The sequence below is a fragment of the Physcomitrium patens genome, chromosome 18 (genome assembly GCF_059467195.1).
Source record: "Physcomitrium patens ecotype Gransden chromosome 18, ASM5946719v1, whole genome shotgun sequence".
Taxonomy (NCBI): Eukaryota; Viridiplantae; Streptophyta; class Bryopsida; order Funariales; family Funariaceae; genus Physcomitrium; species Physcomitrium patens.
In genome coordinates this window covers 2,296,446-2,368,534 of record NC_143427.1, presented here as the reverse complement: position 1 = coordinate 2,368,534, position 72,089 = coordinate 2,296,446, and the positions used below count along the sequence as shown (strand labels likewise).

At 33.0% G+C, this 72,089-nt stretch overlaps 4 protein-coding genes across 17 annotated transcripts; 3 read left to right on the top strand and 1 right to left on the bottom strand.

Moving 5' to 3' along the window:
• Nucleotides 1-23,653: 23,653 nt before the first annotated feature.
• LOC112295512 (zinc transporter 11) lies at nucleotides 23,654-27,254 on the top strand. The gene is made up of 9 exons (XM_024547237.3): nucleotides 23,654-23,740; nucleotides 23,938-24,006; nucleotides 24,113-24,129; nucleotides 24,211-24,330; nucleotides 24,553-24,604; nucleotides 24,690-25,014; nucleotides 25,323-25,751; nucleotides 26,055-26,180; nucleotides 26,496-27,254. The coding sequence occupies exons 1-9, from the start codon at nucleotides 23,654-23,656 to the stop codon at nucleotides 26,885-26,887; spliced, it is 1,617 nt and encodes a 538-aa protein (XP_024403005.2). The 3' UTR covers nucleotides 26,888-27,254.
• Nucleotides 27,255-45,977: 18,723 nt separating this feature from the next.
• On the bottom strand, nucleotides 45,978-49,531 carry LOC112295300 (uncharacterized). 14 transcript variants are annotated; one of them, XR_016498158.1, is made up of 4 exons: nucleotides 49,114-49,531; nucleotides 48,126-48,881; nucleotides 46,454-47,518; nucleotides 45,978-46,182 (listed from the first exon to the last, which is right to left on the bottom strand). XR_016498158.1 is itself a non-coding variant. In XM_090244156.1 (3 exons), the coding sequence occupies exon 3, from the start codon at nucleotides 47,203-47,205 to the stop codon at nucleotides 46,810-46,812; it is 396 nt and encodes a 131-aa protein (XP_090100282.1). In that variant the 5' UTR covers nucleotides 47,206-47,518; nucleotides 48,113-48,188; nucleotides 49,114-49,517; the 3' UTR covers nucleotides 45,978-46,809. The 14 variants fall into 14 exon arrangements, 3 of the variants coding, with proteins under 3 accessions (XP_090100282.1, XP_090100281.1, XP_024402439.1); XR_016498159.1 differs by having other exon boundaries at nucleotides 45,978-46,176; XR_016498157.1 differs by having other exon boundaries at nucleotides 45,978-46,176; nucleotides 48,126-48,188.
• A 10,838-nt stretch (nucleotides 49,532-60,369) lies between these two features.
• On the top strand, nucleotides 60,370-68,867 carry LOC112295663 (histidine kinase 1). The gene is made up of 11 exons (XM_024547525.3): nucleotides 60,370-61,753; nucleotides 62,049-62,285; nucleotides 62,614-62,941; nucleotides 63,264-63,389; nucleotides 63,649-64,159; nucleotides 64,517-64,673; nucleotides 64,869-64,995; nucleotides 65,193-65,459; nucleotides 65,764-65,821; nucleotides 66,066-67,425; nucleotides 67,702-68,867. Exons 1-11 carry the CDS (start codon nucleotides 61,625-61,627, stop codon nucleotides 67,981-67,983), a joined length of 3,582 nt encoding a protein of 1,193 aa, XP_024403293.1. The 5' UTR covers nucleotides 60,370-61,624; the 3' UTR covers nucleotides 67,984-68,867.
• Nucleotides 68,868-69,725: 858 nt separating this feature from the next.
• Nucleotides 69,726-71,226, top strand: LOC112295665 (small ribosomal subunit protein eS27y). Its single transcript, XM_024547526.3, has 4 exons — nucleotides 69,726-69,841; nucleotides 70,282-70,383; nucleotides 70,677-70,705; nucleotides 70,908-71,226. The coding sequence occupies exons 1-4, from the start codon at nucleotides 69,839-69,841 to the stop codon at nucleotides 71,032-71,034; spliced, it is 261 nt and encodes an 86-aa protein (XP_024403294.1). The 5' UTR covers nucleotides 69,726-69,838; the 3' UTR covers nucleotides 71,035-71,226.
• The last annotated feature ends 863 nt before the right edge of the window (nucleotides 71,227-72,089 follow it).

Here is a 72,089-nt window from a genome sequence, read left to right as displayed (position 1 = left end):
GTTGCCGTACTTCCACCAATTTCATCATCTACTCTAGCACCATAACTTGCACTTTCTCGTGCTACTGTTTCATGCCCTTTTAAGTAATCTTGAACCAATGCTCTCATTCCTCCCTTGCCAAAATTGGTTTGAAGAAGATCCTCCCTATCTTTCAATGCTATCTTCCCATCTTTCCAGCAAATAATTCCCTGCCGTATCATATTATTAAATTCATTGCAATCTTTTCTAGTGTGTGAAGCATCATCACACCAAATGCATCTTTGTACATATCCTTGTTTTGAAACATTCTTCGAATTGTTTATAGAAGTATTCTCTTCAAGTCTTGCCAATTTGATTTGAAGATCTCGCATTCCTCGTATAATTTCTTCCATACCCATATCTGTTTTCTTTGACAAGGATATCGAAGGTTGAACTGTAGGCATTGTCGGTGGTGTAGTACGTACTGGAGCTTTGGGTGCTTGTACTGTTTTCGGAATATTACTCCTATCCTTCTTCCTTTCTTTTTTTGTAAACAACCCCATCGCATCTTCAACGTTCTTCCACTTTGTTGTCAATCCTTCATCTTCTTCTTTGTCTTCAAGAAGGGGTTCTAATTTCTCTTGCAATTCTCCATCAGCATCTTGAAGAAATAGATCAACTTTGTTCGGCTCCAATGTCAATTTTTCTACCTTCGATAATTGAGAGTACTGCCTCTCAAATTTCCTTAGTAGCTCTGTTGCTTGCAAATTCTTATTGGGCCGTTCAATCCATCCCAGAAACAGCTTCTTAGTAACGCGATCAGCATCTTCCAAGAAATATTCGTCTTTCAATGCATGTGAAAAATCCTCCCATGAATTCCCACAACGATCCGTAATCGATGTAATGTGGTCCTTTATCTCCGGTTTCGTGGCAAGTCCAAATAGTGCAACCATTTTCTTCTCAGAAACCCGATTTAATTCCATTTCAAGAACATAACATCTTAAATACCTTGAAATATTCCTCCCATCAAATTGATCAATTTTATTGACCACTGCTTGCAATGCTTTGGTTGCCAAAGCTTCCTTTCGATCATTGCTTTGCTGTTGCTGCATTGACAATGAGAAGGCTTGAAACAAACTAGCAATAGACGGATCCATGTGCATACCTTGTCCTTTAGAAGACTCCCCACCAGAAATTTCTCCCAAAAATCCTTCAAAATTTTTATTTTCGTTTTCCATAAAAAATAAAGATAAAATCAACCGAAATCTAATACCTTCTACCTCAAGCTTTCACGTCGGGTTCACCACTTATGTCGTATTACGTGCTTTCCTGCTCGAGAACGCGCCGGGCGTCTGGCTGTAGAAGGTAGTATGGAGATTCGCCGATAGTCAAGCAGTCTATCAGTTTTTGACTGCTGGAATATAAACGACTGCAACAATGTACCGTAAATCTATACGGATGCTCTTCGACTGCTTGTCGAAGTCTTTTTTTTTTTTTTTTTTTTTTTTTCCCAACCGATAGGTCTCTAGACGTTACAGAGAACTCCGAACAACCCAAACTGTTAATCTTCAATACCCCTTTGTACTTACGATCTTGTATCCACTGACTGTCCTGTTAGATTAACCCAATAAATTTCATTCACTCCGCATACTCAATCCTATAGACACCCCTTTAATCCTTCAATCACAGACGTAACTCGATTTTACAAAACAGTCAAGAGTATTCAAACCCACTTTATTTAAAAATCCCGATTCACCATTACAACACTGACTTCAGCCGCGATTGCCTCAGTCTTCCCAAAACTCTATGAAGAAGAAAAATCCAAATTCTATGTCTTTCCTTCCCCGACCCGAAGCATGAAGCTCCTCTCTCTAATTCCCTTGATCTTCAAAAAAAACCCCCAATGAAACCCGAACTGGTAACCTTGCAGAAGCTTGAAAAAAAAAAACTCGCTTCCCCCCCCGATTTCCCCTTGAAAAAAAAAAAACCCCCACCACTCCAAAACTATATTCCCCCTAACCTTATCCTCTGAATTTCTTCAATCTTCCGTCTTAGATCCGGAATTGGCTCCCACCTCAAGCTTGGATCTGAAATTGGCTCTCACCTCAACTTGGATTCGAAATTGGCTCTCGCCGCCAAGCTTTCTCCTCCGTTTTTACCTTTAAGAAATCCATTTACCGAAAACAATGTTCCCTGAGACGGCACAGAGAACAGGACAGCCTGAAACAGAATCGAACCCCGTAATCGGGACCACATTGAGTCGCCCGACCAATTCAGGTCCTATATTAGGAAAGATGCCCGTAGTAACCTGGATGTTCCCGTAATTGGGTCCAATTGGTCCTCGCGTCAGATTGGCTAAGACCCGTAGTAAGACCTGGATTTCCCGTAACTAGACTGCATTGGGTTGCCCCACCAATACAGGTCTCATATTGGGTAAGAGGACCCGGATTGGATTATCGAAATTGGATCCAATTGGCTCCTCGAACCCATCGTGTGAATTGGTCCTTCTCTTCCTGCTGACTCCCGTTATTGGAATCGAACGGGGCATTCCAGTATGCCCCGGCTGACTGTAACGGAGTCACTGAACCTGACCACTCAGTATTTGTACTGGAGTTGGTCGATGCTCCCAATATTCGAGGTAACTGAATATTAATAAAATTCCCCTTTCTTTTTATTTTCACTGTATACTCGTGTTACAACATGACAACGTTAAAAAGAAGGGACCAATGGTAGTACAAGAATGTTGGTTTTTATGGAGATACATAATATTTTCATAGAAATCACACTAATATAAAGGTTTTCAAATGTTATCATATTGGTTACCATTTTTAGTATTAGTAAGACAAGTTGCTTTACAATTATATTGTATTAAAATGATGAGGTAGTAATGTCAATGATCATAATCTCAAATGAATATATTGGATATAATTTGGAATTGTGATGTTGTGATGATTATGAATTATCATTTTTTTCAAGGATTTAATCTACGTCTTTCAAGGAGTAGCTTGTAGAAATGTAAGAATTGAAAATATGAGCTTGTATTGAAAAATCTTACTTATGTTTACAATAGTGGTATATAAATTATAGTTGTTCTAATCAATAAATAAAATTATATTTTTTGATAGTACAAGCTAAATTCTATATGGCCTATGCCATAATAGATTGAATTTGGCAACTTAAATTTTTGGATCTTTAGGCTACCAAATGACAAAGTCTCGTTTATTAAATTTATGAGGCTTTTATTTCTTTTGATAGACCATAAATAGTTTTTTTTTTGATAAAATTTAATTTTAGTCAAGAGATCGTAGCATAATTCTTTTATTTATTTGAGATCTTCTATATAATTATAAGTGCTTTAATAGCCAAGTCTTATAAAGGTACAAGTTTATCATAAGTGAATATAAAGTAGGAACTAAACACAAAATACAAGTTCAAATGAATAGTGATCTATTGTGGTTTCATAAGCTACGCAATGGGCACAACAAGTAGCTAATAAATATTTATCTTAGTCCTCCTTATTCTTGTATATGAAGCATTATAATATATTTATGATGCTTTTGTTAGTAGATTCAATCAAGCCATTATTCTAAAAATAACAGAATGTCAATTTATGATGTTTGATGATGAATGTATCTAAAAATTATTCAATTACTTCATTTAAAAAATCCATGCTTTTATCCAAGATAATTTCAATTAAACATCTCAATTGAGTAATAATATTTTTATAAAAAAAATTGGCAACAATCCAGATGGTATTAGTTTTTAATACACATGCTTTGTACTTTTTGGTATCATAATTGGTAGCCATAAGTATATATTTATTCCATTGTCATGTAAAGAATTTAATAGAACCAATAAAATATAGTCTTTAATGCATAAATAACATGAGTTGTGGTATGGCTTGTAAGAAAGCTTGCTTTATTTATATAAATCTAGATTTGGCAATTTGACACAGTTGACACAAAAAAATGTAATTATGGATTTTTTCATATAGCATAGGTATCATAGAAATATTTATAAATATCTAGATAATATGAATAGATAGAAGTAGGTAAAAATAAGTTAATTTGATAATATCTTATTGTAAGTTAAAAATATGGCTAAGAAGTTAATTACATGTCATATGTATTGATAACTTGTGGTATAAGCTAACAATATGGTGCACATATAAGAAACTTGCTTTACAAATTAAGACATATTTCTTACAAATTAAATACGTGATAGAAGTCTTGTAGAACGTTGTTTTATAATTCTTAGATAGATAGTATATATAAAAGCAAGAATGAAGCCTTCTTCATTCTTTTTAATTTTGATTTTTTCTTCTAGTCTAATTTCAAGAATCTCTAATTTTCTAACCTTTGGAAATAGCCATTCTAATTTCTTATTAAATATATTTACTTTCTTATTTCTAGTTTGTTATCTTTTTTTGATTTATTTCTCACTTATTTATGTATTTTCATTAAATTCTTGTCCTTGATAGATTGGTAAAAGTCTTAAGTTATTATTCTTATCTTATTTTTAGAAATGAGTGGATTATTTCACTTCTATTATTATATTTAGGAAATTGCAAATTATCCATCTTGGACATGCATTTATTTTTCTATCATTGATTTTTTCCTTAAAAAGAGTGGATTATCTTTCTTTGTAGAAATTATTATTTGCCATTAAAGGTTGTAGATTACCTTCTTCTAATTTGACTTGTGAATTTATTAAGTTTTTGAAATAGAAGAAAAAATCATAGATACTATACTTGGCAGAAGTAAGAATAGATTTGCAACTATTTCAAATTTTTACAAGCTTATTAACATTTTTAGGATGGACATTTTATATATCACCAATGCCAACCATAGAAGCACTATTCCTATTCCTATAAAAAAAGTCTATAATCTATTTTAAGAAGTTATATTGTTGAAAGAAGTAAATATATTGACTTCACAACCAAATCTAGGAAATCTTGCTTTTACAAGCATGAAAAAGGTAAAGATTAGTATAGCCAAGAAGTTTGATGGGACAAGATCAAAATTTCAAGAATTTCTATAATAATTCAACTTCTATCTAAGATTGCATATTTTCTAATATATTGATGGATTTACTCAAGTTATATTTATATGCACATTTTTTTTTTGAAAGTACTCTCTTTTGGTTTGTATTTTTGATGGAAAAGGATTCACAACTCTTTTGTAATTTGAATTCATTCTTAAAAGTGTTTACGGCCACATTTAGAAAAAGTGATCATAAAAGAGTAGTAGAGACCAAGCTCAAATCTTTATAAGAAAGATTACAATCAATCACCATATATATTATTAAATTCTAAAACCTTGCTTGTCATGTGGACTGATACAATAAAGCTTTTATCAATCAACTTTTATATAAGTTAAAAGTTAATATCAAAGATTTTTTATTTACAATGTCAAAAGTAATTTTTTTAGAATAATTTATTACTTAACCTATTACATACAAAAATTGATTATTTCAAAGACATTAAGAACAAAGATTTGGTTGAAGAGAAACAATTCAAGTAATGGCGGAAACTTCTAAATTTTTAAAATTTTATTCATTAAGGCCAAAATTAATGCAAATTGATCCAATACATTTTAAATCTTTCATTGAGGAAGAATAGACTCGACATTGTTAAGAAGGTTTGTACCTAAATTATGGAGAAGCTAATCATGCTACTCAATATTATCCATAAAAACAATATAATCACAAAATGAAGAGTATGGTTGCCAAAGAAGTCAATGTGTCAAAAAACAAGTTTCTCTAAGTCCAATAAGAATTGTGTGGCTGGAATCATATATAACATTTTGTAAAAATCCTATTTTCTTTTCAAATCCTTCACCTTATTTAATAATAGATGTGTGTTTAAGACTTAAAAATTACAAAATCTTTATCTTATTAGATTCAAGAGCTCCAGCTTTTTTTACAAGTAAAGACTTTAGTAAAAAAAGTAAGAAATAGCTTTAGTTAAGAAAATTAAAGCCATACATATAGAAATTATAGATGACTGTTTGTTGTCTTTTGAAAATATTATCTATGAGATTTTTTATTTAGATGTGGTAATTAAAATTCATAATAGTGTAGTTATATTCAGTATAATAAGATCTTTCTTTAATCTATTAATTTTAGAATTATCATGGTTAAAAAAATATTCTTAAATAAATTAGATTTTTTATAATCTTGATTTTTCTTCTAATTTAATCTAAATTTTTATTAATAAAATAAAAATATATAAGTCTAATACATCTAAATTTCTATTAATAGATTCTAGAACTTTTATGTATGCAACAAAGAAAAAGTCATCTTTTATTATATATGCTATGTCTATTTTTTATAGTAAAAAGATGTCAAGTGATATTCTATCATATACATATATTTATTGTAATTATTACCTAGGTGATATGAATAGGTAGAATTAGGTAAAAATAGATTAATTTCATAATATCTTTTAGAGAAGCTTTCTAGAAGCTTCATAGATGTTGCTTTGAATTTACATGCATTTGTACTTGATTGGTAGGTTAGAAACTTAGTCAATAAGTTAGCCACTTGTCACACATGTTGGTAGCTTACGGAACAAGCTAACTATGTGGCACCCACATAGAAAATTTGCCTTGCAAGTTAAGATATGTATTGTGCGAAGTCAGCACATTTTTGGAAGTCCTATAGAACGTCACCACGTAGCTCCTAGGTAGATAATATATATATATATATATATATATATATATAGAGGCAAAAATGAAGCCTTCTTCACTCTTGTCAACTCCTTTTTTGTTTCTAGTCTACTTTCAAAGGTCTCTAGTTTTCTTGTCTTTTGGCAATAGCCATTCCAGTTTCTTTCTTAATATTCATATTTAGTTATTTCTATTTTTTCATCTTTCTTTGACAAAAGTCTCACTTGTTTATTTTTTTTTATCAAGTTCTTGTCCTTGATATATTCTTAGTAAATATTAAGATTTCCAGAACGTTTTTGAAAAGAACACAAATAGTCTTTGAGAGCATCAATCCTATGGTTGTCCAATTGATCTTCAAAAAAAAGTTCAATTACCATTTTGACCAATCTACAACTTATTATAGAATAAGTTGGCTATGTTAAAGCAATACATTTATAAGAATTTGTCCAAGAACTTGGCCAAGAACTTCATATGCCATTTAAAATCTTAAGCAAGAGTTACTATCTTATTAGTAAGGAAAAAAAAGAAGGATTTCTATGGATGTGCAAAGACTACCAAGGACTTAATGAAATTACCATAAAAATAGATATCGTTTATCTTTGATTTTATATTTTTTAAAAAGTATCAAAAAAATATTTAAATAAAAGACTACTTTTTAAATTAATTATGGATATTTTGAATATAATGTCATGCCTTTTGGACTCACAATTATACTAGTTGCTTTTAAATATCTTATAAATGACATTTTTCTTGAATACTTTGATGATTTTGTACTCTATTATTTAATTTTATTAAAATTTTAATTAATAATTGGACTTTTTTAATTACTACTAGATCTTCATCAAGAAATTTTATCAATTTTTAGTTCTACTTATATATTAGATTTGTAAAAATAAAATTAAATAGAGTAAAGAAGTTGAAGTATTGTTTAATGTTTTGAAAAGAAAATTTATTTTTGTACAAATTTTATATTGCATTGACTTCTTCAAGGCATTTTTTATGGAAATAGATGCATCAAACATTACTTTAGATACAATATTGTCACAAATAGAAGGAGATGACGAATTCTATCTAATAACTTTTTATTCTAGAAATTTTTTACTATCAAAGATCAACTACAAAATCCATAATAAAGAATTTTTTGCAATCGTGGATTCTTTCTAGGAATGATATTATTATTTAGAAGACATATTCAGTTTAATTATCATATATTTAGATTATAAGAACCTTAAGTACTTCATATCAATACATATGTTGGATTGTCGCTAGACTTGTTGGAGCATGTCATTATTAAGATTTGATTTCAAGTTCATATATTGACTTGGAAAATATCAAGATTTGATAGACACATTTTTTAAATGTTCTTATCTTATACCAAAAGAAAGAGATGCAACCTTTGATCAACAAAAAAACTATTATATTTAAGCACATATAATTTTATCTTTGAGCAATAAAATCAAAATTGTATATTGATTCAACCTTTATTTAGCAAATTTAATCAAATATGGCCTTTGATTCTCTTGTTTATGATATCAAGAATACTTCTTTTAAGTCTCATAATGCTTTTAAGTTCCAGATTAAGAATAACCTATTCTATTTTGAAGATTGCTTATATATTTAACAAAAAGAAGCATATTTGAATGTTTTTTAAGCTCATCATGACTTTCCAATGGCAGGATATTTTAGATACAATAAGTCCTTGGAGCTAAAATCAAAATATTTTTGATGGTTGCAAATATAGAAGGTTGTGAAAGACTTTGTATAATCATGTGACATTTTCTCAAGGTCAAAAACTCTTCATTATTGACCTTATGGACTTTTTCAACAATTTTTTGTATCAAAACAACCATGGTCTTTTATTTCTATAGATTTTATTATGAATCTTCTAAGTTTAAATTCATATAATTCTATATTCTTAATAGTAGATTGTTTCACCAAAATAGTATATTTTATACTATATATAAAATCTATTTCAAGTAAAGAAATAGCTAAACTTTTTATTGATAGTATCTATCACTATCATAAATTATCAAAAGATATTACATTAAATAGAAGGATATAATTTGTATCAAGATTTTAGAGAATATTTTTAAAGATATTGAAGATAGATATAAAACTATCTTTAGCTTATTATTCTCAAATTCTTAGACAAATAGAATAGATGAATCAAATTTTGGAATAGTATTTGAGGTATACCATCAATTATCATTAAGATGATTAGATAAATCTTTTGCTATTGATAGAGTTTGAATATAATAATTTGGTACATTCTTCTACTCAAAAAACATCTTTTTTTGATAATTATGATTATTTTTGAAATCTTAATACTTTTGATTTTTTAAAAATTGATAATATTTGGTGATTTTATTGGAGGTAGGAACAATTCCTCATGGTGTTACAAATATTTTGTTTGAAAGAATTTATAAAGGCCTTAATAATAATCAAATAGTAGTCTTTTTGATGTCATCATGCACTTCATTTAAGTGCATCAAAGATATTTAGAGGATAATTAGTTTTACTTTTAAAGAGAGAAGGATATAATGCCAATATATTTACAAATTTGAATGGAATTTAGAATATGAAATTATTGATTCAAATGGATTATTTAAGCTTTGAGGATATAATCTTTTAAGATAGATACCTGATTCTTTAGTGGTTTAAGATGGATATTGGAAAAATATTAGATTAGGGATCTTTTATATTAAAAGGATTTTGTTTTGCTTGGGTCGAATTTTGTGGAGAAGATTGCTGCAATTTTGGAGTGGCAAGTTACAAGACTGGTTGAGGTTTTTTATGCCATTTCTTGGATTTGCATCTTTTTGTATTAAAATTTTAAAGAAAGCTAGATCTTATTGTTAGCTTTTCAATAAGCTATTTTATGAAAGAAAAAGAGCTATGATAAGATAGACATAAGAAAAGTTGTGGAAAAGAAGACATTAGAAATTTCAAGATGCAAGTTTTGAGTCTGGTTTGGGATTTTAATACCACTTACTAAAATTTTTTTTATCTTGAAATTTTGAAAGAAGCTTGATCTTATTATTAGATTTCTAGTTAGCCTTAGCACATAAGAAGAAGAGTTATGATGAAAGAGATTGAAGCTATTTTATAAATAGAGATTTTAAAAATTATAACTATTACAAAGAGTCAACTTTTTATCCTTGATTTGGCTTTCATTTTTTCAAAAATTTATTTATTGACTTTAAAAATTTGATGAGCTAAAATTTTCCTAGATTAGATTAATAATAAATAAATTATAGATAATTTAATGAGAAGAAGTTTGAATTTGAAATGAGAATTAGAAATTGGATGCATCTTGGTACAAGAAAGAAATTAATCAAAAAAATTTATTCAATATTTAGCTATCTTTTTATATTTGAATTTACTTAAGTAATATTTTAATTTTTATTATTGATATCTGCAAGGACCTATTAACTATCTTCAAAGAAAAAAAAAATAGAATATGTGAGAAATACAATTTGTTGCTTCTTAGACTTCTTCAATATGTCATCACTATTCCTTGTGAAACTCATTTTTAAAAGGGAAGGATGAAGAGGGAATAATATCATGGACATACCTATAATTATTTAAATAATATGAATAAATAGGAATAAATAAAAATAGATTGATTTGATAATATCTTATAGATGAGCTTCTTAGAAGCATCATAGACACAATTTCACCTTTATACATGTCTATAGCTGATTAATAGGTTAATAGGTTAGAAACTTGGCCAAAAAATTAACCATATGTCACACATATTAGTAGCTTGTGATATAAGCTAATGATATAGAGCACACATATGATACTTACATTGCAAGTTAAAATATGTGATTTATAATTTAGATACATGTTGGAGGTCTTGTAGAATGTTGCCATGTAATTCTTAAGAAAATAATATATATAGAGGCAAGAGTGAAGTCTTCTTCACTCTTGTCAATTTTTTTTCTTTTAATCTAATTTCAAGAATCTTTAATTTTTTAATCTTTTATAATAGCCATTATATTTTTTTTTATTAAATATATTTATTTTCTTATTTTTAATTTTTCATTTGTCTTTGATTCATTTTTCACTTGTTTATATATCTTCTTGAAATTCTTGTTGTTAACAACAAGCTACCAATATCCTATAATAAAAAGTTTCTAAATAGTGGTATTTATTGCATGATGTTTTCTTATAAGATTATTATGTGATTTTTAAATTAACGTATTATTGTGTTCAAAATAAGAGCTTGATTAAATGAGTTGGATTCTTGGTCTTTCATTGCATTATAGATGGAATATGTAGCATTCAATTTCTTCTTCTAATTCTATTATTGGGGCGGTAAGCTTTTTTCAAGTATTGTTCAGCCAATTATTTGGATTTGAAGGATTAAACTAATAGTTTCTAAAATATATTTTGTAGAAATGTTTAGACATTATTTACATTTCACCTAGATTCTTTTATTCTAGTTCTTGTATATATGACAACATGCAATCAATCTTGAAGGTAATTTAGAGCATTTCTTTCAAAATTTTTAGGTTGCATATACATCAAACTTTGCCTAATCTTTGGTAGTAAGTCTTGTTTAAGCTACAAGGTATAAATAGAATTATTAAAAATAATATTGAAGTTTTTAATGTAATTAATGAATCTATCTAAGTAATCTTTTATAATTTTGTAATTAACTTACTTAACTTTAGACTACTCTAATATGATGTCATCATTGATTTTCATGCACTTAAATCTATTTGCAATATTAAGTTCAAATGCCTCCCATGTAGCCTCAAGCTGCCTATGGACAAAAGATACAAAACCACATAATGCTCGCTTCTTGTAACATTGTCTCAAATATTTATTTCAATATTTTTTAATAATATGATCTTATTAATCTTTGCTACAATTAAGTATGTTTTTATGTATGTATTGAAATTACTCATGCAATTATACATTGGAGACTTTAGACTAGGTTGTCTCAAGTTGACTACCATTGCCTGGATTGAAAAAGATGCCATGGGTGGATTTTCTTGTGGACTTTGGTTGTGGCCTTCTTCTATTCCTATACTTGATTGTCATGTCTAGAATATTTAGGATCTATATCATGAAATTTAAACTACTTACACAAATTCCTCATAATATTATAATATTTCTTGTAACATTGTTGTTATAAAAGCTTCCATTGCTATAATATATTCTTGTATTCAACTCTATAAATTATTTACTTCTTTGAGATTAGTGGTGATTTCTTATAAGTTCCACTCACTTAGCTCAATTCAATAAAAAAGAGATATTTCTAGGTCCCATCCTCCTCTAATTTCTTTGCTCATTTTCTTTGTAGATCTTATGTTTATCCTCTATCAAGTCTCTTAAGGTTGTGTCATACAATGCTCTTCAACATGGTTGCCAAATGCTACTTGTGCTCTCAAGGTTACTAGCAAATATAAGACATGATCTTCTATGATTGATCACATTACTCACAATGATCAAAAAAGAGAAAAGAAAAGTTTACTTCTCAATCAAAAAATTACATGGCCTCCAATTTAGAATTATTTAATTAGTGATACTACTATGTAGGATCCACTACGTACTATGCTACTTCTTAACTATTTGCTAAGTGTTTTTTTGGCCTTTAAGTGCCCCTTTATCTTATTGTGCTCCTTATTAATGTTGACAACCTTATAATAGTACCTTATCTCCTAACTTATAATTCTTTTGATATTGTATTGTAAGAATGCTCTGACAAGTATTATTTGTAATAAATACAAGTTTTTTGGATGAATATCATCCTTTTATTTGAGTGTAATTATTTTGGATGAATAACACTAATGATGCCAAAAACATTTCTACTACCACCACAATTTACCATGATTTTTGCTATTGCAGTAACAATTTTTTTATTATTTTTTTGATAATTTTTTTATCAAAATTAAAATTAAATAAAATTATTATATACTGGAAATATTTTAAAAAATTAATTGGGATTATGAAATAAAGAAATAAAATATCCAATAAGTTGTAGGTTGTAGAGGTCGTAGCAAAAACTATAGTAGCAATAGCAATACCAAATATAATAGATTTATAAAAAATCACGTTCTTCTTAAGTATAATATTTTTAAAATATTCGTGCTGATTTACATTATATGTGAAAGATATTCCAAGTATATTTGATTTTTTTTGTTAAATTATATTATATGAATAATTCTACAAATATGATTTGAGTATATGTTTTTTTTAGTTCTTACAATTTCTTGTCAAGATTAAATATTAATAAGGTAATCTAGTAAAGAAAAAGGGATTTTTAATTGGTTAGGTTTCTAAGACTTCAAATACCAAACATTCTTAGATTGTAATAGAGATTAATAAAGAATTATTAAGAAAGATTTTTGCTTATTTGTTTTTTATTTTATTTTATTTTAAAGATAGAAAAATTTATATATTTTTAATTTTAAAAATATAAAACATAGCCATATTATTAAAAATAAAATAATTAGTTTTTTTTAGTTTTATATTAAATAAAATATGATTTTTAGATGCATAATATATGATCAATTTAATCATAAATTCAAATTAGTGTCAAATAAGTGATATAAGTTGTATCTTATTTTAGAAAAATTTAAACTATTAATAAATTTTTCTTGTAAAATCTAAATTATTTTAATTTTTTTATAAAAAAAAGAGATAGAAATATAATTAAAATTATAGATAGAATATGATTTTATTATCAAATTAAAAGCACCAAGAAATAATAAATTATAATTTTCTTTTATAAATCTACTATTTTATCTATTTCTATTAAAATTAATTTTAAAAAATTAAATATGTCATTTTTTGTCTTAAATGGCTCAATCATTTATTTGTAAAATTAATTGGAATAGATGGTTAAATAATACAAGGCACTTGTAGAGTATAAAAATAATTATAGTATAAATTCTTAGAAGAGGCTTAAGTCTCAATTAAACTTATAATAAAATTTTAGCATTAAAAAAATCTAATATATATATATATATATATATATATATATATATATTTTAGATTTTTTTAATGCTAAAATATTTTATAATCTTACATGAATTGAAACTTACTAAAATTGATAGAAAGTACATCTCATATTATCAAGTTATTAAGAAGAATAATAAATATTGCAATCAAGTTTTTCATTATCTCTATTAAAATCAAGATACTATGAAGGACATGAATGAGATCAAAACTTAAAGAAGAAACTACACTCTTATATCATTGAATGAGAGAAAGTAAACAAAAAAGAGATGATTTTAAGATAGAAAAATAATTAGAATAGCTATCATTAGTTTCAAAGAAACAAAAGAGTCTTAAATCGAGATTAAAATATAAGAAAGGTTATTTTATATTAAGATAAGTAGACTATCTAATTATTTGATCATTATTGATGTCTTAATAACTACCTTGAATTAACGTATTATGCATACTAAAAAGTATAGTACCTACTTTTAGTAGTATCATTATACATTGAAAGTCTCTTCCAAGATTATAATACCATATATGTTGTATCTTGCTATCTATTTAAGAAACAACATCTCTCTCTCAAAGATCAATATTATAATTCTAATATAATCCAAGTTGTGACAACTTAGGTGCTTCATTTGGAAATTTTTCAAAAGACAATTCTTTAAATAAATTTTCTTGCTATAGATTCTTTGTGTTGCAAGGAAGTTCTAATAATTTATTTTCAGATTTATTTTCTTTAATTTATATCTTCTTGTTAATAGTTGATACTAGATTTTAATAAATGTCATTGATAAAAGTCAATAAATTTTTTTTATACATTTGTAAGATTTATAAATTCTTTTATGTGTATTAATTTATATTATATTTATATAAATGTATAAAATATATTAATTTATTTTAGCATTGCCTTAGATTTAAGACTACTTTTACTTCAGATTCTTATTTTTTATGTATTTTAATAGAAGGTGGTGGTAATTAATTTCTTTATAATGTATTAAGTTTTTTATAAGGTTAGAAAAAAGAAATGTAAATATTAGATGGATCAACATTGGTTGTGGTGATTATAATTATTATGAAATTTAATTAATTTTATTTTAGATAATAAATAGGCTAATTTTTGGAAGATTATTTAGTATTAAGATAATAATAAAATAACCATATATTTTTATCAACTTTAGATGGAGGTCATTTCTTTCTAAAAATATTAATTTTTTTTCCTTCTTAAGTTCTCTCTAGCTATATCTTTATAATTTCATGAAACTCTACGAATTTTTATAATAAATCCGTTGTTTTTGGATTTTCAACTTTTAAAAATACTAAATTATGGATGATAATCATAATTAAAAAAATATGGAATTTATTGAATAAAATATTTTATTATATTATTATATTAAAATTTTACTTGTAACAAGAGAGTTGTCTAATTTTCTTTGTTAGGATTGGTCGTAGGCATAGTATTGAATTTTTTTAGGTAAATGGAGTCTACTGAAAAAATTGATACTACTTGGCATGAATTGAATCATAAAATGGTTATTCTCTTATAAACACATCTAGTTTTATTTGATCCATACACCACATACTTATGCATATTTTTACTACATAAGACTCTAAATTATGCATCTAGATTTTTTGCACTCGAATTACTTTAATTGTATTATTAAAAAATAAATCTAATTAAAACCAAAGTAAAAAAGTAGACTTGACTTACTTGACTATGCATCTAATATTTCTCAATCTCATTCATTCACTCCTTGCAAATCAATGCTCCTATTTTATCTCAAGCCTATCTTCTTCAATTTTGCAATAGAAAAATGATTGCTATAATAATATGAATTTTATTTGAGTACTACAATTATAAAGTTTTGTCATATTCCAAATGTTTTTTTTAATATATGCTCTTAAATTTGAATGCACTTGAAGCGGATTTGATAGAAGATTCAATGTGCTTCAATGGTTGAGGCAAAATAGGAGCATAAAGAAGCAATGGCACGTATGATGGAGATATAGAATTTAGTATTGTGCTTATGCAGCATGTATTCAACAACTTGTGCTTGAGGTCTTTTGAAATAGGGCTACATCAATATTTTTGTCATATGATAACATGACTATATGATAAAAAAATAAAAAGAATGGAAGTTATTATGAAAGAGTCTAATAAAAAGATGTAGTAAAAAAATAATGATAAATTATAGAAAGGTAGTAAAAATTTTAGTCTTAATGCTGTTTTTTATAGAAGGAACTTCTATTTACTTTGTAGAAGTAGAAATAAATCAAATCAAAATAAATGAGATAAAAAATTAATATAGACATGTTTAGAATAGAATTAATAATAGTGTAAAGTAAAACTTATCTAAAATTACTAAAAATTGATATTTGAAGAGGATCAATTGTCAACTTAGGTCAAAATCAAACTCCATGGTACAAAATTGTATACCTGTGGCAACTCCAAAGTTCTTTTGCAAATCAAAGAATGGAATTTGAGAGGAGACTTTATAGAATTTTTTTGAGCATTGGATTTGGGCAATTTAATTTTGTAATGACTTTGTAAGAGCTTTGCAAAGTGAAGGTTGTTGTTGGTGAATTTGATTTTGTGAAATAAAATAAAGGGTTTACATTTGAAAAATATTTGTAAGTTTGGTACTAAACCTATAGGTGAAAATTTGTGGATTTTTTTATTATAGTTGTAGTTATTGTGTGTTATAATTTTAAGCATAATAAAATAATTAGATTAAAGGTTATTAAAGTTTAAATAGTTTAGAATCTCAAAAATAGGGTTTTAAAGGTTAATAAGGGATTTTAAGATCTTTAGTAATTTTTTAGTTGAATTGAAGTGAAATTTATATTTATAAGTAGTAGACTTGATTTCCAATGTATACATGAATTTTGAGAGGTATTTAATAATAGAATTAAGAGATTTTGGCTTGAAGAGATCAACATCATGATTGAAGAAGGATGTTAGTGAATATCCAAGTAAATTTTAGGATTTATGAACTATTTGGTATGTATGATTTACTTTAAATTTTTTTATACATATTATTAACTTATTTTTTATAAGGTTTAAAAAATTTAAATCAAAATTAATAGTTCAATCATTTGATATTGAAATTTTAATCTACTATAAGATTGTTAAGAGAATTGATTTAGGATTTAGGATTTGATTAAGGATTGATTAGGTTTGGTTTAGGGTCTAGTATTTAATTAAGATTTGATTAGAATTTATAATTTTTTAAAGATTTGTTTAAGATTTACTTAGATTTGATTAGGATTTGACTAAGATTTTATTAGAATTTTTTTAGGATTTTTTTTACGATTTGATTAAGATTCATTAGAATTGATTTAGAATTTAGGATTTTACCAAGGTTTTATTAGGATTTGATCTAAGATTTGATTAAATTTTAATTAAGGTTTTAATTAGGATTTGACCTATAGATTGATTAAGGTTTATTAAGATTTTAATTAAGATTAAATTAGTATTTGATTAAAATTTATTTATGATTTATTTAAGATTCTTATTTTTAGTATTTTAAATTTTTTTTATTTCTAATATTATTTAAAGATTATTTTAATTTCTTTAAAGATTTATTTTTATATTTCTTCAAGATTTTTTTTTTAAAATTAAATTAATTTAATTTTTTTTAACTTCTTTTAAATTTATTTTGAATTAATTAAAGTTTGATTAGAATTATTAAGACTTATTTAAAGTTTATTTAAGATTCTATTAGACTTGATAGGATTCTTGTTGCATTTCTACTTACCTTCCACAACTAGGTGCCCAATGCATTTTTAAGCAAAAACATACAGAGTATGACATAGTTGCATCTTTTTTATTTCCATGGCTTTAGTTCAAACTCTATCATATTTGTAGGCCTCTAATTTTGCAGCAGTTGTTGCTATGGTTCTTGGCTTATTGGGTAAAAAGACTAAGCTTGAAATGTGTGAAGGAGTTATTAGAATGCTAGACTTTGCTACATAGTTTTAAATTAGATGGTTTAAAAAGTGGTTTTGCCAATTAAGGGGTTTGTTTAAGTAGAAAAGTCCCAAGCAAAGTTAACAACAATTGAATTCTATGAATCAATTAATATATAGTTGACCGATCATACTATAAAACTTGGAGATGGAATTAATAAAGATTTGAAATCAATAATATGGTCAAACATATTCATATCAATAGGCACAAAGATTGGTCGATTTACACTAATATAAATGGATGATTTTATTAAGAGTAGTAGCAAGAAATCTGAGTATATTCATGAAGAACATCCAAATTTTATAGTAGTGAGGCATTTCAATATTGAAAAATCATCATTTATCAAGACATTGATTCATTACAAGGAGCTTGCATAAACATCCAAAAAATCTAGTCAGTGTAATCTTTATATAAGATTTCATTTATGCAAACTAATCAAAATTAGTTATGATTTTATGGTTCTATTTTTGCTAAGCAATACTCTTATTGCTATTCAATAGAAAGAGCTATTGATCTTCACTATAGCCTTTATTTGCCTAACAAATACTATACCATACATGCGGCCCTCCGCATCAATATATTATGGTGATGAAAATTGAGAATGAAAGGGATCAAGATGAAAATTGGGAATGAGAGAGGATCAAGATGAAAACTAAGAATGAGAGGAATTAAGGTGAAAATTGAAAATATGAGGATTAAGATGAAGAAGGTTGGGAATAGAAGGAGTGGGAATTGAAAAGAAAGGAGGTAGAGATAAAGGCTATGATTGTAATAATAGTTATCATAGGATGGATTGATTTTAAAAAATCCTAGATTATTTTAATATTTTATTTAATATATTAAAAATTTTAAAAATTAATATAAAATAAAATATAAATAAAATATAATATTATTTAAAAGTCTATAATATTAATAAATTTTATTTAAATATTTTTATATATTTCTTTATCTATGTTAATTTTTATATAAGATAAAAATTATACTACCTTAGTTAAGTAATATAAAATTATAAAAATATAATTATAAGAATTAAAAATTAAAATATTTGTAATAAAGTCCAATAAAATAAATAACTAAGCTTATTTAGAAATAAATAGAGATTGAAGAATTTTATAGAATTTTATTATAGTCTTTTCTTGAGAATAAATATCACATGATTAAAAAAATGTGTTGACAACTTTGTATCTTTAAGAAGTCTAAAAATATCTTAGTATTAGATTGTAAGATTTGTGAAATCCAAAATGAATTTTTTTATTAAAAATTCATGTTGTATTCAAAATTCAGCTACTTATACTTGATCTTTTAGAATATATAATTAAATTTTATAATAAAGAAGAATTTTCTTGGAATAAAGTTTTATTGAGTTATTATGAAGATTGTTTTTAATATTAAGAATAAGAAGGTTTATTAACATACTTGAATAAATTTTATCTTAAAAAAATTGTCAATTAGAATTGTTGACTGGATTGTTCAATAATGCTATTTTTTGGTTTTAAAATAAGATTCTATTATTGATCATATATAATATCTTCTTTTTTTAGACATATATTGATATAAAATACTTAAGATTTCTTTGATTGGTATAAATTATCATTGTTTGAGATGTGAGTTTAAAGTAGTGATACCATTTGTGAAATGAATCTGTAATAGCAAGAAGTTCTTTGTTGTAGATCTTATATTTTTTTTTGTTAGGATTTTTTAAATAATAAAATGATAATTATCTTATTTTTTATTATAATAAAATTATATAAAATAAAAAGTTAAATTATTTTTTCTATAAAAATAGTTTTATATTATTTATACAATATACAATAGGAATCAAAATAAAATTATTTTTTAAACCTTAAAATGCTACTTTTGTATCTTACTTCTATTTTAGTTTATCTTTAGAATTTTATTGTATAAGTAAAATTACAACTTAATAGAAACTCTTGAGAAAATATCTATTAGTAGTTTAAAAAATTTAAAAACAATTTGGCATCCTATATATTTTTTAAGATTTTCCAATCTATAATATTTTATATATTAGAATTTTTACAAACCTTCATTTGAGATAATAAATTCTAAAAATTCCACTTGAATAGTGTGAAATTTATATCTTCTATAGGATAAGTTATTGATATTTAAAGCAAACACAATATTTACTTTTTCATAAATTTTAAATAGAATTACTATCCAAATAATACACAACAAAATTATCAATAAATTTATAAAATATATCATTCATTTGACACTAAAATTTTTTTGGATCATTTATAAGTCTACAAGATATAACTATATATTTAAAATGGTGCTATATAGTTTAAAATGAAATCTTCTATTCATCTCTTTTTTTAATACATACCAAATTATAGACTCTTTTTATATTTATTTTAATACAAATTTTAGCTTCACTCAATTAATCAAGATGCTTCAATATCAAATGAAAAAGATAACAATTCTAAACAATCAATTTGTTGAGTCTACAACAATTTACCTATAGTTCTAAGGATCTATCATTTTTTTCTCAAATGAATTAGCATACCTATAAAGTATTTTAAATATTAGAAAAGATTCTTTAAAAAATAGTAATATAATTCTTCAAAGTAATAAGTTTATTTTGTAACAAGTTATTAATTGGATTAAATGGTAGTTAGGTTCTTTCTTGAACATCAAGTGAATAATCATGCAATCAATGTTTTGGCAATATATCAATATTCTTCTTCTCAAATATGTCTTAATACTCTTTATATTGCTCTAAGGTTCTACTATAATAACTACTTCAAAATGAAATAATTAATTAGAAATTACAAATAATTTTTTAAAATAAAATTTATATATTTGATGCATCACTCTATCATTAATACATGTATTGTTAAGGAGAATAACCACAAAAAAAATTAAAATTAACAATACACTCTTGTATTAACAAAAAACATGAAAGTAGAAAATAAAAAGATAGATATAGAATTGAAACTAGAATAGCTATTGCTAAATAAAAAAAGATTAGGAAGTCTTGAACCAAGATAGAATACAAGAAAGGCACTGATAAAAGTGAAGAAGGCCTTATTCTTGCCTCTATATACAATATTTACTAAAGAAATATGTAACAATCTCCTATAGATCATATGATACATATCCAACTTACAAGACACATGTCTAATTTATAGGACTAGTTTTTGATGTATCTGCTACTTGTAATACAAGTTGCTAAATCTCCAATATGTGGCCAACTATTACATCTATTATATCTAATCAAATTTATATTTATGTAAGTATAGAAGATTACTTTGTATATATATATATATATATATATATATATATTGGTATTATACACAACATGCTTTTTCTTGTAAATAAGTATTTCATTAAATTAAATTGAAATATTCATTAAAAGAAAATCTATTTTTTAATACTTGTTCTATTATCATTTTAATAAGAAATTTTACCAATATAAATAATAGATATATTTAGCATACCACTCATACATAAAATTTCTTTTGATAGAATTACCTTTTGATTCTTTTGATGTGATTGTTTGGAGAATTTGTTTCAATAAACTTATTCTTCCTATTATTTGATTATATATATATATATATATATATATATAGGCATCACTATGTTAATAATAACTTCAATTCTTCTAGGAACTTCTTGTGTTTTGCAGTTGCATGTACAAAATTTATTAGGTATTAGAAGTCCATAAACTAAACCATTGGATATCAAATTTTTAATACAAGAAATGTGAAATATTTGAAACCTGTACAATAAAGAGCAATAACTTCTAAGAACTCACAAATGCACATTTGAGACTTTTAATAAGACACACATGCTTTTGTTTATAAAACAGTTTTAGTATACATAAAATATAATAAAATACGGGAATTCAAATTCAAGTCATTATATATATATATATATATATATATATTATGGACATTAAAAGCATGACTTCATTAGTTATTGAGCACATTTTTTAGTTTGATAATTTGAATGGTCCTTTGTCCTGTTTCTGTATTGTTTTTGTAAAGATAACTTTTGAAATTTTTCTTGTAAATTGATTATTTCTAGAATGAGATTTGAAACTTAATTACATGGAATGTGATCTATAACCACATTTCTTTTGATGAAATCTTTTTGAAATTTAAATATTGTTGTTTTGATCAGACAAAAAACACAAATGGATTGATGCATTATATACTAAAAAATAAAATTCTAAAAGCTAAAATATAGAAAAACCTTAAAGCAAAGAAAAAACCAAAGAAAGTAAAATTTGAAAATTAAATAAAAAATTACAATTATTCAAAGCAACGAAAGCACAATTTTTGAAAATTTAAATGAAACTTAAACACAAGCATAAAAATTCGGTATTTTTCCAAAATTGAATAATTAATTTATTATTTCAATTTTAACAAGAAAATGTTATAAAATTTGAAATAAGATGAGTTTGATAGGAAACTCATTAGACTAAAGTTGCATAGAGCATTTTGATTACTTTGATCATAATACACGTAAAGAATTGCCTTTGTAATTATTCTTACAAAAATATAAATAAATACAAATTAATCCTTAAATATGGTTTTTATGTTGGCATTTTGTTTTCTCTCTTCTTACATAAATTCAGAAACTATAAGCCTTGTTTGTCTCTCTTGACCTTCATCTCTTTTTTTCTCTTTTTTTTAGGCCAAAACTTCATATCATTATGGTTTTTTAGAAAAATGTAATGCTATTGACATGAAAAACATATAAAAGAAACCTCTTTTCAAGAGTTCAATTTAATTGTTTTGGGAAAAGAAAATTTAAAGTCTGTGATTTTATTTTCTTTGTAATTTAATTTATTCCATTGTAAATTTAGAACAAAAGAGTCATCAAGAACTGCCAGCATAATAATAACAATATCCATTTACAGAAACAAAAATATCATAAAAATACAAAAAAAATTAAAAATTAAAAATTCAACAAATAAAGAACTTTTTTTTTGGTAAATAATATAAAAATTTCTAACAAATAAAGAACTACATGTGTGTGTGTGTATATATATATATATATATATATATATATATATCTTGAAATAGGAAAATAGGAGTAAAAAAGTCTTTCTTAGTTGGCTTGGTACTTTGAAAAATCAACCAAAGGGCATGAGAGAAAAAGATGAGGTGGATTTCACTTTTCTATAAAAGGCATGGATAGTGTTGTCCAAAAGAATTTACATTATGCCCACTTTCAAGAGATTTTTTTATAAAACTTTGAGAATTTGTGTAAAAAATTGCTAGAGATATTTATTAAAAATTTTGAATGTCAATTTTTACAATTAATAATTTGTATTATTACTTATTAAATTTATGGTTAATAATTTTAATTTAATTATTTAAAAAATATAATAATAATAATAATAGTATCAATTATTAATTATAAATATTGAAAATATATATATAATAATGTAATAATATCTACATAAAAATAATAATAATTAAAGACTTAAATAACCCTAAAGGCAACATTTTTCTAAACCAAATTGTAACTTCATTGAACTTCTAGATAATCCTTTTCCACTTATCACCCTTCAATAATTTTGGTCTTCTTCCAACCCCTGCTTACCCACTAATCCCTTCTCTTAATCCGCAATTATTCTTCTCACATCCCCTCTTTAAAGCTATGTCGCGCTTTAAATGTAAGTCGAACTTTAAATGTATGCCGAACTTTAAAGGTAACGGGCAGACGGGGAGAGGGGAGGGTTCGCGAAAGCAGGGGGGAGGGTCGCCATCACTATAGCTCGAAGTGCTGCGAGAGGCTTGGTGCCTGTGTCTGTGGCTGTGACCGTGTTTGCATGGATTCCCTTCGTGACCTCAATCGCAATCTTCTTCACCTCGTGCATTGTGCGTACTTGTAATTTGAATCTGTGGCTCGTGAGAACTCGGTGCGATGTCTGTACATGCAGCACGATTCGTGAGGCTGAAGTCGCGGAAAATTTTGCAGTTCTCTGTCTCTGCCGGATAGCTTTCCACTGCGTATCGGCGTTTGGAATATCTCGGAATCTGAGAAAAGAAACTATCTTGTTCTTCACTCGCCCTGTTTTGTTGCCTCATTAAGAGACGCCGATTCGATTGAGTTCAATGGATCGACAATGTGGCTGGTAGTTCGTTCTTGTGCGGGCGGTCGTGGCAGATATAGCGTCCTTGTGGTTGTGCACATTATCATTGGAGCAGTGATCGTGAGATTTGTGGTTAAGCTTAAATTGGATCTTGCACCGTTTATGTGAATTATGATTTTGTGACATTTAGTTAAAAGTGCTATGTCCTCTGTCACTCACTCCTACGGCATTTGAGTACCGTGTTGCGTGCTCGTAGTTGGAAGAAATGTTTTAATGATTGAAATCTGGCTTGTGTGTTCTCATGATTTTTTCTATAGACTGGTCCTGGACGCGATTCCCTGCGTCAGATTAGTTACCACTTGCAAGTTCCAGACGTGAAGTGCACGGTACAGTGCAGAGGCACAATGGTGTGACGGACAAGAGAATATTGCACAATGTGTTGCTAATTCCTCCAAGGTGTGGGAATTGACAGTGACGTAGCATCAACCGCAGGAAACTGATGAGAACAGGTCTTGAGAACGATCTCTCTTCCAAGCTTGACCGGATAGGGAATATATTCCACGTTCGAGTGGTCCCCTATAATTCGATAGGATAAAGGGTGTCTTCAGTAATTCGGCAGGTCGTGGTGGGCACGACCGCAGTACTCAAAGACTCCTCACGAGGTCCGCCATGGCCTTGAACCACAATAATGTCGCAATTCACTCAGAGATGTATTCTTCAAATGTTAGCGGTTCGAATCCCATCTTTAAAACCCCGATACTATCTGATGGATTCTAGCTTAGGGTTGTGGTTTCCTGTTAGGTTAATGAAATTACAAATTAATTTAAAAAATGACTCCCCGTGACAACGTACTATTGGATCAATCATTATCGGTGTCATTCAAGCCTCAGTTACTGATCTCAGTATTAACTGTGAAATCATTAATCAATCAGCCATGGTGATGATCGCCTTCTGCAAGTGACAAAGGAGCTTCGTCATCACGAGGCATGGATGCGTTGTTGCAGAACAGAACAATCTGATAAAATGATTTTTAATGAGTGCGACCGCTAGTTGATTCCAAAGCATCTGATTCCAACTGTTGCAGATTCGTGTAAAGGTAATTTCCGATAATTCCGTTAGGTTGAACTCGATCGTGCCAGTTGTTGTGGAATACTGTGTAACTCGCGACGACTTTGGTCTCGATAATCCTCATTTCCGGGATGCCTGGCTGTGGAAGCGCGCACATGCGGTCTGGAGGTGGGTATCGGCTATCACCCGGGTTTGGGCTCTTGTACTACACGAAGTACAAATATGTACTACGGTGGGTGAAGGCGGTAGAAGGCACCTTGTTCACTGCTGCAGGCTTTCACTTCCGCCTGGGTCGATTGGGAGTTTGGCTCGAACGCCGTCTACAGGTTGTCTCAGAGCTGCTTCTGCACTTTGCATATTTCAAACCTTAGCAACTATAAGTGGCACTAAAATGTGATAAAAGTGATAGGTCATCAGTCGCGATACAAAAGGAGTCTATTTCTCTCCAGCGTTGAGCATTTCTGGGCACTGCATGTCGCACTGGTTGTCCACATTGTTGCTGATGAAATGATGTCTCCCACTTGTAGAAGGTCTGGTTCCGTGCGTGCTCGGGTGACCACAGGAAACTGCGTTGAAAGGATTGGGAAGATTGCTCGGTTTGTAACGCTGTTATTGATTTTTGCTGTTTGGATAGAGCTTGCTGCGGCTCACGGCGGTGCAGCTGATGAAGCAACACCGGAAGACGGACCTCCGCCGAACTTGCGGGCGAAGGGCCTGATTCTTGTGAAGGTGTATTGCCTGATAATCGTGTTTTTTGTGACGCTGTTGGGTGGAATCTCGCCCTACTTCGTTCCATGGAACGCTTCGTTTTTGGTGCTGGGAACTCAGTATGCCGCAGGTGTATTTCTGACGACTGCGTTGCTACATTTCCTGAGCGACGCGCACAACATCTTTCAAGCGCTTACTACCAAACAGTATGCGTTTGCGGAGATGCTTGCCATTGCAGGCTATTTGATCACACTGTTTGGCGACCTCATCATCCAGCGGCTGATCCTCCGCGGTGCTCGTTCGTCTGCGCAGCTAGGTTCTTTGGACGGCGAAAAGGATGGGGCTGCGAAATTAGGTAGCATTTCGGAATCACAAGAGGGACAAATAAATTTGAGGGTCAAGTTTAAAACAAAAGTTGCATGTCTTTCTTCACTCTGTAGACCAGCAGTTTTGGTCGAAGGTTTTGGCAGGCAGCTATGAAATCCCTAAATCAGCAGGCCTCCCAAAACTCTCTAAGCTCTGAGTACTGATGATAGCACGCAGTCATGCAATCATTAACTAGAATGCAGTGATGCTCCCTAATTGCAATTATTGCTAGCGACTTTCACTGCAACCTCGTGAAGATGAATTAATGCGAATCGCAACTTGTTTTGTGAAGATGAGAAGGGTCGGGCAGAAGTGAATGCGACGCTGTTACATCGAGCTTCATTTGGAGATACTCTGCTGCTCATTCTGGCCCTGTGTTTCCACTCTGTCTTTGAAGGCATTGCCATCGGCGTTTCAGGTTTACTTCCAACTCTTCTTTCTAACGTAAAGCGGTTTTTAACCAAAAATATTCCCAGGATTAAGCGAAGACTTCGTGAAGAAGGTAGCGTGACTCGTGCGATGATGTCGTTGTTCAAACGCCAGTCATATTCATTTACCCTTAATATCATTCCTCCACATTGCTGCAGCCTCCAATGATGGACCAAACCTGATTTTGATGCGTCATTCGCTTTGCAAGCTTCGATGATCCTCTTTCTGGTTTGACTGAAATCAGATGTATCGACAGTGGTGAACTCGCATGATGTTGAAGATAGCCTGTGTCGCGTGTGTGCAGTGACGAAGCAGGACGCATGGAAAGCCTTTTGGACAATTACTCTTCACAAAGTATTCGCAGCCATTGCCATGGGTATCGCACTCTTGCGCATGCTGCCAAATCGGCCACTCCTGTCGTGCTTCTGCTATTCTTTTGCATTCGCCATCTCCACTCCAATCGGTATTGCAATCGGCATCATCATTGATGCCACTACAGAAGGCGCTGTGGCAGACTGGATTTATGCGATTGCCATGGGGTTAGCCACGGGAGTGTTCATCTATGTGGCCATCAACCATCTGCTTGGCAAGGAGTACATGCCTTCCAAAACTTCTGTGGAACAGCCCTTCAAGAAATTCATTGCCCTTACCTTGGGAGCTGCAACCATGGCTATTGTCATGATCTGGGATGCTTGACTTTCTATTTCGCTTGACTTCTATTTCACTTGATAAGAGACAGTTTAACCATCTTCATAGTGGTGCATGTTCTCAAATATTGTTTCATGTTCGCTGTACAGCGTGCTCAGAGGGAGAGCATCACTGGTTATTAGGGCTTTTGCGATTCACATCTGAGTGTTGACAACTTAGGCTCGAAGTACCAAACAAGGTAGCCGGCAGATTGTCGTCAGGTTTTGTGCGTTGATGCCTTTCCTGGAATCGAAGCCAATTCCAGTTGATTGAAAGATTAAACAGTTTCCTCAATCCATTTAATGTATTAAACAAATCCACCTTAATATGGAAAATTTGATCTCAATGACCAAAGCGGTGATGTTTTTGAGACCAAGATTTTTTTTTGTTTGTTTTATTATTCAACTATTTATTTATGTTTCCTTCTCCTGTTCCTCAAGTGTTGTTTGAACGTACCCAGAGCTAAGTCCTAGTCATTTTAATTGAGGAAACAGCAAAAAAAGTGGAAAAGCGCTTCGTAGTGCGGAGGGAGAGAAGCCTCGTCAAGTTACCACACGATCATGACACAACAAGTGCCTTACAACAATGAAAACTAGCTGAGCTTCAAGAAAAATGAAGTTCGGCTACAAAAACATCGTCACTGAAATGAGGGATACTCGTTTGCAACTGACAACTACTGGCCGAGTCATTGTCTCTAACCTGTGTAGCAAAACAAATGTCGAGCTCCACACATCCTTGTCCATGTTGTACTCCGATGAAAGACTGCTCAACCGATTCAATCTATTCTGTAAGATCAAGCACACTCCTGCAGTCCCCCAAGACTCACTTGACACAATAACATCCACTAGACTAAGAAAACAATTTGCAACACTTTGGTAACATCTACTCAGCACCGAACGGCTAGATGCAATCCGAAACTTTATGCCTTCACTCACTTGGCCATTTCTTGAGGGGTATGTTTTCATGGTTAACTTCGTGGTTTGAGACTGTAGTTTGAGGCGTAGACTGCAGTTTACTGAAAAAAAGCTCCTAGAAACCGTTGTACGCTGCATCTGCGCCTTTGGGTGCACTTTTGCACTGTTTACTGATCATTTCTGGTCACTAGCTCGTGAGCATTGCGAGCATTGATAAAGTTACCTTGTTTATTTGTGCAGTATCATCCTGACGTCAACAGGCAGCCAGGAGCAGAGGAAAAGTTCAAGGAAATCAGTAATGCTTATGAGGTGGGGATTTAGTTCGTGTTTCTCTGTTACAACAAAAGATGTTGAACTTCGAAACAATGTTGCGAGTTTATATAAATCCCTATGATCAGTGTATTAAGTTTGTTGTGAAACATGACAGAGTAATCCTTGCATATTTATGACTTTATCTTGAAATTCGAAGTAATCAGTGAAGCTGCACGAGTGTTCTACATGGAATGTGGACATACCAAGCATTCCTGGATTGTATACGAAACTTGCAGGTGCTCTCAAATGATCAGAGGAAGTCGATTTATGATCAATATGGGGAGGCTGGTGTCAAGAACGGGGTAGCTAGTGGAGCTGGCGCATATGGTTCCGTACATGCATCCGTTCTAAATGAGAGATAATTTGGAACCGCACTTGGTCGGAAAAATATTAGTTGTCTTACTTTAGCGTATTCAACTGGTAGGGTGACTGCTAAAAACAACTGTTTTTTTAAGAAATAGAAAGATGCAGATTATTACACCCTTATTCGTATGTTGCAGACAAATCTGTATGAGCTCTTCGAGGCATTCTTTGGAGGTAGTATGGGTGAAATGGGTGGCATGGGTAGGAATAGGAGACCCACAGTTGTTTAAGGGGACGATGTTAGGCGAGTCCCCCTGATAACCCTCTCTTCGTATGTTTGATCTATTTGATTTAAATATTTGGTTTGAAAGAATTTCAAATTAAATACAAGTTGGAAGATCGAGTCTAGCAGAAACCCAATGATGAATTTGTTGTCTTAACATGGAATTTCAGCATATCTTCTGGGTGATTACTGTCTCATTCCTGTAGAATCTCTATTCGTGAGTTCACTTAAATATCTATTATACATTTGAAAATGCCTGTATGGTGGAACTCCGTCAGTATCATCAGGTACGATATGCCTTGGCGATGCCATATTTGGGACAGAGAAAATGTTCAAGGTTGCTCATTTGGAGACATGTGCTGCTTGAATTGGAAGTGGTGCAATAGTAGACACCAGCAGAAAGACTTGCCCTACATGTGGTGGTATTGGCCAAGTGGTGCACACTCAAGATACACCATCTAGACCTTTCTCGTAAGTAACTTGGACTTTATCTTTGTTGAGAATGTTTAGAAAGACACAAGAGTAGTAGTAAGTAATACACAGAGGGTTTCTAAGGAGAGAGAGCTTCAAATCTATTGATATGGTTGTGTCTTGTATATAAGAGGAGAAAGGGGAGAGGATAAATAGTTCTTCTCCACTACATTCCAAATACTGTAGCTATAGTATTTATTGTAGTCTATAGTAAATATTATGGAGAGCATCGGCTACATTTAATACTCTCAACACTCTTCCTCGCTCATCATAATATTTACATAATATAAAATTTGTATAAAATTATAATCTATATTTTTTTGTAATCTCACAAGATCAACAATTGTTGCCTTATTAAAACCTTATCTAGGAAAACCTTATTGTATTTAAGGATAAAACTATAGATGAAGGAAAAAGAGTACAACATCATTTTCTTTAATTATTTAAAGAGCTCATTAATTTTTTTATTTAAGAAAAGCAAGTCGCCACATACCAATGCCATAAGTAAGTCGACGATGGTTGCACAATGGGAGAGCTTTGGTGAAGAGATCAGCAAGGTTATTTGTAGATTCAATTTTCTTAATTATAAGTATTTGATCAATAATCAAGTCATAGATATAATTAAAATATTTTGGATCAATATGCTTTGTCCTATCACCTTTAATGAAACCAACTTGCACCTATGCAATACGAGCACTATTATCTTCATGCAAGATAGTTGGAGAATTATCATATGAAAATCCACAAGTTGTTTGAATGAATTTATCAATTGATCACAATCAAATACATTCTTGAGATGCTTCATGTAACGCAATAATTTTTGCATGATTGGATAAAGTTTCAGTTATTATTTATTTCACTAATTTCCATGATATTGCAGCTCCATGTCTTAAAATTACATATCATGTTTGAAATTTAGCTGTTGTAGTATCAAATTTATATCCTGCATTACAATATCCAACGAATTTTGGATATGCAGATTGTATGTAGTATAATTCCAAGTCTTCAATACCTTTTAAATAACATAATAAATATTTGATGTCATTCCAATGTTGTAGTATTGGACATGCGCTATGACTTGCAAGAACACTAACTACAAATACAATATCTGATCTTGTAGATGTAGCCAAAAATAAAAGTGCTCCAACCATTACAAGGTATGGATATTGATCTCTGAATATTTCCTCCTCCTCCTTGCATGGATAGTATAGATCATAACCATCACTACCACATCCAACCATTGGTGTGGACAATGGATAAGCATCAATCATATTAAATCTTTGCAAGATTTGTCTAATGTACGTTAGTTGGTAGAAAAAAATGCTACCATTTGTTAGATGCATAATTTGAAGACCAATGTAGAAAGTCGTTTTTCCTAGCATTTTTATCTCAAATTCATGTATAAGTAGCTTAGTAGTTGTAACACATGCAGATATAGTGCCCACTAGGTTAAGATCATCAACATATACAGTGATGATTACAAAACTAGTTTTATCTTGTTTGATAAATAAACAAGGGATTAGTAGAACACTTACAAACTTATTTGTAATTAAATAATCTCAAAGACATTGATATGACATACATCTAGATTATTTTAAATCATACAAGGCCTTACATAATTTAATACCACGATATTGTCTTGCAGCAGGTCCATTTGAAGTTCCTATTTCTAAGCCCTGTAGAACTTTCATATAAATATTTGCATCAAGAGAACCATATAGATATGCAATTACTACATCTATCAGATGCATCTCAACGATGGCATAAACTGTCATTCCAATAATATATTAAAATATAATTGAATCCATGATTGGAAAATATGTTGATTCATAATCAATGCCAAATCATTGAGTAAATCCTTGAGCAACAAGATAAGCTTTATAGCAGGTTATTTGACCTTGAATATCTCGCTTGCATATTAATACCATCTTATATTCCACAGGGTGAGATATAAGAGTGTCTACAATTAGACCAAAGACTTTCCTCTTACGCAAAGAGTCATACTCCTCATCAATAGCAGTTTTTTATTTTGACCAATCAAAGCGACATATTGCCTCCTCAATGGTTTGAGGTTCACGATCATCTTCTTTGCAAGAAAGGGCTTCTATAATCATACATGCAAATGATTCATCTACCATAATAGATGGTCTATCCCAAATATCAATTGTAGGAGAATACATAATAGATAATTCTTTACTCAAGTTGTTCTTATTCCTTTCAATTCCAAGATTGTTTTTCACAGGAATTGAAGGTACATTATGCATAGATATATCATCATGAATTGATAGTCCTGTAGGAGGAGTGGCAATTTCTTATGAAATAATACCAAGATTAGTCAATATTATAGCTTTTTTCTTACGTGGTTGTTTATCTGGTCCATGAGTTCTTTTAGTTGTTGTTGTTATAACTTGAGGTATTGTAGTTAATGGCACTGCAATCTGAGCAGGTGCATTCTTAGCCTCATTAATAAGAAGTCTTGTAATTCTAGGTGCATCATTGAAGTCATCAGGTGTTTTATCTGCGATCCGTTTTAGATGCAACATCTTAGCAACTTCAATTTGTGCCTAAGATGTCCTAGGATCGAGATTCATTGTAAACGTTTCTGGTTCTTTAAATACAAGTATTTTATTTCTTTATTGATTGGATACTCTTCCTTGAAGAGATGGAAATATATTTTCTTCAAAATGAAAATTTTTCAAACATACATGTAATAATGTGCCAATTAATGGATCAATAATATGAATAATGCTTGGTGAATCAAAACCAACATATATGCCTTCTTGTTCATGAACTCCAATGGTATGCCATTGAGGTTTTGGTACTGGAATCCAAGTACGCCAACCAAATACTCATAAGTGAGATACATTTGAAATACGATCCAAAATGAGCTCATGTGGTGAAACAATTTCAAGAGAAGGAGGATGGAGGCATATTAATGCTGCAACATGTAAAATTGCATGACTCCACATAGATGCAAGTGAATTTGCATGAAGGAAGAGTGGCCGGGTAATGAATTGTATATGCTTTATAAATGACTCTGCAAGTCTATTTTGAGCATGTTCATATGGAACACAATATGTCAATTCAATCCTTGTTGCAGTACAATAGTCTTCAAAAGACTTTGATGTAAATTCTTTTGCATTATCTATACGTAATGTTTTTATAGGATAATCAGAAAAATGTACCCAAAAACAAATAAGCATAGATATAAGATTGGCAAATACTATGTTTTGAGTTGATAATAATGAAACATGTGATTGTTTACCCCATGCATCAAGAAGGACCAAAAAATAACAAAATGGTCTTGATATTGGATTAATAGGACCACAAATATCACCATGCAATCTTTTAAGCATTAGTAGTAATTCTTGTAGGAGTTTCCACATTGAAGGCCAAATAATCATCTTACCTAGCACGCATGTACGACATAATTCTATAGAGTCTACATCCGCAAGTTTTAAATTGTGCTCAATTATACATGGAATGATCTTTCTAAATAATATAGATCTTGGATGTTCCAATCGTCCATGCCAGAGAGAAACATGACTCTCTGTGATAGATGATGTAAAATTAAATATAATGGGAGGTCGAATTGCAATCCGGTATAAACCATTTTCTATAGCAAAAGCTTTTTCAACAACTTTATGGTTCTTTGCAAGAACCAAAACCTCTTTTCTATTTAAAGTGATGGTCGAGAGGTAATAACCATTAATACACACATCTCAATAGGTGATTAGACTCCGAGGTACTTAAGGTGCAAATATTGCATGTTTACATTTTATAATAGAACTCGCAGATAATTTTACCATCATTGTGCCTTCTTGGAAACAAAACACATTTGCTCTAGCCATAGTCATCATATTTTTGGTTTTTCAAGTTGAAGATTTTTCAATAAAAAATCGTCCATCTCGCAAGATAGTATGTGTTGTTGCAAAATCAATGAGTGCATCATTTGATTCATGATTAGAGGTTTTGTCATTCATATAAGCCTCTAAGTCATCAACACCAATTGAATTCATCAGCTCATCCATGGTATGAACTTCACGAGCCTTAGCTTGTAGTTTCTTATTTTTTTGGAATATTTTAATAAAATATTCTAAAATATGGCACGCATGTGCTAAATATTCAATCATTCCACACCTATGGCAAGAACGCATCTCTAATTTTTGTTTTCTACTATAACTAATAGTAGAACGTTTATTCTTTCTATATAGTTAAAAATGGTCATGACTATGACTACCCTGATACTTATGAGCATGTTTTCCATGTTTATATAATTTTTTCTTAGACTTTGAAATATTAAGTGCATGAGATTTTGGAACTATTGTTCCAATAGAATGAGTTTCTACATTGCGCAAGAGTAGTTCATTTTGCTTCTTCGCAAGAAGTAAATAGGACATAAGATTAGAATGACTCTAAAATTTCATGTTCTTGTATTATTATGCAAGCACAATAGATATAGGAAGAAATGTAGAGAGAGTTTTCTCAATCATTTCTTTTTTAGAGATGCTGGATTTAAGATTCTTCCAAAGTTCTATAGGATCTTCTATTTCCAAATATTGATGTTGTAATATAGGTATAAGATGACGATGAAGGAGAAGAAGTATTTTCCAATGAATAGCAAGAGGAATAGAAATACTTATTATATGAGATTCTTCAAACATAATGGCATTCAAGAGTTGTCTTGCAAATAAATTTACTTTTATTATTTTTATCCATAATAGATAATTATTCCCATCCACAATCAATGGTGGAAATAAAAGAGCTTGAAAATATTGGGATGCACTGGTAATAGTTGGAACCATAGTAGAAGTAGTTGAAGATGTTGAAGCTCTCATTATAAATAAATATGTAAAGAAAATACAAGATCAAGTAGAAAAGTTGAATAAAATGTACCTTAAAATATAAAGTCAAATAAAATGATAAACTTGAACTTAAAAATCAAAAATATTTATTTTTTTATTTTATTTTTAACAAGGTTGTAGATTGTGGCAACAAGTAGCGGCAAAAGACAATAGTAGGGCGGCAGGAGCAAGCGGCAGCGAGCAACACCAGTAGGACAACAAGGTGGCAGTGGTGGCAGGCAGCAGCGATAGGGCGGTAGGGTAGCAGCGATAGTAGGCAGTGGCGGCGTGGGGGCAGTAGCAGCAGGGTAGCAACGATAGGATCAACGGTAATTAGCGGTCTGTTCGGCGGTAGTTTAGTGGCAATTTGGCGGCAGGTGCGGGGCAGAGCAAGAATGCTGGGCTAGAGTAAGTATTCTAAGCAAGTATTCTAAACAAGGAAGGCAAAGAATGGAACAAGTAGCTAATGTGAGAGGGGCCAGCATGAAGAGCAGTAAGATCATGATGCAGACAATGAGCAAGAGTAGCAACAGGTTTGAAGAGTCAAGATTAGAGTAAAAAAAATTGTGATAGTGTGTAGAAGAGAGTCTTCTTGATAACGTGTTAAGAATGTTTAAAAAGACATAAGAATAGTAGTAAGTAATACACACACATAGAAGAGTAATAGTAAATAATACACACAAGAGGGTTTCTAAGGAGAGAGAGCTTCACATACAAAAAAATCTATTGATTTGGTTGTATCTCATATACAAGAAGAGAAAGGAGAGATGATAAATAATTCTTCTCTACTATATTTAAAATACTGTAGCTATGGTATTTACTATAGTCTACATTAAATATTATGGAGAGCACCATCTACATTTAATGCTCTCAAAAATCTTAAGAGCAATTGTACATATACAACTGTATTAATTTTTTTTTAATACCAGGCCTAGTGCAAATAATATTGAATTTATTCCCCTCAGTTCTTGTACTTCACATTGGCACTATTCAGTTGAAGCACTATGTTGGAAAAGCATTTATTCAACTTTCTATTTTCAACACTAGAAGTATTATAACATTATCAGGGTTAAAACCATTAGCTATTGCATGCACACTCTAGAAGAGAATTTTAGTAAAGCACTTCAACCTTGAACTTAAGTCTATCGATATCGATGTCCGTTTCACATCTCCATATGAAGCTCTAAAGTTCCTTCGTAATTTTCGTTCTTATAGTAGGTGTCTACTTGCTCTACTTGAGGAGGAGAAGGTGAGGTCATTAGGGATTACTGTCGCAAATGCGAGGGTGAAGGGCATATAAGGATGAAAAAGAATATCAAAGTGGAAATACCCGCTGGTACGAACGATGGCAGTACCCTTCGTGTTCGTGGAGAAGGGGATGTTGGCCCTAGAGGGTATGTCTTGATTATGTATTTAATTTAGAGGTGACTGATGCAGTGCACGTTGTAGTTCAAATATTTCTCGAAAGGTTATTTTTTGATGGACTTGTGTACTTTTTTGGCTAGTTAACTAATGCACACTAGCTAATTTGCAAGCCATATTGTGCAGAGGTCCACCAGGAAACTTGCACGTATTTTTGAATGTGAAGGAGATGGCTGGTGTACAAAGAGATGGAATCAACCTTTATTCCACGGTAGAAGTTAATTATACGGATGCAATTTTGGGTACGATAACACACTTGCAAACTTCTTAGTTAGGTCTATTTTGGAGACTTGATTGACCCCCCAATAGCTTAGAGGGACAAATATCTTAGTTTCTGTCCCCTCGCAACTCATTTTTATCCAATAGGCAGTTTCACAGAAGGTTAGCAAAGTGTGTGGGTGGCGCTTTGAATTTGGAAACAGTTCACTCAGAGATGGTGTAATCTTAAATTTATGTGGCTTAAATTTTAAGAAACAATATGGCAGTGGCTTATAACAGAAAAATTATTCAATTCAGAATGACAATACTGAGAACTTTTAAAAGACCTGAACATTCCAGATTTGATAGACTCATTTCAGCGTATTTCAGATCTTCCTCCTTTAGCCAATCATTCTAATTTTCAAGTGAAAGTGACTGAGGCATTTGTAAATATATATATTAGAAATAAAATGGTTTTAGATTGAACTGTGGAGATTGGTGCACTGAATTTGGTACTCGACAGCACAAATAGCATCTCCAATTCAACATCTACATGTTTTCTTTATATACTCGCTTCTTAACATACACTTTACAATACATCTTCATAAGTAGCACATGTTTCTGTCAGGGAGAGGTTAACGTTTTAGTTCAAGGTGGATCTGTTTAGCTGACATGTTATAAAGGTCTAGAAAGCCGTGAAAGGATGAAAAAAAATTTGAACCAGACCTAGCCAACATGTTTTATCCATATCTACGGCTGGTTGTATTAGTTTATCGATGAAAATTTACGCACAGATCAATCTTTGAAGATCTTTTCATTTTTGACACTCACCAGGTGAAGACAGGACGAGTTAAAGATCGTCGAAAATCCAAGTAGAACGCAACCTGGTGATGTAATAGTGATGTCCAATCTAGGGGCGCCGAAATTAAACAAGCCCACTGTCAGAGGGGATCACTTTTCCACAGTGAAGATCACCATTCCAACACGATTAAGGTGCATCTTTGGGCTAAATTGCTGCCGATTAATGCTGCGTATCCTGACTTGGTTGAAAATAAACTCCTGTGATCCCTACTGAATTCCTACTTCTCTCTTAAAATTTGTGGCAGTGAGATTGAACGGGAGCTGGTGGAAGATCTAGCAAAACTACAGAAGACCAAGGGACGTGCAGGGTCGGTTAACTTTGGATCTAATAGTGGCAGCAGTTCACAACGTGAGAAATTTCCTCACCGAAATCTTTGTTTGAACTTACATCAGTGTCACTGTGAATAGCCTCCACCTCCAAGTAGACTAGTACTGAGACAAGGTATTTTATCAAGTGTCGTGTTAGGTCGATTTCGCGTGTGTTACAATGATGGTATTGGCTTTCTGTCAATCGGAGTTTTCTCTTAGAAAAATGGTCTTAGACTTGCCCGTGAAATATCAATAACCAGCAATTCTAAAGAATGATTTCCTGTATGGAACGGCTTCATGGTAGCGAGTTATTCAGGAAGAATTTGCCTCTCTTAATTTCCCTTCTACTTGGGGTGCAATAGGGAATCAAGATGGCCGAACAAAAGTGTTAGAGAATGAGAGGTCTGGAGCTGAAAAATCAAATGAAGAGGCAGAAGGACTGCTTGGTACAATCAAGCACGCTATGGGGTGAGATTTTGTTGTTGCTTTTATTGTGATTATAGGAACTTACATATCCTCAAGTATCTTTTGAAGGTAATCCGACTGCAGTTACGTTGTTTTGAAGTAGACCTGATTCAGCTTACTGGCTTTGTTTTTAATTTTACTTCGATTGCGCTGTAGGAACCTACACGTCCTCAAGATTTTCCTGCGTTCTTGAGATATTTATCTGACATAAGTTGTGTGAACTGGAGTTCTGAGAATTCTCAGCTGCCTGTTTGATTGCACTTAGATCATTGTCTTGACTACCCAAAGCGTACACTATTCATAAATGCAGAACTGAGACGTTGATTTCCATGAATTATATGTCTTGGATTTTGTGAAATGCAGATCTGCTGCATCAAGTGCCCTCAAGTGGCTAAAGGATATCTTTCGATAAAGCACAACTTGACATTTCATAGTCCTCAAGAGAAGTTCATCCTCTACAGATGTTCTACTCTGATAATTCTCTTTTTTCATCTAACATTCTTTTGCTATCTTTATAACGAAGATGACTTCCTTGTGCCTTCTGCAATCACTCTCTGCTTCAGTGTTACAGAGATTACTAAACGTAAATCTTATCTTTTTTTTTCTTCGCATGGACCGCTGATATGTTCAGCAAGCATACCGCAGAGTTGTGTACTTTTATAGACTAAGGGACATTCTGAACAGCAAACATAGCATCGCATTCAATTTTAGTGCTACATCGCTGCTTCGATGGTGATTATTTATCTTAAGCATTCTTACATCTGTGTGAAGCAATTATATTATGTATTCCAGAGTTCTCGCTGTTGTTTCTCTGTTCCTCGGGAAGTTAAACAGTGAGTAAACTCCTAACTCCTAACACCATTCTTGAATCTAATTTGCACGCAGATTTACGACCTTCAAGGCCAGGCTATGTTGCATTAAGTTGGGCTTGGGGCTCAATTTTTCTTTGCGGCAGATGTGAAGCGCTAGCGGATTTAGTCTAATATTCTTGAAGTGCATCCGAACACCTATTATCCTGTCACTTGTTCAAAGACACTCACCCATCTTGTCTAAGAAACCTCAGATTCTTACTTCATGGATTTGGAAATGAATTCTATCACGTAATCGCGTGAAATGAAGGTTGACAAATCCATGATAGCAGTGCATTCGATTGATTTCAACTTCCGCCGACATATCAGAGATTGTACTCGGCAACCGTATTTGCCGAGAGCGAAGGGCAGGATACTCAATTATCTACCAAACCCACAAAAGAGCTGATTTGATAGTTGTGTCCAGAGGCAGGTTCCGTAGTTGGTATGAATCAGGAAATTTAACTCCTGATTTTGATCGTCGGCGAAGAAGCGGATACACACTTAGAACCCTGCATCAAAAGACCCCTCACATTTTAAGAGCGCTTGTGAAATCTGGTCTTATAATCCACCTTTCAAAGTAACATATTCACTCAGCATCATCACCAACATTATCAGGATTTTCTTAAGCCTTCCTGAGTGAGGTCGGAACAAAATTCCTTCACCGACAAAACATTTTCTGATGCACACATGCAGCACTTGCCTCCACATGTTGAATTTAGTTGCTGAATTGGTTGCAAAGTTTTCAATGGCCATGAGATAAATTGATGTTAGGATTCACGGTTGCAGTGATCCATGAGAGATAATGCAAATGAGTAAAGGTATGTATAGTATTAGAATATTTTTGTGTCATTCAAGAATATCATGTAGTGCATTTCTTGTCCTTTGGTTCTTATTTCTAGAAATAATGTTTTATATTAGTACTTTTGGCAGTTTTAGAAAAAAAATTCTAAAAAGTGAAGAATTTTTAGGCCCTTTCTAAAACCTCACAAAAAAAATTTAAATAAAATTTTGTATATTAAATCATAAATCATTATCACATTAAAAAATAAATTTATAAATATTTTTCAAGATATCTGAAATGAGTATTTTTTTTTTTACTTACTATCACAAGTATCCATAATTATAAGTATATTTACTTAGATAAGTAGGAATAAATATAGTTAGATAGAAGTAAGTTAATATCTTGATAGAAGCTTCTTAAAGCTATGTAGACATGGATTTGACTTTATATATATTGATAGGTGATTGGTAGATTGAAAACTTGGCTAACAAGTTGGCCACATGTAACATATGCTAGTCACTTGTGTTAGAAGTTGCCCATATGACTTGTAACATATGCTAGTCACTTGTGTTAGAAGTTGCCCATATGATAATGCACATGTAACATATGCTAGTCACTTGTGTTAGAAGTTGCCCATATGCTAGTCACTTGTGTTAGAAGTTGCCCATAGATGTTGTAGATAATGCACTTCTAAACTAATATTATTTATAGTTTTTTTAAATTTTATTCTTGTTCATTTTCTATTTCGTGTCATAAGTTATTTATATTTATATATATAAGTATGTATGTATGTATGTATTTAAAATATACATATGTATATTTTAAATAATTATTATAGAATTTACAAAAATAAAGAATATAGTAGCACAAATGTAGAAACAAATCAAAGAGTTAGTGCTTGTAATGCATTGATTCATTCTATTACTACAAAAAATATCAAGATTGGTTGAAAATGAAGATGAAGAGATGGTTGGAGTTTCTTCAAAATTTATACATGTACAAGCAACTTCTCCTATAATAGAGCATCTTGCAAACATCACCACTATTGTCAATTAACTAAAAATTAGTTTAGCTAAGAAATTTAATGATATTAGATCAAAGTTTTGAGGATTTATCAACCAAGTATAATTAGTGATTAAGCTTCAACTTCAAAACTATCCAATATAAAGATCACAAGGAAAATCTATATCCAATTTGATTAATTGGCAACATCTTGTGAAGGTCTTATTCTTACTTTTGAACCATCTCATAGTTTCATAATAGACATCTTTTTAGGATCTAAAAATTATTAAGTCTCTATCTAGTTAGATTCACAAGCTTCAACTTGTTATTTACATAAGATGTTCACTAAGACTTATATAATATTATTAATCAAGAAAATTAAACCAATATATGTAAAAACTATAGATGGTTGGTTTTTGTCTTTTGGAGATATTACTCACAAAATTATTCCTATAAATGTAGCAATAAATGATTACAATAGCTTAATCATATTTAATATTATTAGATCTTCTATTAATCTAATAATTTTAGGATTATTGTTAAAAATATATATATATAACCCTCAAATAGATTAGATTTCTCTTAACATTAATTTTTTTTCATAGTATTTTTAAGATATCGACAATCAAATAATAGGTCACAAGTTTAGAATAACAAAAACAAATTGTACAAGCAAGTACATTTATGCACGCTTCAAAAGAAGGGTTTTTGTTTGATATTCAATCAATATTATTTTTGAAGTTATAAAGACATCAAACAACCTTCTAATATAATATAAGAAGTATCAAGACATATTTGGAAAAAAGAATACAAATATTCTATCAAATCATCGACATTAAAATCATTCAATTGATCTTCAAAAAGACGCTTAATTGATATTTGAACCAATCTATAGTTAAATGGAAGATAAATTGGCTTCACTCAAAGAATATATTGATGAGATTTTTTTCAAGAATTCTATTAGCTTTTCAAATTTTCCAACACAAGTTGCAATGTTGTTTGTGAAAAAAAAAAAAATAGATTATTGCAAATGTATGTGGATTATTAAAAGATTAATAAGAAAATATTAAAAATAAATATCTTATATTTTTTATTTAAAAATCTTATTTGTAAAATAAACCAAAATCTGTACAAAAATAGATCTATCAAGAGCAAAAATTTTAATATGTATCAAAAAATAAGATGAACAAAAGAATGCTTTATTAACCATATGTGAACATTTTGAATGCAATATCATGTCTTTTGGACTTATAAATGCTTTGGTTTCTTTTTAAAATCTTATATATATATATATATATATATATATATATATATATATATATATATATATATATATATATATATATAATTTCTAAATATTTTTTAATAAAGATAATATTTTGATTTATTTTAAGAACATAAAAGAACATAAGTAATATATTTTTTGTCTACTACAAAAACTAAAGATATAGGATTAAATGTCAAGATAAAGAAATCAATTTAATTCAAATGTTTAGAATATATTATTTTAAATTGATGGTCTATAAAAGATTCAAAAATAATTTAAATTATTATAAATTTTAAAAAATAAGAACAAAAAGAAATATTCAATTTTTGTAAGAACTATTAATTATCAATAAATATTTATCAAAAATATTTTTCAATTAAGAAAATCTACTTATATGTTTGATTTATAAACTTAAGTGGAGCAAAGATGCTAAAATAAAATTTTAAAATTCAAAAAAATATATATTATGATACCAATCTTATAATGAGTTAAATATTTTAAGCCATTTTTATATTTTAGTATAATTTTATTACAAATGGAAGCAAATAACAAAATTCTTTCTATAGGCTTTTATTCTAAAATATTTCAACAACTAATATCAATTAAAAGATCCACTACAAAAATAATTCTTGCAATTATAGATCTATTTCAAGAATGACGTCAATATTTAGAAGGAATTTTTAGTCTAGTGACAATGTACACTCATCACAAGAATCTCAAATATTTTATACTAGCATGTGTATCAAATTATTGAAAAGCTTGTTGGCTCATATCTTTGTGAAGACTTAAATCCAATATTACTTATCAAACAAGAAAACAATCATTTTTATTAGATGATTTATCTAGACACACTTATTTTGTAGCAAAAGAAGGAGAAGTAATTTATCATGAAAAATTAAAAATTCTTTTGAAATTATAGTGATTTTATTTTAAATCTATAAAACTAACAATATTAGTCAATTCAATATTTTTTTATCAACTTTATTCCAATATGTCCTTAAACCATCTTATACATGACATTAACAATAATTCTTATTAGTTGTATGATAATTCTAGGTTAGAATTTAAAGACAATCTTATATGTTCTAAAAAGTGAATCACAACTACGTGTTCTTTGAACTTGTCACAATTTTCATGCAATACAACATTATGGATACAAAAAAAAAATTAGAATTAATCTCGAGAGATTTTTGGTGGCTTTAAATATAGAAGATAGTAAATGACTTTGTACAATCATGTGATATTTTTTCAAGATCAAAGACCTCTTATTATTGGTTTTATCAACTTTCTTAATTATTACTTATACTATATCAACTATAGTCATTTGTTTTTAGAATTTCAATATAGATATTTTTTTTAGTTTTTAAGATTTTATAATTATAATAGTAGATTTTTTAATTAAGATGAAATATTTTATACAATAACTATCATAAATAAAAAATAAAAATAAAAACTATTTTTTTCTTAACAACATCTATTGCTATTATAGATTATCAAAAGATATTAATTTGGACAAAGACATTCAATTCATATCCAAATTTAAGAAGATTATTTTCAAAATATCAAAGATGGATATAAAACTATTGACAAATCTTTATCTTTAAACTAATAGACAAAAAAAAGTGAATTAAATATTAAAGAAATATTTACAAAATATCATCAATTACCATGAAAATAATTAAAAATTTCTTTTTACTATTGACAAAGTTATTTCCAATAATACAATACATTCTTTTATTTAATGATCATGGTAACTATGGATATCATCCACAATTTAATATTTTTAACTTTTCTAAAATTAATAATCTTATAGAAAAAGAATTTTCAAATTATTTATTGATGTTATATATAACAATTAAGGTATAATTAAAAAAAAATCAATGATGAAAAAATATCAATGTAAATATCTATTAGATTGTAAATTTTAATTTTAGATTGGTGAAAAGATAGAATTACTTTTTTAAAACTAATTGCTTTAATAATAAATTTGAATATTTTAGGTTTTGACTATTTTTATTAATAAAAAAATAAATCCAATTATATATCAATTACATCTACTAATCTCAATGAAGATATATCATATTTTCTACATATCTCTTATTGAGCCTTAATAATAAGATAGTATAAATGAAGGAGATTTTTATTTTTAGAATCAACTTATAAAACTTTCTTGCAAGCATGGAGAACCAACAACCTACATATTCATCTTAAGAATTGTAATTTGAAAAATTATATTATAAAATATTTAGATTAATTTAATCTAGATAACATTATAATTGTAATAAAGATCCTTAAGAGAAACATGTTCTTCCATAAATAGATGGCAAGTTATAATGTATTTGGTACTACAATCTTGAAAGAGACTTTTAATGCTTAGTGATACTATTGGAGGTGGATACTACACTTAAAAGAATGTAAAATATGTTGTTTGAATGTTGTTATGAAGACCTTAACAATGATCAAATAATTGGATGGTCTTCTTGATCTTATATTGGACATTATCAATAGTTTAAAGCACTTTGTGCATAACAAAGAACAAAGTTTGTTGCCAACATCATTTAACAAATCTTAGATTTTGTCAACTTTTGAAGCAATTTGATTGCTCCTTATAAAAATTACTACTTAGAAGGCAGAATAATGTCATTGATATTTGTAATTATTAGTATAGTTACTTTGAAAAGTATAAATAAATATAATTAGACAAAAATAAGTTTATATCTTAATGGAATTTATTTTTTAAATTATATAGATGTGGATTTGACTTTATATATATTGGTAGGTGATTGGTAGGTTGAAAACTTGGCCAACATGTTTGCCACATGTCACACATATTGTCCACATGGTATATATATATATACATTTCAAAGAAAGATGGAAAAATAAAAAAAAACAAAAATATGTATATTCGAGAAGAAATTGGAATAACTATTTTAAAGATAAGAAGACAAAAGATTCTTGAAATTAAACTAGGAGCAAGAAATTTATTACATATTTATTACTAATTTTCCATCTAATTCTAAAATAAATTGTAATAAATTTAAAATAAAACCTAGAAAGAATTCTATAGCATACATGCATCTTAGTGGTAATTTAGAATGTTTTGTAGTTTTTTGGAGCATCTTATAAAGTACTTTAATAATATTTCAAAAGATTATCTAGATTTTTAAAAGTGTCATACAAATGGAATAACTATAAAATAGAAAGATGAATTTTAAATATATATTAAAATATAAAATTTGTTGTATTATAAAGATTTAATGTCTTATAATTTACTTAAAGTAATAATGAAATGATAATTTTTATAATTCACAAAAAAAATTAATATAATTATATATATTTAGCATAAAATTCTTAAATTTATATTACAATTTATAAAAAATTATATCAATATTTTATTCAATGCTATATTTTATTTTTTGCAATTTTAATATAAGTATATGTTTAATACATTTGATTTTTTGTAAAGGACAATTTTACCAAGTAAAATGCAAATAAACATAACTTGAAATGTTTGGATTTTAAATCTTTATGAATAGAAGTTAATGACAAGTCTATTTGACTATTGACACTTCTTAATTTAAACCTTTTCTATCAAAATTTTATGTAATTTATATTATAGCTCTTCAAATGTCATAAATTTTTTTTATAAAAAATCCAATGCAAATTGTTAAGATTATTAAGAGAACTCCCACCAATTTCTTTTTATCTCGTTATCTAGATGTAGTTGTTGTTGGTTGTTATAAAGATTAATTTTATTGCATTAGGTCCACTAAAAAAATAAATAAAATAAAATAAAATAAAATAAAAATCTAGAATTGCATTGGTGTTATTCCATCCTTTATTCTTGTTATCTCATGCATGACAATATTAAATAAGTTTTAAATATTAGGCATAATTAGAACAATACTAAGTCATAAGTAAGTGTTTTATTACCTCACAAGTGTTGAAATATACTATAGAACGATTAAAATAATATATTTCTATTATAAAAATAAAACCTTAATACTTTTAAATCTAGTATTATAAATTTGTTTGAAACTTAGCTTGATTCTTTGATATAAAATTTAGAAATTAACTACACAAATCAAGAACTGAGTGCATTAATTGAACCATGGTATTAACATGCTTATGTCATAATTGAGGAAAATCCACAAGCCAAATTATGAAAGATGAAAATAAGCATTGATGAATTGTAGGATGACATCTACTTTGTTTTTATTCACATGACTAATTCCAAGGTAATAACTCTTTGTACTTGCTTAATTAACCAATTTTATGAAATGTATATTTAAAATAGATTTGTAATACAAAGTTTTCAAATGATTGGTAAAAATTACAACAAACACAATTATTTATCTACAACCTCGGCTTAGAAATGGCCTCGAACTAATTTACAGGCGGGAAGTTTACTATAGTCTGCTATCTTGTGTAGAACTCGAATATGTGTACTTTTGTCAACTACTAGTTGCTCTGCATTGCAAAGAGTTACCACTAATATTCATGGAAAGCCACTATGAACAGAAGACAAGTGTCACACAAAAGTACAAAGAACTAGAATCTACAGGCAGGCATTTTTCCTGCAGTTGAGTCACTAGCATGTGTCCAAAATGGCAGGTGCCCCACTATAAAAATGGGTTCGGTAGAAGAGTAAGCTTTAAGCATATCTCTCCTACACCATTTGTTGACCTGCCAGGAGCCACTCTGTCACGCGGCACGCTGGGAATGGCGTGACTCACTCTTGTTAGTGACGAATTGTAACGCTAGTATGAAAACACGCTGCAGTTCAGGATGATTCCCCACCACGACCAAGAGTGTGTAGCCTGAGCTCCACTTCTTTATTGAATTGTTTAAGGCCAAGTACACTAACCATAATAAAGTGGACTATGAGCAACACCGGAATCTGCAATGTGAGGTGTCCTCCACAAAATTCTGTCCTAACCTGATGGTTTCTCAGCTTTACTCACGTCCCTGGAAAATATCCATCGATGAAAGCACGACATAGGGACCACACAAAGCTGCAGCTGATTCAAAAAGTGTCCACATGAGTTATGAGCTTACAAAGCATCTCTCTTGCTGAGGCACCAGAAAATAGAGACAAAAACCAACAGCTTATGCAGGCAACTGACCAATCAGACGATAGCAATCCAAAAACCGATCATTGCTAAAAGGAGCAAACGGTATTCCTATTTACAAAGCCATAGAAATGCCCAAGGAGCATCATTACCACTGTTTGTTTTACTCAACCTAAGCTCCTGGTTCTCAAGATCAGCAGGAAGGAATGTCCTATATCACCTTCAGTGTGGCAGGACATGAAGGCTCCCTGCAAAGCTCGACTCCTGCTGCGAAAAAAATTCAAACCACTCACCACATGACAAGTGCTGGAGTTCAGACTGCTCTTCCAAGGACCCCCAAAGAGTTGATACTGAAGCTGTTCTTGCTTAAGACTTGTACTCCAAACAGGTGCATGAAAATACTAGAACAACTACCTGGCTTTGTACACTATTAAAAAAATAAAAAATAAAAAATAAATAAAAAAAACTTGAGAGAGGCACTTTGGCTAACTGTGGTCCATTTGAACATAGAATACAAAAGAGAATCTATCAAAAGAGAATTGACAACCCTATCCAAGGTTGAACAAGTAGTTGTGCTCAAGACTGTACAACAACTTGTCTGCTTCTAAGTGATCTGTGACGACTTCCATGGGTAGAGTGTTTCCGCTTCTTCGACTCGAGTGGTGTGGCGCCAACGTACTGGCCTTTCCGCTTAGCCCCACTGGCGTAACTAGAAGCTTCGTCCGACGGCGGTGCAAACTTTCGATGGAATGCACGTTGCCAAACGGAGTCAGAAGAGGAGAGACGAGAGAGCCGATGGCTAACACAGGACAAAGAGCACAAATCCTTATGATCTAGGAAGCCGCCATCTACCCCCACCCTTAACACACGTAACCAGAGTTCATCCGAAAGAGATCCAATAGACCTCTCTGCATTTTCTGACTGGCTCACAACCTCGTCATTATACAATTCATCTGAAAACACTGTGGCCATGTCAGCTATCCAACGCTTTACTCTATTATCACACGTGGTCTTCAGGGGACGAAACCCTACAATACAAGCACAAATGTCTGAGCACACCCAGAGACGTATTCTCTCTACAATGTCAGATTACAAGCTGCGAAGTTGGAACTTCAGCCGCCTATATGCAGTAACATACATGCGGATCCACTCTCCAGGATGCTCCTTTGTAGATCCAAAATTTGATGAGTACAACCGTCTCTCCTTCGTGCTTGAAAGACGCGTCCAGGCCGATCCCTGTCAAGCTAGGCTGTTGGACTTGCCTGAGAACACCTCGCAGCTAAAGCTGTTACCCAATCCCACCCAGACCATTGCATGGGCAATAAGAATCAACAATCTTTGGACAGTGTGTTCTGTAATCCAACCAATTACACCTCACAAAAGATGACACAGGTAAAGGTTACACTAGTGTTTACACAAGACCACTTCATAGGTCCTTCAACAGAAAAGGCGAAAATAACTCAAATAAAAACGGTGTTTCAATTCACTGGAAAGCAAGAAATACTAAGCAAATTGTATGGGGCAGTAATAAATTCCATGGCATGTTGCTACAACCAGGAAGCTGATATACTCCTTTTATATTTGCTATTGCATCATCGTGTAAGTGACCTTAAACCACATAGCTCTGTAAGCAAGGCGTATCTTGATGCGTGAAGCCCCTCAACACAAATGTTCTAATCATACTTCAACTTAAACATCTGTTCGCACTTGAAACGAATCTAAAATGTACCGGGAAGCATCTAAATACAAATATTGCGAGCAAAGAAGAGGAACTTCATAATCAATACGTTGAAAGTAGATGCTGTTATTAATACTAAAATCTAATTGTTTTGATCCATAACCATTCGAGTTCTATCGAATCATGAAAGTGAGTACTTACACTTCATGCTCACCTCATCATGTAATCGTATGATATCTGTTACTACCCGTCACAGGTTACATGTGTAATAAACCATCTGCTCCAAGTAATGACGAAACAGCAGCCAAAGCACGCAACAGGCAACAACATGCACCGTCATTGAGGATCCAAGCAAAGACGCAACGATAAAAGAAATATCTGCTGGAAAGTCTGTCGACGTCCTCTAAAGCAAATAACGACATCAGGACAATATATGAACGATCCATATCCAGTATCAAAGTACCAACTCAGTAAACTCTCCCGCAATCTGAGTTGTTCCATCTGTCTAAACGCTAGTATCGATATATATAAGAAGAACCTATGTTAAACAACCAGAGCTAAGCTCCATACCGTTCAATCTATACCACGCAATCCTAATAAGAGAGGACAAACAAACTCGACCAGACCAGGTTTAGGCCCAAAATTTTCTAAAACATTTAAAATTAACAGTCTGGCATCACCACTCCGATTATCAACCAAAGTCGACCGAGAGCAAACTTCCAAGCTGTGGATAAAGTAGAAAACTTTCCAGACAGACACTAAAAGACACGAACCCTAGAAAACGGCGGCTACTTTCACAGCCTCTTCTCGGGAACTTCAAACTCATTTCGACATCACGAAATTCTGCAGAGTTGGTCCCTGCGTCACCTCATCGATATGTCCAAAACCCACTATCCCAAAACATCAAGCTTTCTACCCGACAGCCTAATCCGCTGCACCCTCCACAACACGAACTTCGAACGGAGCAGCCCTAAAACAAACCAAAAAACCAAATAAATAAACAAATAAATAAAGCAAACAAATAAAAGGTTTCTACGCTATGGTCTACTTTAAAACCCTGCGCTGCTCGGAATCATGGTGTGATGCGAACCCACGTGGGGAAGAGAGCGAGAGAGAGACAGAGAGAGAGATACAAGACGTGCAAGCTGCAAGCAACGCAACAGCCGCAGCAGTATCATCAGCTAGCGGCAAAGGTCTCATACCTGGTCCTTTTTTCCCCACTCCAATCCTGGCTGGTTTCGACAATCCTCGGATGCCGCAGCGACAGTGCAACAGAACAGAAACGGGGGGGGATGAGGGTGGGGGTATGGGTGAAGGGTGAGGGTTGTAGACAATCGAGGGGGCCACGATTATTTGGGTCACCCCCCTGCGGTAGGAAAACGATGTGTGATGAATGGTGATGATCCTCCTCCCCCTCCTCCTCCCCCTCCTCCTCCTCCTCCTGCTTCGTCTTCTGCTGCTTCTGCTGCTGCTGCTGTTGTTGGTGATAATTGTGCGGTAGTCCTGGAAGTGGCAGTGGTGGTGGAAAATTTCACTCCGCCGTAATGAATGCTCTCGCCCGTCCTCGCTTCCCTCCCACCAACGCCCCCCTTCCTCCACCTCCATCGCCCAGCCTTCCTTCCCTGCACACACCCCCCCCCACCTCCTGCACAGCCCGGATTATGGCCTTTCTCATCCATATTATTCATCCATTTTTCCATCCGTCTTGTTCTCATCTGTCCGTCTCATCCATCCGTTCCATTGATGTGTTCCCTAGGTGCGTTCGCTTCGTACGTTCCCCTCCTGCATTTCATTCGTTCGGAGTCTTCAATCGTTGATGAGGTGGATGGATGAAGGTGCGCCAATGTGCAGTTCAGAAAAAAAAAAAAAAAAGGCAAGGCCTGCACTGCACAGCCCTATCAGGCTTCTATTTTTATTTATTTTGTAATTTTTTGTTGTGTGGGTTGTTTTTCGGTTTCCTGAGTTTGGTGTCGTAATTGACGCTTTACTCCGATGCAGTGTTTTCCACTGAAAAACCTCTCGTCTTTTTGTGAGTGGATCTTGTTTCAAACATGCTTTCTCTTCGATTGCTGCACATTCTCTTGTTGCCAACGTTTCTTGTGTCCGTGCTGTGATTGTACCATGTGACTGAATAATTAATTTGGGGTTTCTAGATTGTTTACAGTTGTTTGTTTTGCCTGCTATTCGTAGAACATGTTGTTTTTACATTTATTTGTTTACTTTCTGTTCATTATACTTAAGCTTTTCTTGATTGCTTCTGACAAAATTCACATCTAGGTGAAAAATTTAGTCTTAGTCATGCAAAAAGTTGTATTTGTATTATTTTTAAGACATTAGGTCCAATGACTTCTGTATATACATATATACATACATTCATATATAAACTCATAATTGCATACATAAAATTGCCAATACACTAATATGTGAATTTTATTTTATCAATTTGTCCTTCATAAGTAATAATTTAGTAATCCATGGTTTGATATTCCCAATTACATTAAATAAATTACAAAATTTGTATTGTTCAATTGATTGGTCCAGATAGCTATTATTCATTTTTGTATTTCTCTAAGTTTAGTGAATCAGATTATGTTAAAAATACTATTGAAGATCTGTTCAATATTAAGTGCTTTGGAAATTTTGCTAAAGAGATTATAATTACAATACAATATGAAGAAATTATAATATTCTGAAAATATCAAAAGTAAAGAATAGGTATGAAATACAAAAAAATTGCTGAAATTTTGCATATATTACTTGCAACTACATCCTTCTTAGACATTGATGTTATTTTAATAGACACAAATCTTACAATCAAGCTACTACCTTTATATACCTCAAAGTTTTGATTAACAAATAAATTGATTCAATGAAGATTTGAAGTAGATCTTTCCAATGTATTATTATATTTTTGTATTGATTTTTGTGATCTATGTAAAACATATAAAATAAAATAAAAATTACAAATTCAACAATCAATGTAAGATCATGTATTCATGTCTAATATATATGTATATATATTTATATGTATATAAATACCCACCTGTATATTAAATTGACCCACCCAATAGTGGAGAACTAGGGAGGTTGAGGTGAGAACTAAGAATAGGGGATTGGAGTAAAAACTAAGAATGGAGGGAGGGAAATGAAGGGTTGGAATGAGAACGAGGAATTGGAAGAGGAGAACGGAGGATTGAGATGAAGAAGGCTTGGAATAGAAGGAGCATGGATTGGGAACAAAGGGGGTCCGGATGAGGACCATGATTGTAATAATAGTTTGTCGAAATGATCCATTTTTCTAATGATGGTTATAATAGAGTAAATCGATTTAGTAAATGGGTGGATCATTTTAACATTTTCCTATATATATATATACACACACACATATATATATATATATATATATATATATATCCAATATATATTTATCTATCAAAAAATAATTATATATATATATATATATACATATTCAATTTATGTTTATCTATCAAAAAATAATTATATATATATATATATATGAATAATAGCCATAATAATCAAATTTTTGGAATATATTAAAATACATAAAGAAAAAAAAAACAAGAAGAGAATCCAAATTTTTTTTTAATTATTCTTCTCCCTCATACAACCATAAAAATAAATTTATATATAAACTCAATATAATTCAATACAAATAAAAATCTTATATATATTTTTTAATGTAATATATGAATATGTAAAAATTAATTCGAACATATATAGATATTATAATTAAATTATTTTCTAATAGATAATTTTGAAATATGATTTAATTAATACTACTCACTTTTTGGGATGTTATCAAGGACAAGAACATAATAAAGAAAAATAAACAAATGAAACTTTTTTCAAAGAAAGATGAAAAAATAGAAATAACTTGATATGTACATTAAAAAAGAAACCGGAATGACAATTGCTAAAAGACAAGAAAACTAAAGACCCTTGAAACTAGATTGGAAGCAAGAAAGGAGTTGACAAGAGTGAAGAGGGCTTCACTCTTGTCTCTATATATACTATTTAACTAGGGGCTACGTGGCGACGTTCTATAAGACCTCCAATATGTGTTGACTTTGTATGACACATGCCTTGACTAACCAGACAAGTTTTTCTACATGTGGGCCACATAGTTAGCTTGGTCTTCAAGCTAACAACATGTGTGGCACATGGCCATCTTGTTGACCACATTTCTAATCCAAAAGTCAATTAAAGACACCTATAAAGACAAAGTAGCATCTATAAAGCTTCTAGAAAGCTTACATATGAAATGCTATAGAATTAACTTACTTTTACATACTTTTACTTACTTCTACATATTTATATATGTAATTATTGGCTTACATGTGTATGTCCATGACATTATCCCCCCTTCTAAGGATGAGTTCTACGAGGAGCGGTAATCATATGTTGAGGAAATCTATGATGTGACAAATTATATTCACTATATACTCTGATCTTTGTTCTCTTTGAAGATGATTGATAGGGCCTCTCAACCATCGGTAGTGTCTCATACCAGGGCGGGAAGACTACCTAATTATTTGATCATTATTGGGGCCTTGATGACTTCTTTTGAATAAAACATTTGGAACACCTTGAGGAGTTGTTCCTACCTCTAGTAAAATCACCAAACATCATGAGTCCCTTTCAAGGTCGTGATATCAAACGTGTTGTATTTTGCCATCTATTCGAAGAAGAACATGTCGTTCTTGAAGATCTTCATCTCAATTACGTCATCTTGATGGTTGAGACAATCGTAATGTCTTATCTGGCAGGTAATCAAACAAAGGCTCTTGAGTCGAATCTACTAGTTGTTGGTTCTCCATCTCCTGAGCATCACAACTACAAAGAAGCTACAAACAAGGATTGAAAGTAGAATGATAGCTTGCCTAGATCTTGTTTCTTTTATAAAGAAGGTTTTTATCTTGATTTTGATGGATGTTGTCGATGAAAAGCCTCCACCGCCTTTGCTCCATTTGCAAGATTCTTTATTGGCTCCCATGTGCATTCACTAATATCATATCCATATCAATGGACAAGATATTCCAATTTATTTCAGCGCCGCCTTAAATCTAAGAATTCTTCCACTTCAAATTCTTTATTATTGTCCACTTCTATAGAAGGAGGTAGATCTTGTCTTCTTCTTGGTATGTCCACTGTCTTATATGGTTCAAGAAGAGACACGTGGAATACTTGATGGATTTTTATTGACTCCGGTAGATGTAAATGATATGCAATTGGATTGATTTGTGCAAAAATAGAAAATGGTCCAAGCCTTCAATAGTCCAACTTGTCACAAGGACGAGTGGTCTTGAAATTGGGATGAAGTAATCATACCTTATCACCCATGTGGAATGGTGGTTGTTCCTTTTGATAGACATCTGCATTGATCTTTTGTTGTTCTTGAGCTTCTTTTAACTACGCCTTCATTGTTGCATGTAGCTCTGACAAATTAATTGCCAAATCTTTCGTAGTAGGATTATCAACTTTTGAAAAGTCAAAAGTATCAAGTCGTGGATGATAACCATAATTAGCAAAAAAAGGTGTTTATTTTGTAGAATAATGTATCATATTATTGTAAGTAAACTTTACTAATGGCAAAAGAGTTGTCCAATCATCTTGTTAGTAGTTAATGGTACATCTTAAATAGTGCTCCAAAACTTGAAAAACACGCTCCGTTTGTCCATCAGTTTGAGGATGGAATGCCGAAGTTAGTTTTATATCCACTTTTAGAATCTTGAAAATAGTCCGCTAAAATCTTGATACAAATTGAGTTCCCCTATCTGATATAATATCCTTAGGTAATCCATGATAGTGATAGATATTATCAAGAAAGAGCTTAGCTGCTTCTTCACCTGTGATAGATTTTGTACATGATACTAAATGTGCTATTTTGGTAAAACGATCTACTATCACAAATATAGAGTCATAAGAACCTGAGATTGGAAGGTCCGTTATGAAATCCATAGAAATAGAAGACCATAGTTGTTTTGGAATGGATAATGGCTGAAGAAGTCTGTTAGGTCGATAACGAGGAGTTTTTGATCTTTAGCAAATATCACAAGATTGTACAAAATCTTTAACTGCTTTCCACATTTGGAGCCACCAAAAGTCTCTGGATATTAGTTCTAAAGTTTTATTGTACCCAAAATGTCCTCCTGCTGGAAAGTCATGACGAGCTTGAAGAGTACGTAATCGAGCTTCATCTTCTGGAACATATATGCGTCCCTCAAATTATAGTAGATTCTTCTTGAATTCAAACTTGGAAGTATCATGAAACTTTGAAAGATTTTCCTTAATATCATGAATAAGAGAATCAGAAGACATACTTGACTGAACTTGCTTAATAAAAGTTGAATTAATAGTTAGTGTTGATTTTATTGCTCGAAGATGAAGATGCTATGGCTTCAAGATAATTGTCTGTTATTGATCAAAAACAACATCTCCTTCCTTTAGTGCAAGATAACATCATTTACAGAGTGTATATGACAAACCTTTTTGTTTTCCTGGTCCATAAGTGATCTTGAATTCGAATCTTGACAAAGACATATTCCAACAAGCTTGGCAACGATTCAAAACACGTGCTAACATAAAATATTCAAGGTTCTTGTGATCTGTATATATTGTGACTGGGCTAGAAGCACCTTCTAGATAATGGCGCCATTCTCGATACGAATCCATGATTGCAAGAAGTTCTTTGTCGTGGATCTCGTAGTTATTCTCGGCTGCTGAAAATTTTCTAGAGTAAAAAGCTATTGGGTGAAGTTTATCATCTGTTTCCATTTATGATAATAAGGCATCCAAAGCAAAATTCGATGCGTTTGTTTGTATAAAAAATGGCTTAAAAAAATCAACGCAATACAAGATTGGTGCAAAAAACAAAAACTATCTTCAAAGCTTCAAATGCTACTTCTGCTTCTTGATTCCATTGAAGTTTGTCTTTACAAGTCAAACGTGTAAGTAGAGCTGCAACTTGAAAGAAGTCTTTAATGAAGATTCGATAATAGTTGACATATGAAGTTCTTGGCCAAATTTTCTTCAATATATTCTTTGAATTCAGCTAACTCATTTTGAGATAAATTATAGATTGGTCCAAATGGCGATTATGCTCCTTCTTGAAGGTCAATTGAGCAGTCCTAGGAACGATGTTTTGAAAGAGTATCCACATTCTTTTTCTTAAATTTATCTTGAAAATGTTCATATTAGCTTGGAATGCCACTTGAAGTCTTTTTACCAGTAGAAATAGGTATGGCATAAATGACAGAAGGTGATCCTTCTTTTGCAGCATGCAAGAAAGTACTTGTACCTATAAATATAGGTTTAATTATACTAGACTTATGACTTTCTACTTGATTAACTATGCTCTTAATTATACTTTCAGAAAAGTCAAGACTACGAGAAGTCCAATCTATTTTAGGGTTATACTTTTCTTGCCATGATAAATCTAAAATGATTGGATTAGAAAGAGATCTAATGATATTAAATATTATAAAGCTATTATGACCATTAATTGCTATTTCTATAGGAAGGATTTCATGAATAACATCTCTTGAAGACAATGGACGATCATCTATGACTTCTACATGAACATGTTTAGTTTTCTTTACTAAAAATATACTATGTCTTTTAGCAAATTTTTCATCTAAGAAACATGCTGAGGCTTCTAAATCTAATAAGGCAGAGGCTTTGAGATATTTAGATCCTAAAATAACATTTGTCGTAAAATATGGAGAGGGTTATGAGGAGAGGATAGAACCTTCACTAGGTATTGTACAAGGTTTCAGTCACACGGTTCCTATTGTAGCTAGACAAATTCATTTTTTGACATGCTATCTTCTTTGATCGCCGTACACCTCATTTTATGGTTGTGTCGCTTCTTTGGACAATATTGAGTAGTGTGCTTAGGTTCTCCACAATATAAGCACAATCTTTCTTGATGATGACGAGTCTTTTCTTGCTCAATAAGAGGTTTGAAACATATTGCATCAATTTGTATATCCTCTACTTCCGAATGTATGTGTTGAAGAGATGTTGGTATTGCTATTGAATTATAGTTACGTTGAGGTCTACTTGTACGGTTCTCAGATCGAAATTCAAAAAGATGATTGTCGTACTTCACAGCAAAGTCAATTGCTTGACTCAATATTTGAAGATCAAGTGAATTGAACATTAATTTTTTTACCTCATATTATAATCCGTAGAAAAATTGGCTAATAAGTGCAGCATCATTCCACTTGATATCAGTTGTAAGTTGTCAAAATTGTGAAGCATACATTGTTACTGATCGATTGCCTTATCATAAAATATGAATCTTATTGGTTGCAACACGAATTGTATCATGTTTTCTATACATAGATCAAAAATCTGCCAAAAAAGCCTCTAGATTATCCAATATTAGATTTCATTGTTCAAGAAAAAGATGAAAACTATGATAATGTTGAACTTGAAAGAAGCGTATCAATGAATCTAATTTGCGATCCTAGAGTTGGATAGCTTTGGGGTTGAAGTTCAATCACAAGTTGTACTAGATTGATAAATCCTCTAAATTTTGATCTGGTGCCATCAAACTTCTCGAGTAGGGCAATTCTTGGTTCTCTAATATTGGAAGAGCATTCTATCATAGGATGAAGGACATGATTTGGTACAGATATTGAAGCAGCTCCAATCATTTCTATATCTTCACTTCCTGCCAATCTTGTTGCTCCTTGTAGTGGTAAATTGAGTTGATGCATCACAAGCATTAACTCCCTCAATTGCTCTTACATTTGTGCCATTGTACTCTTCATTTCAACAAGTTCTACTATGATAACACTTAGAAAAGAGAAGATGTCTAATATTGCTCAAGACAAATAGAAGAGAGGACTTGAGAATAAAAAAAAATACTACAGACAATATTAATTTAGAAGAGGGTAATCTGCAACTTCTAATATACTTATGTCTTATCAAGAAAAAGGAGTAATCCACTCTTAATCAAGATTAGACAAAGCTATGATATTATAAGTGTATTCTTGTCAATCTGTCAAGGACAAGAATATAATAAAGACAAATAAACAAGTGTGACTTTTTTGAAAGAAAGATGAAAAAATAGAAATAACTTGATATGTATATTAAAAAAGAAACTGGAGTTGCTATTGCCAAAAGATAAGAAAACTAGAGACCCTTGAAACTAGACTTGAAGCAAGAAAGGAGTTGACAAGAGTGAAGAGGGCTTCACTCTTGTCTCCATTTATACTATCTAACTAGGGGTTACATGGTGACGTTCTATAGGACCTCCAATATGTGTTGACTTTGTATGATACATGCCTTGACTTACAAGGTAAGTTTTTCTACGTGTGGGCTACATAGTTAGCTTGGTCTTCAAGCTAACAACATGTGTGGCACATGGCCAACTTGTCGATCCCGTTTCTAATCTAAAAAGTCAATTAAAGACACCTATAAAGTCAAAGTAGCATCTATGAAGCTTCTAGGAAGCTTACATATCAAATACTATAGAATTTACTTACTTTTATATTTTTTTACTTACTTCTACATATTTATATATGTAATTATTGGCTTATATGTGCATGTTTGTGATAGATGTGCAAGTCATATAATAAAGTTTTAGACCTTGAATATTTGGTAATTTATTTTCAATGCAAGAATTTATTTCTACTTAAATAAAATACTTTAAGATAATCCAAAATAATATAATAACCATAAAAATTTATTCTATAGTTTTAGAGTTGTATAAAATAATATAATTTCAAGTAAAATATATATATATATATATATATATATATATACATGATATTACTAATGCCACCATAACTTGTCATCTATTTGATATATTTTTTTATTTTTTTATTTAAACGTAAAAATATGGTAATATTTAAATATAGATATATATATATATACTTTTAAAAATTAAGTAGGATAAAAACTAATTTTATATGTTTTAAAATTTTAGAAAATATTTCTTAATTAATTCTTTAAATGTTATTTGATAATTATTTAGTATGTTTTCTTAATTTAAATTTATAATAATTATAGAAACCTATAAAGTATTTATTGTAACTAAAAATTTAAAAATTTTACAAGCTAAAAATGTTGAATGGTCTCTTTCTATCAAATGACAAAGTTGGAGATCAATTTTGAATTCTGAAATACTCATACTTGTAGCAATAAACTATTGTCTCTTGCAAGCAATTTCCAAAAGATAAAGAAATTTATGACATGTATTAATACAATTAATGATAATTATTATTTTTAACAATATATATATATATATATGTATATATGTATATATGTATGTATGTTGAAGTACATACATACATATAGACATACACATAGTGATCTTTTATTTGTTATGGTATGAATTTAAATATATATTTGTAGAAATTGATTTAATGTTAGTAGTATTTCTAAATGATATTTACTAAAACAATGTAAAAAAGTTAGAAATGAATAAAATTACAATTCATAATAAGTTTAGAATTACAAAATTTGTGTATATATTAAATAATATGTGATTTAATATGAAGTTGTTGATTATAAGCAATTAAATATTGATGAACATAAATTTATACATTATAGAGATCAAAGTTTTCTTCTTTTTGTTTTTTGAACAAAGTGTTAAAAAGATCTCAAACACTTAATAGTTATTTATGTTTAGGAAGAACATTGTTTTAGTGGCATTTGAAAACACATCAACTTCATGTTGCTGATGATGTTAACATTTTATTATAGAAATTACCTTTTCTATGAGATTTTTTCCACCTTGAATATTTCAAACATTGAAAGTTATTCATGTGATATAAACTTTCAAGACAATGACTTGCTTCTATGCTATAAACTAAAGCTAGCAACAAATAGAGCTTGTCTTGCTTTAAACAATCATGTCAATTGTCAGCATCATTGGACTCCATCATATGTAGAGCAATAGAGAAGGTGATAGCAGCTTCTAATCAAATTCCCAACAAGTTTTGCATTCTCCCAATTTTATGCAAGTTGGGAAACAAATTTCAATAATACACTCACATGGCAAGTTAGAAAAACCACGGTTTGATTCACTTTGTAGAAAAAAATGAAAATAAAAAACTCCCCTTTCTCCAATTTGTGTCAAACTTCCTGCTTCATTCATTCATGTAGACCTCTATTTGCTAGAAAGAAGAGAGTGAAAAGGAAGCCACCACCTCTCACAGATTTCATGTTGGGGGGTAGTAAAAAGGGGGAACAGAGGAGCAGATGGCTACACTCGAAGGCTGAGGGTGGGATGCCACCACCTCAAAACAGCAGCATTCTGCACTGCAGACAGCAAAAGGCTGCTAAAGCCACAAGCAGAGGTGATCAAGAGCTGACTAGATGCAATGAAGCTCTCTCATCATCCTCATCCATGAAGCTCTGCATTCAGACAAAATGCACTCCTCTCTCCCTCCCTCCCTCCCTCCCTCCCTCACTCACTCTTTGATAGAAATAGAAGTAGAAATAGATAGATAGATGGATGGATGGTTAGATGTAAAGGCACCAAGGGAAGCAAAGGGCACCATCGCCACTGCCCCTTTGAGCAGCAGCAGCAGCAGCAGCAAGTCTTTATTCCTCCCTCCTTCCTCCATAATCAGAGACAGATACTGCAATGCAATGCAGCAAGCAGGAAATAGATTGTGGCCAACTAGTGGCGTGGATGCGACCCCCCAGGATGAACCCATCTCAACAAAAAGCCTTTTTGACGATCTATCAGTAAACAGTATACTGCAGGAATCCATCCCACAAAACTGCATTTAAAAAAGAAAGCATGACGAAGTTAATTTACATTTTTCTATTTTATTTGATTTTTTTTTATAATACTTCTTCTGGTTTATCATAACCGAAAAGAATGGGCTACAAGTACCGTAACATGCTGCCACTCCCGTGCCAGTCAACCAATGCAACAAGTGAAATTTTCAATGGGTTGTGTAATTTTTATTTTTCCAACAAAAGGGGGGGGGTGGTTACGGAGAAGAGAGAGGGCTAAGATGCCGTTACCTCGAAAGCAAAGAAGGTAAATATGCTCAAGGGAGCTTTCAACTGCCGCCTCCAGCCCAGCCCAGCCCAGCCCAGCTTCGAGAAGCAGGTGCCGTGGAGCAATGCGCGCGATGGAGGGAAATCTCTCAGGAGAGAGCACGTGAATCACTGGGTCAGAGCAGCAGCACAGCTGCAGGCTCAGGCGAGAAATTAGGAGAGAGTGGGACAGGGTGGGATGAATGGAGGGGTAAATCCAGGGAGTGGTAATGAGGCTCAGAGAGTAAGGGGGTCGGAGAGCCGAAAAGCAGCAGGAAGAGGAGAAGGATTGAGATGGAGGATGAGGTGGAGCAGACCAGCGCAGAAAGTGGGGGAAGAGGAGTGTCACTCGCGGAGTCGTGAAATCCGGAGGCATGAACTTGCCTGCTCTTATGAAGCATGCTCAGCTTTACGGTCTGAGCAGGCCGGGAATATCCAGGTTGAGCCAAGTCTTGGAGGAGTAAATGCAACGCCAGCCATGGACGTTGTTGCCATTTAAAACCCACCTCGCTCTCGATCGCGCTCTCTTTTCCCTTGCCCCGTCTCTCTTTCTCTCTGTCTCTGTCTATCTCGATTTACACTCCTAGCCCCGGAATTTAACGGGTAAAGCGGACACCACAAGCTCCAGACGCTCGAATGGCGACCATACCCTCGTCGTGGTCGTCTCGGATTCCTTTTCCTGCGCTCACCGTACACTTCTGAAAGTTGGATGTCCTGGGAGGAGTAGTAATAGGTCGAGATGAATGGCAGTTTAAGAGGTTTAGTTCTTTAAGTGTCATGTGTGTTTTGTTTTGGTTTGCAGGTCTCCATTGCTTAGCCATTCTGCCTCTCCCTTCCCTTCTCTGACCCAGGAAGATTCTGGTTTCTGGGATTGTAGAGTGACTTGAAACCGGGGTGAATTGTATCGAAAGAAAATCTTAGGGTTGAGTTGTAGCTCATGCTGGTGACTTAGCGTATTTTGTTGGTAAGCTTTTTTAGTTGTTTCTGTTTATTGGCTTGCATTAAGCTTTAGGTGTGTTCGTGCCATTTTGTCAGTTTTAAGTCGCTAGAATGCAAGCCACCAACTTTTATTCTTGACTCGGATTCTGCAGTTGCTTTCCTCTCTGTTATGGGTCAGTCTCTTAGAAGTACACTTGTAGCCGAGTAAAGTGGTTTTTTTTTTTTTTTTTTTTTTTTTTTCCTTTTCTTCTACTGGGACGAAGTGCAGATGAGCACCAGGCATCCCCAGTATTCTGTCTATTACAATTTGATGCCAACGACAGGCTTCCAAGGAATTTTTCTGGGTTACGGATGTGGGAAGTTGATTACACTGAAGGGGAAAGGAAACAGGGTTGCAGCAGAGCTTTTGTGAGATTTGGGTAGGTCATGAAGAAGGCTAGCGGGCAGAAAATGACGATTTTAGACGATATCAGGACGTGTTTCAAGTTGCCAAGAACGAAGGTCGAGGGCAGTAGGTTAGAGTTGAATGCAGACGTTTCGAGACTATTGCCTCCTGTGACCATGTGTTTCCTACATACCAATTGTTGCGTGGGAGGTTTTTAGAACGAGAAAAGGTTTTCAGACGACTGGCTATTGCAGGGTGATGGCGCGTAGGACACTCACGGCAGGAAAGTTATCAGTGACAGAGGATGTTTTGCGCTCTATTTCATAGTGTATGTAGACACGGGCTGTCTCTGGGAGTTCAAAATGTTCAGGCTTGCGACAATATGGAACCTGCCCAAGGACAGGCAAGGGTCTTATGGACCCTTGAATCCCGAAATGGAGCAATTGCCACATCCAAGTCGCAATCTTACTGTCTCTCGTGTTGTCATCATGGTGAGGACTCTGAGTTTCTTTGCATCTCATTCCTCAGGTTGTTGGCAGGCAATACTTGTCTTATTGTCTGATTTAGAGAGCAGAGAGCCGACAGTGCTTGTGTCATAGCGATGCTCTATGCGAAGTGCAGTGCCGAATCAAATTTCTGATTGTAGCACACTCTTCATAACCTTGAGAACCTGCATATCACTTCTTCAGTTTCATTTGGATCGTAGTGGATTTTGAGTTTGATTGCGAATGGAATTGTTCATGGAGTGTTGATCTGTAAACTAATGATTAACGAGTTTTCAAACAGATAACCGTGGCAGTCTTGGTGGGACTTCTTACTATAAGCACCTGGTATTTCACGCACAGTTATCCAAAGAGTGCAGTTGCCAGTCTTTCGCAGTCCCTGCGTCTTGAAATTCTGGAAAATACATCAGAACTTCTGGATGAAATATTTTCAATGAACACTTATGGATCAATGGCCATTGCAAATCTCATGGAGAAGAACTTTTTGGGGGACGACTTCAGCAAGGATAATTTCAACAGGGTATGTGATGTGAAGACGAGATCTATTCAAGGACAAACTTGAACCGTCTAGCACAGACGATTTGGGCATGTTTGTAACCTTGGGTTGCGGGCGGCAAGGGGTTTTTCTCCTGGATACTGGTATTTTAGTAGTTGATGTTAGTTTGAGGAAAGAATGTGGGACCAGCTCGCCACTGCGCATTGGTACTTACGTGCAGGGAGAAGCGCTGTGGATTCTGTCGTGCTTCTTTACTCCAGTTCCTAATTTTGGTGTTATTTTGCAAAATCGCGTTATCAGCCAATGCACACATTAGCGAGATATTTACGAGATTCTGGTTTCTTTATTGCAGATCCGGGAGGCTTCTTGGGCAGTGTTCAAGGCTCTTCCAGTGGTGACTTCATTAGGAGTAACTGCTGTCAATGGGCTCACAGCAGTCTATAACCGTGGGTTTAAAGATGAAATAGAAGGTTTCAAGGGAAATTTCTGCCTTTACTCGAACGACACCAGTGGTGCACCAGTTTATTACAAGGAGTATGTGTCTGAGACGACTGGGAATCCACTGGGTCCACCATTAGTGCTGAAGTTTCCAAATTCTCTCCAGGATACGCCTTGGTTCCAGAAAGCAATGTCTTACCCCGTTAACAATCTCACTTGGACCATCGGTCGGAGCTTAATAAGTAAGTAAAGTTAAAACCAACCTGTTCTCAATTGGCAGCAGGATTGAAGTTTCCCATTACATCTGATAAAGTCAAAGTGTCGATGCCTTTGAGCTACAAGCTCTGTTGAGTATCTTTCAATGCTGACTTTGATTGAAAGACGAAGGATTTTATATTAGGATGCTGTATTGCATACATGATATTAATTGGAGAGATCGGAACCTCCAGTGCGCCAATAGAGATGGTGCAAGGATACACTGATTAATGTTTTGTCAGCAGATTTGTTATTGCAGGCAGCTAGAATATGGTTTGTGACTTATGGCTGATAACAATGTGCATGCAGGTGGGCAGGCGTTCGTTCAGTGTGGAATATCGAAACAAGCAAGGACTACCAATGAAGTGGCTCTAGTTCACTCATCCTTGAGTGCTATTGCCATTAATAGTTTTATCGCATCTCTGGAGTTGAAAGGTACACATGTGTCTATTGTATCTTAATTGCTGCAATCTTTTCCTGTCTTAGGAGCCAGTGCGTGGGTCACATGTTTGGTATGCAACAGTACTGCCATTTGACAGCTCAATATTTCTTTAGAGGACCTTTGACCTTCTTTTGTTGCTGCTCTCTTTTGTATCCAGCAGCTTACCTGTAGGCTTGTGGACTAGAGGCTTCCATTTTGAGTTATCTAATGGGTAAGTTGAAGTTTTTTTTACACTGACACAGCTTTCGGCAGGGGGAAGTGTTTTTATTGCGGACGAGCACGGAACTCTTTTGTTCTCATCTGAGCCAACAGTCTGTGTTTTGAGCAATAGAAGCGAGTGTGAGAACACTCCATTGGATAGGAATTCGGTCTTGAACGATGGAAAGTCATTTCTTCAGAATCGGGTTGGATTGGCCAACTTGGTTATGAGCGAAACACACGTATCTGACGTAATCTTGAAGGGCAAGCGGTATTCGGTTGACAGTTGGCCATACACGTTCAAGACAGTTAAGCTCTCCGTGGTGGTCATGATTCCAAGGCATAGTTTCTGGGGTCCTATGGATTACTACACTCGCATAACATGGATATCGCTTCCCCTACTGTCCATTGGCGTGGTCTTCATTGGTTGTAGTCTTATCTATCTCCTGGTCGAACAAGTTCAGGCGGAAGAGAAACTGAGAGCAGAGATTCTGAGGCAAGCTGAGGCCAAGCATCGTGCAGAAGCTAGTAGAGATGCAAAAACAAATTTTCTTTCAAGTATGAGGTTAGTTATTTCGTCACATCTCACTGGACATTGTTACTGACTTTATTGATCGTAAGTCTATATGTTTCTGGGCATGTAGAATCAATCACCCAGTCTATGGTTGGGTTTTGATAGTAAAACACTTATTAGACAAGTGGGCACTCGGCTGTCTATCTAGTACTTAGGAATTCTATTATACTTTTCTGCAGCCAATCAACAAGATCATTAATCGAAGTGTTAAGGAATGTGGTGGTAGACTTGGGGCTTATTATGTACTTGCTCTTTCTTCTTTGAAAAGAGATTACTCACTTCTATTCCTCTTTTTCCTTCATTCGTGCCTATCAATTTTTGATGATAGTATCTTGATTTTGTGGACAGTCATGAGCTGAGAACGCCAATGGCATGCATCATAGGCCTCTTAGATATGCTTTTGATGGAGAACCTCACCGTGGAACATGAGGGGAGTATTCGACAGATCCACCGTTGTGCTACATCTCTAGTTTCATTGCTGAATTCTGCTCTTGACATTGCGAAGGTATGATTCTTTTAACTTCTTCTTTAGACCTACAACTTCTCTCATTTTTGGGATTTGTGTTTTGCAAGCTTGAAGGATTTACCCAGGTTAACCTCGGAAATACAGTTACTCCCCTTTATATTTAAATAATAGGAGAACGTTCTAAGTGCTGGGGTGGGGGGTGTGTTTGTTTGAATTGCTGTGTTCCTTGCACAGGTGGAATCAGGAAAGTTGGTACTGGAGAAAGCAGAATTCAATCTAGAAGCGGAGCTCACTGCACTCATCGATGTCTTTTCTGTGCAATGTGACAACAAGAACCTGTTCATCTCTCTTGATGTCGCAGGTTAGTTTTTGATGTGTGTTAGACCAATGATTTTCTGACTTCGAACTACGTTTGATTTCACTTCATTTGATTTCGTGTTCTTACTCTTCTTTGTGATTTTGATGGATAAGATGGAGCAGGTTGAAGTGCTTAAATATTACAGACATGCACTGCACAATGTGAATTTGATTCCCTGAACTAATGTGTTTGATGCTCAGATGATGTACCGAAGAGGGTAATTGGTGACTCAGCACGAGTTATGCAAGTCTTCACAAACCTTGTGGGAAATAGCCTCAAATTTACTTCCAAGGGTCGTATTATGGTGCGAGGTCGAATTGCCAATCCAGAAACTGATGTATCAGGGAGGTTGCATCGACGAAGTTTTAGCCCATTTTCACTCGAAAGATACACTGAGGCGTCTAGTGCACCTGATACAGTGGTCTTGGTCTTTGAGGTGGACGATACCGGTCCAGGGATTGAGCCTGGTTAGTAAACTCCCTTAATCAAACGTTTGTCACAAAGGATGTTTTGAGGTTTCCTTTATCCCATCTTGTGTAAATTTTCCAATGACTCCTGTATCAAATCACCTGACGAATTATGAAATGGAGCCAAGCTCATAAAGTCGCTGCTAATTGCCCGTGTTTATTCTTGGAGTATTTGCAGCTTTGAAGCTCTCCCTGTACATTTTTCTTGCAATCCTTTCTAACCCCTGTTGTTTAATTTTTATTCGATGGACTTATTTATCTATAAACTGGATACCATTAATGCTATTGGTGTTTGTTTTTGCAGCTTTGCGGGAGAAGATTTTTGAAAACTTTGTGCAAGGAAATGCTAGTACAACTCGCACGTATGGCACAGTTCCATCATCTTGCAGACTTTTGAATTTACATCAGATGCTTTGCTCGTTCGATAAATCTTCTGGATCACAGAAATTCTGGTGTCTGATGAATAGTCTAGCAGCTTTTAAGATTGCGTTGATCACTTGCAGTGTGAATTTCCGAGTGAAACTGTTTTTGTATGTATGGAATCTAAGTTTTCATTTATAGATGAGAACAAGAGGATGCTAAGTGTTGGATTTGTATTCGGTGTAGGCATGGTGGGACAGGCCTGGGCCTTGGTATCGTGCGCTCTCTCGTTCAGCTCATGGGTGGAAGCATAAGGATCGTTGAGAAAAGTGGTCCTGGAGTCGTTTTCCAGTTTTCGATCTGCTTCCAGCGGGCTACAACATGTGACTTTACTCCCTTCAGTTTACCTCCCTCGTACCAGGGTACTGAGATTATTGTTGGCATTCCTGACGCTGACTGCAGAGGAGTTGCCTGCAAGTGGATCACCAAATTTGGTTTGAACGTTCATCAAGTCGAGTCGTGGGAGCAGATATTATTATATATGAGGGCTCTCAATGGGGGGTCTAGTGCGGGAAGTGGTAGATCTGGGTTCTTTGAAAACCTGTTATCAGAGCCCTCGGCAGATGATCAGCAACTTGCCAATGCCCCACCTAGACGCTCGACATGGTCACAGAGATATGAGTTTTGGAGAAGTTGGAAAGACAGTGATGAAAGGCCAGCTACTGGACAAATAAGGCAACTTATGGTACTTGACACTAGCCTTTTACCCAGCGATGTGAAAGCAGATTACTTGGAGGAGTACCTTCAGGAATCAGGGTTTTTCACCACTTCACCTACGAAGTATCTAGATGAGTTAGGGTTGAACAGCACATTGGAGGTAAATGATAGACAGCGAAGAGATCTCCAAGGGGACCTTTCTGTGGTATGGGTCTGTGCGTCCAATGTTCATGAGCCCATTAAAGCTGCCCTTCGTGCAGTTCGGAACTCATTTTTAGTTAAAAGGCCTCTACATACAGCTCGCCTCAAGGAGATTTTTAATCTAGTGTCTCGGGAGGGAGATGTCCTGCCCGCCTTGGAAATCCAACGCCCACAGGAACTTCATGCCTCCAGCGTCATCAATTATGCGAAGCAGCAGGAGTGGAACGATCCTTATGCGTGTGATGCTGAGGTGTCACTAGCTCAAGAAGTATCTCCTCGGCCAATCCCCCCTGCAGTGATGCAAGGAAGGAATGTGCGGTACCGGCCAACCGCTACAAAGTCGGCTCCACTTGAAGAGATATCTTATTCAGAAATGGAAATCAGACCATCTGATTCATCTTCTCTAAGTTCAACTACAATTAGCAAGCCCATCAAAAAAAATGTTCCGGTCCTTGCACAGCTCAACGGCAGGAGGAATGGCGTTGCTAGTGCCCCTAAGCCTTTGGAGAAGCTTGAGATTTTAGTGGCTGAAGATACACCGCTGCTACGAAAGTTGGCTGTTGCTATGTTGAAAAGATTGGGGGCCATAACTTTTGAGGCTTCAAATGGACAGGAAGTTGTGGAAGCTGTAATGGCACGTTTGCGAAATGGCCAAGCTTCTTTTCATTGTATTTTGATGGATTGTCAGGTTGGTTCTTGTCGCGATTTTTCCTCAACTGAATACCTCGCAGCCATATTTCTTATATTAATGCCAGCAGGGACATGAATCGAAGTAACCTTAGTTACTTTTCTTCTTAGTTACTGGTAGGAGGCATCTCAGATGTAGACTATTGGGCAGTCTACAAGAGACGCTTATGCTGTAGAAGCAGAGCTTAGATTCAAATTGAAAGATGCTCAATTAGTCCTTTGAAGAAGTTTATGATCTGATCGGGGGTTTTTTTTCTCGTTTACCCTGTTCTTGCAGATGCCTGTGATGGATGGCTATGAATCCTGCAAGGCAGTTCGAGAGTTTGAGAAGCATTTTTCAGGCAGAACTGCTATTGTGGCGCTGACAGCAAATGCAATGGCCAGCGACGAGCGGAAGTGCTTGAATGCTGGAATGGACGCATTTCTTACCAAACCCATCGATCAAGAATATATGGTTCAGATAATCCTTCGGACTGTGAACACTGGTACTAGTGCTGTGGATTCACCCCAGACGAGTTCCACCACTGGGAGCACGTCTGACCCTCAGGCTAGCTCTTGATGCGTTCAAGAGAAGAAACCATCCTGTTCTATCGCTCTGCTTGTTGTATCTCCGGAGACGGCCTGAGCACATACCACAGAGACCACTGAAATGGGTTTGTGAGCTTTATTGGAAACGACTTTGCTGGGATGACTTTTCAACGCCTTATCCCCCAATTTGGAGAGTGTCAGTCCAGAAAAGATTGTGCAAACAGATGTCTTCAACAACGATTTCAAAAAAGAAAAAAGAAAAACTTGATGTGGTTTGGTTCCCCTCGATTTGCTTGTACTTCTACACGCATAGACGGCGAACATGATGTTCTGTCCAAGACTCCACGCCAGCAGTTCCTTGTGCACGATGAAGGAGATCACTCAGAATGCATTCAGATTAGAGGTACTTTGCCGATTTCTAGATGTTTGATTTCTTTTGCAATCCTTAGTGTTGTGAGCCTTTGGTTTTCATACAGATTGTGGCCAAGGATTGTATCGATTTTTCTTGCAGTGGGTTACACACAGTTGGCACTACCTGCGAGGGGAATGTATACCCCTCGTCTATGTATTTTAGGCCCACTGGGCATTACCAGACGGTGCACTATTTTTGCTGCCGTGAGGACAAGCCTTCAGTAGCATAGTAGAATACCAAATGATACCCTACCATGTACTTGGATTTGCGTCGCTCTTCGTAGAACCCTTCCTTTTCCATTGTTTCTGTCGAGCCTAGTGTAGTTCTACGTTTAGATAGAATAGTTCCTGAGGCGCAGCTCCGCTTAGTGTTGTGTTCGAAATTAGTTTCATTCATGTAAAGGAGACCATCTCCTCGGATCAGGCGGCATGGCTTCCTTCCAATGCCATCTACTGTGGAATGCATGATGATAGGCTGGTTGTCTTCTTCCTCCTTCAACCTAACATTTGTTGCAAAGATTCACGTTCCCACGACATTACTAATCCCTGAACAGGTCTCAGCACAGAATCGCAATCCTTTTGCACGTACTTGAGGAGTTAGGAACATCAGCAGCAGAATCTTTGGATTGTCTTAGGAGCCCAACTGGGGCAAATGAGAGATGTGTTGGAACTTCGACTCCCTCCCGTTTGCTTGAACCCCACAGGTTGCGTAACCCTAAATAATCCAGAATATTCCAAAGTTAAAGTTTGACACAGATTCGATACGTCAATTGCGATCAATTGCATACGAGGGGAGAGACGAAGCAATGCTTCTGTTTTGGGGTTTTGGGATGCGAAGTATGATTTAGATGTGAGTATGGTTTTGAGTTTGATTATTTTGGTGATTGTAGGCAATCGGTGAGGTTCACACCAGACGTTGAAACACCAGTTTCAGAACTTCCATAGTTCTCACTAATTATATTTCAAGCACGCAACAGTTTCCGATGTGTTTACAGTAAATCTAATCATGTTTTGGCAACCACATTTTTCTCGCTCTGACAGCGTCAATTCAACTTTAAAACACATTATTATTACCCTTACTACTAGAATATTGTGCTTCAGTGTTATTGCTGAATTTCAAAAAGAATTCCGGGTCGAATCAATGTTGGAATCTTGCAATTTTCATCCTGCCGATTAAACCTGCCGCACATTACGTTACGTCCACCTCAAGCAACGAAGAATGAAGCTTCGGGTGGAACGGATGCCTTCGCAAGGAAGCAAGGACGAATGAATCTACAAACGAGAAAAATCCCAATTCCCAGGCATTAGGGTTGAATCCAGTATATGAGCATCACCTTCATATACATAGATCCTTCTGTCGCGGTCGCTGGTACACGCTGGCTCTCTGGAGAAGAGGGTCGCACTGCGTCGATCACTGCTTATCTCCATCCAGTTCACTCCCTGTCTTTTCTCCCTTACTCGCTCATTCCAACACCATGGTGCGACTTCCTTTCTTTTGAATTTTTTCTTGTTGTAGTTCTTGGTATCGTTTTGGTACATTCAAACGGTTGCAGAGCCAGTGTGCTGCGCAAGCCCCTTTGATGCGAATTTGGTTGCCATTCAAATTGGAGATTTGGGTGTAGCTGATGGGATCCTTTCAAAGTTTTTCTAGATGAACTTTCAGATGTTGGGTGGTAATGTTTTTGTAAGGTCTTCAGAGTGAGATTGAGTTTGAGACAGCGGAGGCGTATCTAAACGTTTCTTAGAAATCTATTTCGTCTGACGCCTTCTATTGCGCTGCAAGATGTATTCTCCTTTGGGTTTTGGTGGTGGGAATGGTATCCTTTGCAGAAATTGATCGCTCGGAACATTTAGGGTTCCGCCTCACAGGATTGCTAAGTATCTTCTGAGAGTCGGTGATGCTGTTTGTGGTTTGTAGGTGCTCTCTAACGATATTGACCTTTTGCATCCTCCTGCGGAACTGGAGAAAAGGAAACACAAGTTGAAAAGGCTTGTGCAGTCTCCCAATTCATTTTTCATGGTACTGTTCCTTCTAAATGGTCTTCTTTATCTAATTTTCTACATACCAACTCTATTCTTATATTTCATTTGACACCAATCACTTTCTTAAACTGTCGCTTTTATATAGTTACACTGTCCACCTTTCAGTTGCAATTTATCAGGTTATGAAAGTGCTTAGTCGGTTGTGTATTGTCTTGTTGAAATCATATGGCGTTCTCGGGTGCTAGGAATTTGTTTGGGAATAAGCACACAGTTGAGATTTAGAGAACGCTAATCTAACTGATGTCATCTTTATGTTTTGATGGTACACAGGATGTCAAATGCCAGGGATGCTTCAGCATGTAAGGCCCTCACCTTAATCTTGCCATGTGACTTTCTGATCAATCCTTCGTCATGGTTGACCAAACTATACGAGTGATGTAGAGACGTATCCTCGATCGTAAAACGTATGTGAATTTATGAGTTCAACCTGTTGTAGATGCTTATTTAGTGCTTCCGTGAACAATTAAGGCACATGTCTAACTAAACTTTATTGGTTTGCAGTACCACCGTTTTCAGTCACTCCCAGACTGTGGTGTTATGCGGCAGCTGCTCCACGGTTCTTTGCCAGCCCACGGGTGGAAGAGCCCGTTTGACTGAGGGTTGCTCGTTCAGGAAGAAGGGAGATTAATTTAAATATGGAAGCAGAAGTTGATGTTTTCGATTTCCCAGCTTATTGATGGGAGCTCAAGGCATTTGTATGTGGCAGCGTGGATAGATTCAGCTTGTAAGAAAGCTTTTTTAATGTTTTTGTATGGCTTGGTGATTACCCAAGTTCTTGGATTTTATTGAACAGCTATTGCTGATTTCAATCTGCCAGCGACTTCTGTGTTTTTGTAGCTATCCTCTCTTAGCGCAGAATTTGTATGAACGTAATCCGCATGTGTTGAGAGTAATTTTTCGCTTCGCTTGTTCCTTTTCTCTTTTTTTGGTCATATTCACTGTTGAGGTTTGTTGTATTGACTAGCACCTTATATCTATTTCAAGTATGCGCTACTTCATTAAGCTAAGTCATAGTGCGCTGTCTGTTCTTGGGGTTGGCTACGTTGGGCTCCTTAACACCAAGTCTTGAATAGAAGACCCACGACCCCATATTTAAATTGGATTAAAATAATTGATAGTTTACTTTATCAGCGCTGAATCTAGTAAATAGAAATATATCAAAATTAAATATAATGTGCATCCACTTCAAGGTAGTGTGACTAAAATCGAAGTGAAAAATGCTTATAAGTTACTGGTCTTGACTCCTTACACTCAATCAAAATCCTTGCGGCGAATTTGTGCTGTTTGGTTTGAAGTTAAAATCCCAATGGTGTGGCCCAAACCCTATGGAAGTTTTTTTGTTTTTTTTTTGTTTTTTGTTTTTTTTTTTTTTTTTGAGTGATCCAGAGTCACATCCACAGCCGCATTGGTGGGCAACTGCCGCATTTTAAATATGCAATCATTGCAGATTGCATACAGAAGTGCACCTTCTTCTCTTCAAGAGCCCATTTGATTTTTAGCTTCCTTTATTATTCTCAGTTAATAGTTCAAGCAGATTTTTTTAGTTTTTAGCTCTTGGATCGTTTCTTTTACAAATATGTCACTATTTTGAGTTTTTCGTATATAGTGTGGATTATTAATAATTACAAAATAGCAATTGTGAGATGGCTGAACGTATTATAGAACTTTAAATGCAAGACCACC

What these genes read in the sequence shown, in the direction of transcription:
- LOC112295512 (XM_024547237.3), top strand. Translation starts at nt 23,654, where the DNA reads ATGTGGCTGGTAGTTCGTTCTTGTGCGGGCGGTCGTGGCAGATATAGC. An exon ending in GTCGCAATTCACTCAGAGAT is followed by an intron (nt 24,331 to 24,552) that starts GTATTCTTCAAA and finishes TTAATCAATCAG; the next exon opens with CCATGGTGATGATCGCCTTC. An exon ending in GGCTCGAACGCCGTCTACAG is followed by an intron (nt 25,015 to 25,322) that starts GTTGTCTCAGAG and finishes CTGTTTGGATAG; the next exon opens with AGCTTGCTGCGGCTCACGGC.
- LOC112295663 (XM_024547525.3), top strand. Translation starts at nt 61,625, where the DNA reads ATGTTCAGGCTTGCGACAATATGGAACCTGCCCAAGGACAGGCAAGGG. An exon ending in CATCTCTCTTGATGTCGCAG is followed by an intron (nt 64,996 to 65,192) that starts GTTAGTTTTTGA and finishes TTTGATGCTCAG; the next exon opens with ATGATGTACCGAAGAGGGTA. An exon ending in GTATTTTGATGGATTGTCAG is followed by an intron (nt 67,426 to 67,701) that starts GTTGGTTCTTGT and finishes CTGTTCTTGCAG; the next exon opens with ATGCCTGTGATGGATGGCTA.
- LOC112295665 (XM_024547526.3), top strand. An exon ending in CTCCCAATTCATTTTTCATG is followed by an intron (nt 70,384 to 70,676) that starts GTACTGTTCCTT and finishes GATGGTACACAG; the next exon opens with GATGTCAAATGCCAGGGATG. An exon ending in TGCCAGGGATGCTTCAGCAT is followed by an intron (nt 70,706 to 70,907) that starts GTAAGGCCCTCA and finishes ATTGGTTTGCAG; the next exon opens with TACCACCGTTTTCAGTCACT.
- LOC112295300 (XM_024546671.2), bottom strand. Translation starts at nt 49,516, where the DNA reads ATGGAGGTGGAGGAAGGGGGGCGTTGGTGGGAGGGAAGCGAGGACGGG. An exon ending in AGTGGGGAAAAAAGGACCAG is followed by an intron (nt 47,519 to 49,113) that starts GTATGAGACCTT and finishes ATTGGGTAACAG; the next exon opens with CTTTAGCTGCGAGGTGTTCT.